Source organism: Mercurialis annua, linkage group LG1-X, assembly GCF_937616625.2.
Source record: "Mercurialis annua linkage group LG1-X, ddMerAnnu1.2, whole genome shotgun sequence".
In the NCBI taxonomy this organism is placed as follows: Eukaryota; Viridiplantae; Streptophyta; class Magnoliopsida; order Malpighiales; family Euphorbiaceae; genus Mercurialis; species Mercurialis annua.
Window position 1 is genome coordinate 5,236,447 of NC_065570.1, and position 65,651 is coordinate 5,302,097.

The 65,651-nt window shown below is 33.1% G+C and overlaps 5 protein-coding genes and 1 pseudogene across 8 annotated transcripts; 2 read left to right on the plus strand and 4 right to left on the minus strand.

Annotated features, from left to right (window-relative positions):
* Window positions 1–795: 795 nt before the first annotated feature.
* Window positions 796–5,395, minus strand: LOC126664969 (GATA transcription factor 5-like). 3 transcript variants are annotated; one of them, XM_056105618.1, is made up of 3 exons: window positions 5,308–5,395; window positions 1,906–2,008; window positions 796–1,662 (listed from the first exon to the last, which is right to left on the minus strand). In XM_056105618.1, the coding sequence occupies exons 2-3, from the start codon at window positions 1,990–1,992 to the stop codon at window positions 976–978; spliced, it is 774 nt and encodes a 257-aa protein (XP_055961593.1). In that variant the 5' UTR covers window positions 1,993–2,008; window positions 5,308–5,395; the 3' UTR covers window positions 796–975. The 3 variants fall into 3 exon arrangements, with proteins under 3 accessions (XP_055961593.1, XP_055961592.1, XP_050213565.1); XM_056105617.1 differs by lacking the exon at window positions 5,308–5,395 and adding an exon at window positions 2,088–2,188; XM_050357608.2 differs by lacking the exon at window positions 5,308–5,395 and having other exon boundaries at window positions 1,906–2,081.
* On the minus strand, window positions 5,315–17,488 carry LOC126664968 (uncharacterized). 2 transcript variants are annotated; one of them, XM_050357604.2, is made up of 9 exons: window positions 14,465–17,486; window positions 11,365–11,823; window positions 10,544–11,278; window positions 9,249–10,076; window positions 8,528–9,151; window positions 7,748–8,416; window positions 6,939–7,019; window positions 5,723–6,544; window positions 5,315–5,446 (listed from the first exon to the last, which is right to left on the minus strand). In XM_050357604.2, the coding sequence occupies exons 1-9, from the start codon at window positions 17,228–17,230 to the stop codon at window positions 5,426–5,428; spliced, it is 7,005 nt and encodes a 2,334-aa protein (XP_050213561.2). In that variant the 5' UTR covers window positions 17,231–17,486; the 3' UTR covers window positions 5,315–5,425. The 2 variants fall into 2 exon arrangements, with proteins under 2 accessions (XP_050213561.2, XP_050213564.1); XM_050357607.2 differs by lacking the exons at window positions 5,315–5,446; window positions 5,723–6,544; window positions 6,939–7,019 and adding an exon at window positions 7,291–7,659 and having other exon boundaries at window positions 14,465–17,488.
* Window positions 17,489–18,790: 1,302 nt separating this feature from the next.
* LOC130015058 (cytochrome P450 89A2-like) lies at window positions 18,791–19,832 on the plus strand (annotated as a pseudogene).
* A 258-nt stretch (window positions 19,833–20,090) lies between these two features.
* Window positions 20,091–29,640, minus strand: LOC130014652 (uncharacterized). Its single transcript, XM_050357606.2, has 9 exons — window positions 29,611–29,640; window positions 29,004–29,126; window positions 26,059–28,749; window positions 25,433–25,897; window positions 24,593–25,336; window positions 23,597–24,424; window positions 22,900–23,490; window positions 20,875–21,696; window positions 20,091–20,399 (listed from the first exon to the last, which is right to left on the minus strand). The coding sequence occupies exons 1-9, from the start codon at window positions 29,638–29,640 to the stop codon at window positions 20,379–20,381; spliced, it is 6,315 nt and encodes a 2,104-aa protein (XP_050213563.2). The 3' UTR covers window positions 20,091–20,378.
* Window positions 29,641–30,848: 1,208 nt separating this feature from the next.
* LOC126665363 (uncharacterized) lies at window positions 30,849–34,471 on the minus strand. The gene is made up of 7 exons (XM_050358141.2): window positions 34,240–34,471; window positions 33,949–34,053; window positions 33,780–33,828; window positions 33,518–33,614; window positions 32,757–32,809; window positions 31,831–31,893; window positions 30,849–31,270 (listed from the first exon to the last, which is right to left on the minus strand). The coding sequence occupies exons 1-7, from the start codon at window positions 34,341–34,343 to the stop codon at window positions 30,998–31,000; spliced, it is 744 nt and encodes a 247-aa protein (XP_050214098.1). The 5' UTR covers window positions 34,344–34,471; the 3' UTR covers window positions 30,849–30,997.
* A 1,722-nt stretch (window positions 34,472–36,193) lies between these two features.
* On the plus strand, window positions 36,194–47,437 carry LOC126664408 (serine/threonine-protein kinase TIO). The gene is made up of 23 exons (XM_050356781.2): window positions 36,194–36,385; window positions 36,674–36,771; window positions 36,866–36,940; window positions 37,026–37,118; window positions 37,202–37,276; window positions 37,357–37,449; window positions 37,789–37,852; window positions 37,961–38,045; window positions 38,351–38,423; window positions 38,512–38,580; window positions 38,659–38,739; window positions 38,882–38,987; window positions 39,065–39,217; window positions 39,875–40,013; window positions 40,907–41,078; window positions 41,690–41,785; window positions 41,863–42,387; window positions 42,575–43,735; window positions 44,055–44,288; window positions 45,859–46,002; window positions 46,118–46,198; window positions 46,292–46,480; window positions 46,947–47,437. The coding sequence occupies exons 2-23, from the start codon at window positions 36,682–36,684 to the stop codon at window positions 47,190–47,192; spliced, it is 4,044 nt and encodes a 1,347-aa protein (XP_050212738.1). The 5' UTR covers window positions 36,194–36,385; window positions 36,674–36,681; the 3' UTR covers window positions 47,193–47,437.
* Window positions 47,438–65,651: the final 18,214 nt, after the last annotated feature.

The window sequence follows — 65,651 nt, forward strand, 5'->3', positions numbered from 1 at the left end:
TGACATAAGGAATCACAAGCTCATCTTTGTCAAAATTTTAGATGAAAGGCCTTTTAACATAGTTCTCCACAATGATAGATTCCACCAATCCAAAATATGACACATGGCATGGTTATCAAAAACTATTAGTAGTAATGTATTTGATTTAAAAAATGATGTAAATTCAATTAATTGATAATATCAAATAATCACAACATGTCATATTTTAAAGGATTAATGTAAAAAAAAATCACAAACTTTACACGTTTTTTCATTTTAATCATACAGTTTAAATTTTCTCATTTTCATGCACGAACTACTACTTTTTCCCAAATTCATACATGGTGCTGAGGTGACACTCATTCATTGGTGTAAAATGACTTCCACCTCAGCGAATTACACCAATGGAGTCGTGACACCTCAGCACCGTGCATGAATTTGAAAAAAAGGGGTAGTTCGTGCATGAAAATAAGAAAATTTAAATTACGTAATTAAAATGAAAAAAATGTATAAAGTTGGTGAATTTTTATAACATTAGTTTTATTTTAAATAAATAGCTAATAACACAATAGACTTGATTCCCATAAAAATTTATTAAAAATAAAACAAACCAACAAGTTATATTTCAAGTTATTCAAAAAAAAAACAATAATTAAAATGATACAATTACTAGCCTATTTTATTAAGATCGAAAATTCAATTTTTTCCGCAAGCGCTAAAAATTTCCCTCCGCCAGTGATTAGAAAGTAGCACACAAGACAAGAAAATAGAATTACATATAGCATCATACCATATTACCATATCATAAGCTACCAATAATCAGGAAATTTAATCCATTATAATAACATTATATAAAAAAAAAGCTAACTAATTAACTAAGCCTCAACAAGTAGCAAGGATGATGAGTAATTTTTATGGAATGTGATTTCTATTACACTAAGACTAAACTAAACTACCTAATTTGCAAGAACAAGTCTATATCAAATTCTTAAGAATTCAAGGAGAAGCCATTCTCATTTCCATAACTTTCTTGTGAGAATTAGAGTGCAGATAGGTGACAAAAGTAGGACTTTTAGCTGGTCTATACTCTGGCAACAATCTGCCTGACTTGTACCTCACTCCACATGCATTACACAGTGTCTTTGGTCCCATTGGCCCTGCTCTCCACTGTGGTGTCCTCTGTGACAAACAATGGCTACACCTTCTGCTATTATTATTCCCCACTATTGAAACCTCCCCATCATTACATTCACTACTAATTTCTTCATCTTTGCTGGTGATGCTGGAACTTGAGCTGTTCATCTTGCCTTTTTCTTCTTCTTTTTTGGGCATAATCAGTTCACTGTCTGCTAACCAATATGCTTGATGAAGCATTGGAGGGTCTGAACTTGGAAAATAAAAGGTTTGGTTATGGCTATTTGACCAACTTGATAAACGGCTTTTTTTAGTGGTGTTGAGTGTGTTTTTGAATACTCTTCTTCTTTTGCTTCTCCTTGCTTTGCCTGGGATTGCAAATAATTTGTCCATGGAAGAAGATGGGGTTTGATTTTCTTTGGGTTTGATATGTTCTTGAATGGTTTTTTGTGTTGTATTTGTAATTGGTGGTGGAAGAAGACAGTTTCCTGAGCTTGATAAACAGTCTTCGACAAATACTGATAGCCATTCCAAACTTACATCAACTTCCTGCAAATTTAACCCACCAAACATCAAATTTAGCAACAGCCATCAAGAAAATTTGGCATTTTCCCAGTGGCTTTTCAAGATTATAACGTAAAAATCAGTAAAGATTACTTCTTTTTAATTTTTTTGACTGAAAAAGTAAGTGAAAACAAGATAGGACCAAAACCAAGAAATAAAGACTCAAACTTTAAAGTAAAATACTAATTGTTTGAACAAGAAACTGAATTGAACCAAAAATATACAAACCGTATTCTGGGAAGAGAAAAGGTCATCGAGAGGACTAATAGCATGAACTTGGTCACCGGAAACTGACACATTCCGGCAAAAATCCATAGCCAAATTGGAAAACCTGAAGAAATTAACCCCAAGAAGACCGGGTAAATTGAAAGAAAAGGAAAAGAAAAAGAAATAAGTGGAGCTGCAAATACTGTCGGCAGAAAGAAAGGATGTAAGTTTGAATTGAAGAGACTGTAAATGTAGCTTTTTTGCTTTCCTAGATTTTTCTTCCCTTTCTATCACTTTTGCTGCTCACTTTATCAAATGTAGTTTTACTATTATATACTCCCTCCGTTCCGTTCCAATAGAGTTGTCCACTTTGCCTTTATCACTCAATTTAAGAAAAGCAATTATTGTTTATAGATTTTGTAAACTTTTTCTTACTTTTCTTGTCATACCCCTATTAAATATAGGGTCCACTTATTATTTACTTTTAATTTATTTATTAGTGAATCTTTTATAGGGGCAATATAGAAAAATTAGGTATAAAAGTTAATTATTTTTTAAAAGTGGACTAGAGTTTTGGGACAAATTTTTTTCTCAAAGTGGACAACTCTATTGGGACGGAGGGAGTATTTTTTTCTATTTTTTTTAGTTTAAAATACTATTTCAAAAAAGAGAATAAAATATATTATATCCACCTAGGAAAAATGTACAAAAATGATCTTAATGTTGTCACATAGGCTCCAAAATGGCGCTTATGATTTTTGAGACATAAATAAACGATTATAATGCTGTCACCGAAAACTTGAGATTTGGACCCCTTTATTAGACGGAGTTATCTTACACTATTAAATTGGAGGCATTTTCACTCCTCAAAAATTACTAGGAACATTTTTGGCCTCAGTGGAAACATTAGGGTCATTTTTGACTCCTCATTGTATATCAATTTTTTTTAACCTTTGATGTAAAGTTATCATGTAAATTATTCCTTTAATCAAATAACTTCCTTCAAATTATTCATCTATGTTGTTTTTACTCTAGTTAGTATTTATCTGTAATATCATGTACTTTCGATGACGACAGTTATTGACGTGTGATGAGTGAATCGTCGGAAATTTGACATGACACGTGTTAAAAGAGAGTGGTTAATAAAATTTAATGTGTTAATAAGAATACGACATGCCCGTCTATTCCATTGTACCATATTCCAAGAAGTTAATAAAAAGCAATAAAATTACTTCCCTGTATGAAAAAAATCGTAAAACCATTCAGTAAAACCACAGAATGGACGTGCATCCTCAATGATCCAAAAATCAAAGTTTAGAGATTAGATAAGTCCAAATATCAAAGTTCATGGACTAGATCAGAATAAATAGAAATTCAAAAATCAAATAAATAAAAAATATAAAGTTAAAGGATCTTAAAATGAGTTAATCCAATCATGAATATATCATTTAAATGATGAAAAAAAAAAAATTAATTCCACATATTATTTAGATATCTCCCAAAAATAACAATCTAAAAGAAATGATCATTTCAGTTCTTAAAGTGTCATACTAAAAAAAAAAGTGATGCGTGTGAAATTATGAGAAAGAGATAGGAAGGGATTCATAGAGAAAGAAGCAGAAATTCAAAGAGAGAAATCAACATTCATATTCATATTCAGCATACTTAATATCAATACTAATAGCTAGTCTTTATAACAATCTAACAATATGGATTTCCTATAGTCTAATAACATCTAAATCATTCATCTAATATTAATCCGCGTCAATGTATATCGATAGTTGAGATAGTTCCATGTCACCAATCCATATATCAAGATTTAAGGGTGAGCAACGGTCGGTTCGGTCATCGAACCGTCCAAAAATTCAAAACCGTTCGGTTTTTTAAAAATTTCGGTCACCGAACCGTATTAACAAAATTATATCAAAACCGTATTAACCAAACCGAATAAATAAAAAAAAATGGAGAAATTTAACCTAGAGAGTACATGTGCTTTAAATTAAATCTATATTTATCGTTTTTTATTCTAAAACTATAAAATTAAACAAGTTTAATATATAAATGTGTATATGAAAGTTTAAAACAACGTAGTTTTTAAATAAAGATCGGTTCGGTTATTACGGTTATTTTTTTGTAAAAACCATAAACCAAACCGAATAGTCAAAATTTTAAAAATTTGGACCGTAACCGAACCATATTTTCAAATTATATTTCGATTTGATTAATTCGATTTGATTCGGTTCGATTATTCGGTTTTAACCGTTTAATGCTCACCCCTATCAAGATTTACCACATAACAAAAAGCCTCTTTAGGCGCATTATTTTCTATATGTACGCATTTATTCTGCTATAACAGTCGTCTTTCATCATACGATAATATAGAATCACAAATTTATGTTGAACTTCATAAAACAGTACACCAATTGACGAAATTTTTAAATATAAAATCACAAATTAATATGATTATGTCCAGTGTTCATCACATATATGCTAAAAAGTCCACAAGCATGACAGCAGCAGCACCCACCTTCTCCATCTCTTACATGCAGTTTGTACTTATATGCAAAAACTAGATACTTCATATATTTTTATGCCAAAATTAAAAATTTGTGTTAAATACTAAAAAAACGCAAAAGTTGATAATTTTTGGTGCATTTAACCCTAAAGATATCGTCGGTTTTCTTGTACCCTGTACCAAAAATAAATATTTATATATAAAAGTACGGAACATCCCAAATATCAAGTAATACTTTTTAATTTAGAATTAATTAGTTCTTTAATTTTAAAATGTATTATTATTTATTAATTAATTATAAAATTAAATTATTAGTTTGATTATCAAAGATATTATACAGTTTGAATTTACTGTGGTAATGAAAATCCACTTAAAGTGGACATTTCTACCAGAATTAGCCTCTAAGATGTATTGGTTCATAATTTGTCACAAACTAAGATGAATGGCACAAATATGCAAATATAGCATTTCAACAACAGATTGCAAATTGAAGAAGTCATACACAATAAATAGTCCCTAAGGAGATATATTTCCTTTAATACATTTCTAAATCCATTGTTTGGAAATACTATAAATAAAGAGAAGGTTGGCTTAAATGATATTATTTGTCAAGCATAATGTTCTGTTGGGTTCAATTCCCCTGCCTATTAATCTTATATAAAATATAAAATCCAGATTTCAAGGACGATAATTTTATGCACGTTAATAGTTATGCGTAGGATGGTGATAAAAGAAATTCATGAACAATATTAACTCAACTATATGAGAGCTTAAACAACTGATTACGGAAATACAGGTGAAATAATTTTTTTCAAGAACAGAGTAGTTTAGGACACTGACAAATTCTCAAGCATAATTTAATCAAAAATCCACTTATAAGTGAACAAAAAGGGATGAAAAAGATAAACCTTTTTATATATAGTGAATACTTCAATTGGAGAAATATGATTTGCAGCCTGCCAATCTGGTGTCACAAATGTCATCTCACACCAGTCAAATTGGAGTCTTGCCTATGAAAGATGGCATCTAGCTAGTTGTCTCAGCAGCCTAAGAAACATATCAACATCAATGGATGTTAGGGAAACTTACCCAAAATCTGTACAAAAATGAAATATCTTAGATAATTAACAGTTAGCAAAGGTGGGATGTGATTCTCTTTTTGATAACATAATGTATATTATCATGTACATGAATCATTCTCTAATTATCAATGAAGGACAATATAGCAATAAGAACAATCTTTATAGCCAGACACGAATTAGAGCTCTAAATGTAATTCATTTATATGTTAATTATTTATGAAAAGGTGACAGTAGTACGTACCATTTCCATAGACAATGCTCGAATGGTGCCATTCAAACTGCCCTCCCATTCCCATTCATATTTGTGCTCTCCTGTTTGAACTCGCCATAACTTTGATGTACTTACGACTCCTTGAGCAAAGGTCTCCATCTTGGGACATTCTCTGATAATCACTTCTTCTAAAAATGGGAAATTGAAGGTGAATTTACCTGAGCAGAAGCTTGTGAGGCTTCGCAGACCATTAAGTTCAAGATATTCTAACCGGCTCAAATGGATCTCATCTTCAACTCCATCTGCTTTATTAGAAACTATTTCATGTATCATTTCACATTCTTTTATAACCATTCTTTTGAGTTGCACAAGACTTCTAGCAGTTGCCAGAGTCATCAGATTTATTAAACCATGACATTTTGATACTCCTAGAGCTGTTAGATATTTGAAAGATGTTGAGGGTGAAACTAAAACTTCCAATCTACCACATTCCTCAACTTCAAGTACTTCCAGATGTTCAATAACCAGGGCAAGTCGCGAATCTTGGTCTATCAGGTGCTTAAGATTTGGCAACTTCCACAATATTAGCACTCTCAACTGTGCAAGAATTTGGTGGCCAGCATCCACTTCATCGATGGTTATTTCTTCCAAAGAAGCATCCCTAAGAACAAGCTCCTCCAGAATTCGGAGATTTTGAAGGAAACTAGATAGCAAAACTGGCTGTTCACCAGGAAAACAAGTAAGCTCAATGACTTTTAGTCTGCCCAAAAATGGGATTCCATATCTTCCAGACCATACCTCCTTCACAGCGTTCCATTCTACTCCCAGTCCTTCTAAGTTTGGGAATGCAACCTAAAGAACAAAAAATAGAAAGATATAAATTGAATAAAGGAAATAGACTGATCATACCTTAGAGACTATTTTTCCCTCATTTTTCTTTAAATCCATTATTAAATGTAAATCATGATAAATGTGAACAAATGATAACTTATTCATCATAAATTTTTGTTTTTTCTTAGTAAAATAATTCACGTATAAAAAATAAAGAGTTTTTTCTTTCAATTTTGTAATTGTATTTATTTTAGTATTTCTTTTTCTATCTTGAAATACTTATGAGATTACAATATTTTACTAGAAAATATTAACCTACAAATATAAAATTAAGTTTAATTTAAAAACAATAGAGCAACTAATTAAAATTCTTACCATGTATAAAGAAATCCCAAGGACAAGTAAATAAACTTACCTTGCCACCAAAAATAGGTGGAACTTGAATATTCATGGCAAGTGTTTGATCGTCTGCTTCAATAGCTATGCTTGGATCTTGCTGAGTTGGAAATGTTGAAAAAAATAAATTCATATTTGGACAGTCAGTTACATCAATGTACGTCAAGGATGGGCATTTCAGAACCTGGTTTCCAGAGTAAAAACTTAACAAGCTTTGCAAACACTCGAGAGTTATGTCCTGTAATGAAGGGAATATAGTCCTATCTTCCAATATTATTTCCTGGTCTCCTATTGTTATGATATGTTTCACCAAACTACTTCTCTTTACTTCCAAATGCCAGAGGTTTTCAAGACAAAGAGCCATGGACACTGTAAATATATGGGTCAAGTTATTGCAGTTTTGGACTTTCAACACTCTTAGATTTTTAAAGCTCAAATTATCTTTGTTCCACACATGCCTCAACCTAGGCAGATCAATCAACTCCAGTTTTTCTAGCCAACTTATAGTAACACCATCAGAATCTGTCTCTTCAAACACTTGTTCTAATGAATCACATTTTTCTACAACCAGCTCTTTCAACCATGCGAAATGCCACAAATCATTTAGTGATAAAGCATGTGAGAAGGATGCACACTCATCCACCACCAACTTTTTTATAGAAAGCAAGTTGAAGTGCGGAAATTGACCATGCCAGTTTTCTTTTAAGATGGGAAATTTAGAGAGTTTCACCTCATCCAGTCTATAGAATCCATTTTAAAAAGATGAATATATTGTTTAAATAACATCAGACAAATAATAGTCAAAAAATAAGATAACAAGACCCATACCATTTTCAAGTGCAATTCTTGAATCGTGGCATTGAGATCGCCATATTCTTCCAATCTGAATTTAGAACGTGAGACTTTCACGGAATCCAGGTTTGGCGTACTTAAGACTCCTGGACAGAAAATCCTCATATTGGGACAACGAAATACAGTCACTTGTTCCAAAGATGGAAAGTTAAAGCTGTAATTGCCAGGACAGAAGCTACTCAGGCTATGTAAATCTTCAAGTTGTATATTTCTCAATTTACTGAAAACAATCTCATATGTTGTCCTGTCTTGTTCACTTGCTACTATTTCCAGCATCATATCACACGATTTTACTCTTAATGTCACAAGTTGCACCATACTTTTGGCCACCGACAGCGGTACCAAGCTCATCAATTTATCCCAGTTCCGTACTTCTAGAGTTGTTAGATTTTGAAAAGATGCAGAATTATAGGCACTTATTCCTTCCAAAAAGAATAATTCTTTGAGAGATGAGCTACAGACAACAAGCTTTTCCAGATTGGGTAATCTTAGAAGAAAATTAACGAGACAAAAACACGATTTCTTTGAAATGGAAATCAGTTCCACAAATTTTAGTTTGGAATAGAACTCCAGCAGGAATTCGCTGTCCAGTAAATTTCCAGTAGAGTTGCTGTCTAATGACAACTCTTCCAACTTGGGAAGTACCTAATACAGAACAACTAATCAGGAATTCATAAGTCAAACAGAGAGATATTAGTCAATCAATTAGCATTTAGCAATCATAATATTTGAGAAAGGAGTGAACAAAAAACTAACCTTGCCCAGCCTTATCCTCCTTCCAAACTCTATTTTTGGCCTATGTTCAGCGGTAAACAATGTTCTCAGATTTGGACAGTCATGTATGCTAATCTTCTTCAATGAAGGACAAATGATCTCAGACACTACTTCTTCCTCTGATTCCCCCTGTTCGATTATTCCTTCCATCATTGGGCATTTTTTCAGATGTATCTCCTGGAGTAGCACAAGGCACAAGGATACATTCTGGGTAAATGCATATTTCAATCTGTTACAGTTTTCCACTTTGAGCAATGTAAGGTTCCTCAAGTCCAAAATATTTGTAGGGTTCTTGTTCCATAAAGTTCTCAACATAGGTAGGTCAATTAAGCGCAATTCACATAATCGAGGCAGCAGCCCAACACGCCCTTTATCTGGAGACATTCCTTCCAAGTCGAATACTTGTTCCATTGATCCACACTTTCTTACTTCCAACTTCGTTAGCTTGTTCAATGAGTGCAGCAGATTGGCTGATAGAGCTTTTGTGAATGATGCACACCCATCCACTGTTAGAGATTCTACACTGAGGAAGCGCCGCCCCAGGTGCTGGTCATGCCAATGCTCTTTTAGACCCGGAAAGTCGGATAGACTGATAGCTTTTTCAACCTATTAAGACATTTGGATGTAAGAACATAGTTAGGGATGAAAAATTAAGACTAACACTAACACATTTAAAATAAAGAGATTAGAAACAAATACAAACCCCTTGTGGTAAGAGACTCTCCACAAACAAATATGCAATGGTAGCCTTAAGGTTTCCCTCCCAAAATGGATTATCCCGTGAATATTTGAACTTTTTGACTGATCGTAGCTTTGGTGTGCTCAAGACTCCGGCAGAGAAAATCATCATCTGAGGGCATAAATGAACGAAAACTTCTTCTAACAATGGGAAACTAAAGGCAGAATTCCCCGGGGCAAAGCTGGAGAGACTACATAAATTCAGAAGTTTCAAAGTTTGCAATTTGTTAAAAACCACCTCATCCTCATTGTGATCTCCATCGTTTTCCACCACTTCAGTCATCCCATCACAGCAAACTAGGCTCATTTTTGTGAGGTTTACCATAGTTTTCGCGGTCGAGACAGTTAACAAGCTTTTCAACTTCCCACAATATTTTAGTTTTAGAGTTGCTAAATTTCGGAAGGATGATGCTGATTGCACTATTTTGCATAAACTATCACAGCTCTCAATTGTCAGAGTTTGAAGATATTGAGTAACTGGTTTCAATCTGGCGTCTTGCTTCCATATATGCTTTAAATTAAAAGCATTGGATATGGTCATACGTTTCAGTGGGGCATATACTGTAACCTCATCATTTAAGAACAGCTCTTCTAAAGAACTATCAATAACAACAAGTTCCTCCAGAGTGTATTGTGTTTTGAGGAAACCAGAGAGAACGATGAATGATTCAGGCCTTAAGTCTTTCAATGTAAGTACTTTTAGTTTGGAAAAGCAATTGGCTAGAGATTTGCCAATCTGTATTCTCAGCAAATAACTGTGGTGTAACGACAATTGCTCCAAGTTGCGATTGAGCTGCATGTGGCAAGAGATCAAAATTTTAAAAGATATTCAAATTTACAAACATAATATTACAATAATAATTTCTGTTAAAATTAAATGAATTTGCTCATTTATTTATTTTTATTGAGAAACAATAACTGATATTAAAATTTAAAAAATTATAAAACTTAAAAGAATACTTAGATTACGACAAAAGTTATAAGGTTGTTTACAATTCTTAATTCTTCACTTTTTTTATGAATATTTCTTCACTTTTGCAACAAGGTGAAAAATAAAAATCATAAGAAAATGAAAGATGATTGAACAAATTAGCTTTAATGAATTAATTATTATATTAATACATCATCAATATATTCATTCTTTTAAAATATATATTAAAAGTTGAGAAACTGAAGTACTGTGAGATGAATAAACCTTTAATAGAGAAGAGAAATGATAATTTCATTTTATTTATCAAAAAAAAGAAGAGAAATGAATACCTTTTCAAATATAAAAAGAGGTTGAAATGAGATATTATCTTCGTTGTCTCTTTCTCCACGTGCTTCTTCTTCTGAACCAAATATCATTGTGCTGTCACATCCCATCAAATGCAAATAATTCAACTTTGGCCACTCGACCGCTCTATGCCTCCCCGGATACAAACACTTTAATTTCGGTAGACCATTAAGTGCAAGAGATGTGAGTTGAGGAAACTTAAAATAAGGCTCTGATTCTGTGCTTTCACTTTTCGCTACAATTCCCTCTATTCCACAAAACATGATCTCTAAACTTTGAAGCTGAGAAAGGTCTGTAGCTATAGAGGTTGGAAATATATTTTCCAGAGCTCCACAGCCATGAACTTCCACCGACTGTATTTCTCGAAAAGTAAAAACTGTTGGTGGATCCTTACTCCATATCATCTTCAGTTTGCCAAGGAAGTAGATTTTCAATTCTCTAAGCTTAAATTCTACCGCAGCATATGTGCCTTCTTCAGCCTTCGATTCTTGGAATTGAAATATTTCTTGCAGTGAATCACAATTCTCAATGGTCAACCTCTCCAGTGTATGGAATTGAGGCAAGTCGTGAGGTGGAAATATCCTTAATAGATTACGACATTTACTAATATCCAAGGCATTTAGTTTGGAGAAGGAATTAGGCATGAGTTCATTGTGCCATACGTTTGCTAAGTCATCCATTTCATAAAGCTTCAATATCTCTAACTTAGGAAACTCAACCTGAAACGCGAATTCCAGTTAGCACAAATAATAACTGTAAAGATGAAGACCAAAGACATGAATGAAAGACAAAAAGACATACTCACCATTCCATTAAAGAGAAATTGTGTTTCAGAGTAGTTGTTCACCTCTGAGTTAACTTGTTGGATATCGGCAACAACAAAGGTAGTCAAATTAAAGCAACTTCTAATATCCAATTTTTGAAGAGACAGAAATTCAATTGGATGCCCAGTGCAAAATCTACTTAACTTCGGAAGACCTTGAAGCGTCAAGCTTTCTAGTTTAGGGAAACATATCTTCTCTGTTTCATCTACAGCGTCTTCTGTGAGAATTATCTCTTTAATGAGATCACAATTTTCTATCTGAATTTGTTTGAGCTGTGAAAGACTTTTAGCCATTGAAGCTGTAAACAAATGTCGCAAATTATGGCACCTCTCAACAATCAAACTTGTTAAATTTGAAGATGTCATGGAGAGGCGGTCTTGCCATATCTTTTCACAACAAACTGATGTTATTGTAAGATTCTCCAAGTTAGGAAGAGAAACCTGCAAATAGGAATTACAATAGAAAAAAAAATATAATTGCAAAATAGAAATTAAACACTTTGTGCTTGATTCCATACAATTTCTTTTTTCTTTTCTTTTTTTGGTTCCATTCTTATCCAAAACCTTTCAAAATTGATTTAATCGTGCCTACAAGACAATTGAATGTGTATTTTAAAAAAATGGGAAAAAAGTTGTCAATTGGGTTGTATTCTAATTTGGTTAAATTATATTATAATTATATATTTATGCCATCTTGGTATTGCCACGTAAACACAATTGAACCGAGCAATGCACACCATTAATCGAATACGACTCTCACAAAGTAAATACTTAAACGTATATAATTGATCCATGATTATTATAATTAATCTTTGATCGAAACCTAATTAAAGTAATTCTCCTAAATAACTAGAATCAGCCAGTCTTCTTGATTTCAACCACCATTCTAGAACAATCCCTAAGCTATTAGGTTCAGTTATATCCATTTAATTATTAAGTTCTTTGAATCTTTGGTGTTTGAGAATGTTGAAAAAGAGCTTTGATGCTAGTTTATACTTTAAGGCTTAGTGGGATGGCGCTGCCAAGAGAGTTTATCTCACACAAATATTGCGCCATGTCATATTTATAATAAGCTAATAAGCATTTGCAATAGGAAATCTTTTAATTTTTTTTAACTAACGTATTATTGGTTTGTTGCACGAATGACATGGCGCAAAGGTTATGTTGTATAATTTTCCCGCTGCCGAAGACTATGAATTTGAAGGTCTGACATGGACTGATAGTTCTGACTATATCAGGACTCCAAATTTAATTTCTAAGATTAAATTTGGAATACTTTATTTGATAGGCCCATACATGCCATATCATTATTTTTAAAGATGTGACAAAAATACTTGTATGTATTATTTTAGCAGGTTTACACACCAACATGATATAAATTTTCGTTCAAATATGAAATTGTCATTTCGACAAGTTCAGGCATTTTATTTATAATTATCCCTTTTTTTAAATGAGTTTTTTGAAATACATTATTTGGTTCCATTCTAATTTAAAGTTTTCCTATTTATAAATGAATTTGATAGTTTTACTAAAAATAATTAAATGTTTGATATGATAAATAGAATTTATATTCATTTAGAGTGAAATATATTTTGAGTGCCGTAAGTGTGAAATCTCAAATATTCTTTTGGTTTTAAAACAACTATCCTTTCATACATTATTTTTCTAAAAGGGTAAAGTATTGAAACCCTTTTGAGATAGGTCACGACAATTAGTTCTCCCAACATTATAAATGTAAATTGTTTACCCATAAATTTATAACATTTAATCACTCAAAAACCCCTCACCTTTAAACTTTTTTTCAATTCCACCCCGACGTTGAAAATTTGTCAATTTTACCCACTTTTGAATTTTCCGTTTTCAATTGTACCCCAATATTTTAATTTTTGTTAATTTTTTTACTTAAATGATGAAATCATTCAATTAATTAAGTCTAAACATGAAATTAAATTCTTTTTTATTCAAAAAAATTCAAATAAGTCCTTTATTTTTAAAAACTAACTAAAAACCATAATCAAATTAACACTAATTTAAATTCTTAATTAATTTAACTAAATTTAAATAAATTTTAAAAATATACAATTAATATATGCGAGACATGGAGAATGTTTTAAACAAATTTCCAAACGCAAAAGACGTTAATTTAATTTTTCAGGGTACAATTGAAACACAAAAATGCAAAATAGGGTAAAATTGACAATTTTTCAACGTCAGGGTATGATTGAAAAGGGGCTAAAAGGTCGGGGGGTTTTAAGACATTAGGCCTTCTTTTAATTAGTTTTGTTCACTGATTTGCTCAAAAAGTGTGATTGTTAGAAAACAATTAAATTTGACCCCTAAAATAGTAATTTAAATTATCTATTTTTTTCTTTTAAGTAAGTTTTAAGATTAGAATTTTTCAAATTTTTTAGATTAAATTTTTCAAATTTTTTAATTCAATTTAGTTCAGTTTGGAATCGGGCATATTTAATATTTAAAAATCAAATCAAACTATACTACTTTTTTAAATTTATAAAGCATATTGAATTATAATATAATAAGTTTAAGAAATTTATTAAAGTTGTATTAACTTTTACTTTAGATAATTCTTTTGAGCATATTTAAAATTAAATGAAATAAATTGAATATTGTATTTCAAGTGTAAATGCAAATTTAAGTTGCGAAAATTCATTTGAACCAAACACATATCTTGTAGAAATTCAATTGAATTCCATAAAAATTATGAAATTCATTTGAACCAAACAGACCTAAGAATTAATGTAATATTCAGGATTTCATAAAGTATCTTTCGATGTAGATGATAATGATGAGACAAAAAGCAATTCAAAATACTTTTATGGTACATTAAAATGTGAACAAAGTTGCTGATGGAGCCTATGATACATTTTGTTGTTGTGAGACCGGCTTAATCTATGTTGATTATGTGCTAGTATTTTGTTATTATAGCATAAAGAAAACTCTAGAATGTATAATGTATGGCTTAAAATAGGTTGTTGGTTAGTTAGTAGTTGTGTGTTTATAGCATAAAAATATAAGGAATTTTATCAATTAAAATTGCCAAGATCTCAGTGCATAAACATACCAGTCTGTTGAAAAGTGATAGTGGCTCACAGTCTGATGACACGCCTTCCTGAAATGTTGGATTATCAACTATCAACGGTTTGTGTCTCGCATGAGATTCTAGTGGCACCTTACTTTTATTGCATACGCTTCTAAGCAGTGGTAGACTGTCCAATGTCAAAGAGCATAAGTGGGTCAACTCAACATTAATAATTTCTTCTTGATCATTGCCAGACAACAAAAACAGAGTTGTTAATCTCACACAATTTTTTATTTTCAAATCTTTCAGTATGCTGAAAGACCCTACTGCCGGTCGGCCATTAGAAAGACTCTCTAAGCTCAATAGATTATCCAGAAACACCGACTGTAGAATGGGAAATGCTGGACATGAAGACGAATTTGTTGAATTGACAATATGTTGAATCGTAGGATCATTCTGGACACGAAGATGTTTCAATCGCCGAAAGCCGTCCCCATCAAGATCATACAGCACACTCTCAATTCCCCACACTTCATCTAAGTACAGATTATCACAATCCTTCAATAACTTCAGTACCCCTTGCTTTGAATAAATGCTTGTCTTAAACTTGAGCTTGAATATTCTTGAGCACTCATCATTCACTTCCGAGTCCCAAACATCTCCTATTACTATTCTGAAATTTTGCAACGCTTTGAAATTGAAGAAGAAAGAATTTGGTATCATCTCGAGATCTAAAACTTGCATTTCCAGAGTTGTTAGGTGAGATAAATGCTCCAACTCTTCAACGCTTGCATTACCATCAACCTCCCAGAGTATAAAGTTGCACATATACAACTCTTCTAACATAGTCAACTTTGAAAAGACATTAGCAGGAATAACTTTCAATTTAGAGCAATTGCTCAAATCTAGAATCTTGAGCCGAGTCAACTGCTCTAATTCTTTAGGAAGTTCAACCATATAGGCATCAACAAAACTCAGGACCTTCAATTGCTTAAGCTCTCCAATGATAGATAACCCATCCAAATGACAACTATCTAAACTCAATGTTTGCAGGTTTGTTAGGAGTTTGATGGATGAAGGAAGGCGCCCCAGCCCCATTACTGTAAAATCCAACACTTTGAGCTTCTTAACTCCTTCAAAAAATGAATCAGAAACTTTTAAAGAAATATCTTCAGTAAGGAGCAGCAACATCTCTGCATTTTGACATTCAAATTTGAAAGTTGCTGAATGAGATCCGGTAAAATTCTGAAAATCACAGAATGGCAAGGAAATTTTAGTGCAATCCTTTTTTGGCAATTCCGTCAATATAGCACTACTTCGACATATAAATGCATGTTTCTCTGTGCATGCGATAGACAAAGCAGCATCTAGAACGATGTCGTGCATTTTGACATACCCTTCCATGTCACCTTTTAATAACAAGCAGCAATCTTGAAGTTCATTAATCAAATAATATACTCTTTTTCTTGCATCATCGACAGTAGGCCTCTCATCAAACAAATCCAGACCAATACAATACCTCAATAAGTATTTGATTTCAATGTTAGATTGTCCACCCAGAGCACAAAGCAAGAAAAATGATTTGATTTCATCGCCAATCAGTTTGTCGTAGCTTGACTTTAAAGACCGGTGCACTTTCGAGACTATTTCTTCATCCTTGAAGTTGGACAGTTGCTTCAGTTTCTCTTCCCAAATTCCTAACTCCTTACAATTCTGCAAGTACCCTGCAACAAGTTCAATTAGCAGTGGCACTCCTGCACATTTTTTGACGACTTCAATGGCAATGGCATTAAACTCTGGATCTTTAGCATGAGGGACAGTCCTCGCAAACATACTGCAAGCCTCTTCATAAGTTAGAACTTGAAGCATGAATTCTTTCTGTGCATCCATCTCATTTAGTAATACACGTTTCTCCCTTGAAGTCAGCAGTATTTTGCAATCTTTGCCATCAGCTCCAGCCGGTATTCCAATGTGATGCAAATCAATTTTCTTCCATATATCATCAAGAATTATAAGAATTTTCTTCCCTTTGATCCTCTCAAAGACATGACTTGCTCGGAGAAGCCTATCCTCCACGTCGAAATTCACACCCAGGACACCAGCAATTATTTTTTGAATTTCCCCGAGATCAGGCTTTTCAGATACGGCAACAAAAACCACATCGTCGAACAGCTTCTCTTTTAAAGCGAGGCTATGGACCTCCTTTGCTAGTGTGGATTTTCCCACACCGCCCATTCCCCACACTCCGACCCTGTTGAGATTAGGATCCTTAAGAGCCTCCATAACTTGCTTCAGAATGCACAACCTCGATTCAAGTTCTTCGAGAGCAAAAACAGATGGATCAACATGCTGCTGACGATGGGGACGGTGGGAAATTGGATGGAGACCCGCTTCCTGCTGATCCAGCTTATCAATTGCGGAAGCTTTCTCCTCAGCTTTCTTGCTAAACTGGTGGCGGGTCTTCAAACTGGGACACAATCCCACAAAACACCTCTTCTTGGCTGTTTCGTCTTGGGCATTGACAAGCACCTCTGCCTCTTGAATGGCTGTTTCTGAATGAGACAGCCAGTTTCGAACATTCTCATAGACAACTTCCCCATTTCTTTCAGCATCACCAACGGAGTCCTGCAACCTGTCTCTTTTGTCCTTCAACTTGCCGGTCAAATCTTGGAGTCTCTGAACCTTGATCTTGTAGGTGAAGGAATAACTGATACACCGTTTGATGGGGAGAACAATGTACTCTACAAATGGGTCCTTGCAGATTTCAACGAACGGTGAAATAAGAGACATGACTATAGCAGCAGCCATGATTCTTTCGTTTTTAATTAAGTGAAGACAATAAGACGGAAGTTAATGCAATGGGGAAGTGCAAAATGAAGAAATGATAGAAAAAGAAGAAAACCAGTTAAATGATAAACTTAAGTTTCCATTTTATCAAACGAACAAAGGCTTAATGAGGTAACTACATCATAAATTAAATTCATAGAAACTAACAAAATTAAAGATTTAGATCGAATGCCCTAGACATTTCACTCTCAAACTTTGAATGAGCATTTGCTTTTAAAAATTAAAATACAAATCATATATTCTTTACCTTTTATTTTTGGTCCATGCTCCGTGAGGTTTCCTGAACGGGTCTCAACTATGAGACGGCACCATTATACCTGCGCCCTGGGGTTCTATATTCTTTACCTTTAGCTGAAGTGAATGATAGTGTTAGCTGCAGCATCAGTACCTTCCTTAACACCAATTTCATTTCTCTCCTCCAATGGCCGCTGAATCCAAACTCCCAAGTGAATACAAATTATTCCTGTCAAAATGACGCCGTTTTTCTCATTAGATTGTAAATTTCTACGAAATGTTTATGTATAACTTCAATTCAAAGAAAAGAATGGAATTTCACAAAGTGTAAAGAAAGAAAGAAACAGGAATAAGAAAAATGAAAAAGCAGATTGATAATTGCATTAAAGTTAAAGAACAAAATACAAACCTCTCTTTAATTTGTGCTCTACCGAGAGAGCTGATAGCGAAATTGGAAAGGATTGGATTAGAGTAGACATTGCCATTTCTTTACAAAGGATGTTGAGTTAGGGATTGGATTTGTGGCTGATTCAAAAGGGGTTTGGTTGTAATGTTTTTTAATTTTCCGCGCCATTCCATTAAATATACAGGTGATTTTAGGGTAAAGGTCCCTGAACTTTTTTTTTTCACTTTGGTTTTTCCGGTTAGATGACTTGACGGCCAGAATTTGACATCTAACGGCTGTATTCCGAACCTGGCACGCCCGCAAATTCACACACTTCTTGTTACGGTTATTTTTACAAATCGCAGAACGCCAGCTAACACACTTATATTCTGAACTTGTCAAAACCGTTTATAAAATTTAATTATTAATTAAAAACTATTAAGATAATTATTATAGTTAGAGTACTAACTAAAATAGACTATTATGTTAAGATAACTTAGAGTTCTAACTAAAAAAAACTATTATATTAAGATAATTATCTAGAAAAACTAATTAAAATATACTATTTTTACTATCTAATAATTACTATTCTAATGATTTTTTAATCATATAGAATTCAAAATGAAAACTATCCCGATAAATTACTATTTTAATTATTATTTTATATTTTCTATTAAAATATAATATAATTATAAAATTTGGGTATTAATTCAACATAATGAGATAAACTATTACAAATTAACTACTATTTTAAATTATATTTGATAATTTGATGAATCACACTAGGAGTCACGTGTGAAACACGTAAAGCAAAACTAGTGATATGAATAGTAACTAAAAAAATTCCGGTTCCCAGGCGAGCAGCAGCTCTTCGTTTTTACGAGGAGCAGATTTGCTCCTTCCTCGCCTGAGAAGAGGAGCACCAGCTCCTCATCTTCCCAATCTCAGGCAAGTCCTCGCCTGAGAACCGGAAAAAAAAAATATTTTATAAAAATCATACAACATCCACTTCATCGATCAATGATTATTTTATAAGACATGCTTGAAAAAGAGAAAGAAGTACAAAAAGTTCAACATAGGATGCTTTTGAGTTTTGGTTGTTTCAATATATTGAATTTCATGCCAACAAGGATTTTATTCCGGAGAAGATGGATGAATTCTGCAAGCTTCAGCAGGACAAAGAAAACGCATTGATTCCTATGATAAGAGCAGGACAGAATGCAAAACATGACAACTTTGAACAAAGATAAAGAGGATAATGTAGAAAAACTAGAGTTTACTTGCCAGATGAGAAGAGAAAGCTTGAAGAAAAGGAAATAGTTAGTCCATGTTGTGAAATTCTTACTGCTAGTACAGGTACTACATCCACAGCCCTGCAATGGATCATGCCAAATTTCATATAGTACCCAAATATTCAAGAAAACATATTCATTAGTGCTGAAGTGGAAGAGATCAAAGATGAATATTTTGCAGAAAATGCTGTATTTGAAAGCATTGGTTTTTGAAGGATTTTTTTTTTTTTGAGAAGAATTTCTCTGGGACATTTTGTGTTGCCGCACGCAGTGACACGAGACAGTTCTTGATGGTTTTTACGGTTACAAAGGATGGTACCGTAAATTTCATGCCCGCGGAGATGGGGTTGGATCCAAAAATGTGGAAGGATCCCATGGAGTTTAATCCTGAGAGGTTTCTGAATGATAATGGACCAAAGGCATTCGATATAACAGGCAGTAGGGGGATAAAAATGACGTTTGGTGTAGGAAGAAGGATTTGTCCTGAATATGATTCGGTAATGCTTATTTTGGAGTATTTTGTGGCTAATTTTGTTTGGAATTTTAAGTGGATGGCTGTTGATAGAGATGACATAGGTTTGTCCAAGACACGAGAGTTTACTGTGCAATGAAAAATGCACTTAAAGCACACATTTCTCCCAGAAAAAATTAGCCTCTAAGGAGATCTATTGGTTCATAATTTACACATACGAAGATGACTAATATGAATATGCATATTGCATTTCTGTATCCAATATTTATAAATAATACTATAAACAAAGAGAAGCTTTAGCTTTAATGAAATTTCATGTCATGCATACTGTTCTGTTGGGTTCAAATACCCTGCCTGTTAATCTTGTGAACAGTATTTAATATTCAATACTTGGGATGATAATTTTATGTACCTTAATAGTAATGCATCAGATGGTGATAATAGAAATTCATGAATAAATTTAAAAACCACTACATCAGAACTTAAACACTGATTATGGGAAAACACAGGTGAAATAATTTTTTTCAACAACATAGTAGTCAGGTCGCTTGCCAAAACTCAAGCATATTTGAATCATAGCTTATCTTACAATTGAATAAGAAGAGATGGGAAAAAAAAAAAAAAAAACTTTCACTATATAGTAAATACTTTGCAGCCTGCAAATCTTGTGTCACAAATTTCATCTTACACCAGCCAGATTGGAGTCTTGCATATGAAACATGGCATCTAGCTAGTTGTCCCAGCACTCTGAGAAACATATCAACATCAAATGGATGTTAGGGAAACTTGGCCAAAATTATATACAAAATGAAATAGCTTGATAATTGATAGTCATAGCATATGTGAAATGTGAAATCCCAATTTCGATAACATACTCTTATGAAATCTCATTCTTTCTATCTTATACTCAAGAAAACGTCTTGACCTGATTCCTCAATTTATAGACATACTAAAACTGTTGAGTGTGTGTTGAAAGATTCAGAAGTTTGACATCAGTATTCTTAGTTCCTCACCTTCTGAAAGTGAATTTCTTTTAGCTAATTAAATACATGATACAAAAAAGGTCACACGGTCACAATAATTGTACAGTGTCTGCTTCTTTATAGCACGAAAATCTAGTAAGAAGAACATTTTTTTTTTGCCAAGCAATAATTCTTTGATACTAGGTATAAATAACATAATGTACGAGTTATCCATTAAAAAAGTTGACAGTAGTACGTACCATTTGCATAGACATTGTTTCAATGGTGTCATTCAAATTGCTCTCCCATTCCCATTCATATTTGTGCTTTCCTGTTTGAACCCTCCATAATTTTGATGTAGTTACGTCTCCTTGAGCAAAAGTCTCCATTTTGGGACATTCTCTGATGATTACTTCTACTAAAGATGGGAAATTGAAGGTAAATCTACCTGAGCAGAAGCTTGTGAGCCGTGGCAAACCACTAAGTTCAAAATATTCTAACCGACTCAAATGGATCTCATCTTCAACTTCATCCGCTTCACTGGAAATTATTTCTTTTATCATTTCACATTTATTTATAACCATTCTTTCGAGTTGCACAAGACTTCTTGCAGTTGCCGGAGTCATCAGATTTATTAGACCGTGACATTTTGATACTTGTAGAACTGTTAGATATTGGAAAGATACTAAGGGTGAAACTAAAACTTTCAATCTGCCACATTCCACGACTTTAAGTATTTCCAATTGTTCAATAACCAGGGCTATTCGCGAGTTTTGCTTTATTAGGTGCTTAAGATTTGGCAGCTTACACAGTTTTACCGCTCTTAAATGTGCAAGAAATTGGTCGCCAACATCCACTTCATCAATGGTTATTTCTTCAAAAGAAGCATCACTAAGAACAAGCTGCTCCAGAACTCGGAGAGTTTGAAGGAAATTTGATGGCAAAACTGCTTGTTCACCAGGAAAATTGGTAAGCCCAATGCCTTTTAGTCTGCCCAAAAATGGGATTCCAGATCTTCCGGACCATATCTCTTTCACTATGTTCCATTCTACTCCCAGTGCAACTAAGTTTGGGAATGCAACCTAAAGAAGAAAAACGGTGTATTTAATAAAAGAAATAAGCTGATTAAATAGCGATATTTCATACTTCGGGAATAACATATAGTTAGTCCATTACTTGTATTAAATATAAAAATATTTTTACTTGAATTTATATATTAACTCTGTAATTAGCAAAACCGATTTTTCAGAATTTCAAAATTTAACTTCTAATATTAAAAAAATTAAAAATAACGTTAAAATTTAATTATAAATTCTCTAACTTTTTCAATAATTGAAGTAAAAAAAACAAGTTTGAAGCTAAAAATGACAAGAAAAGCCTAAGGAAGCTAATAAGTATTGTATTGAGGTGAAAAATTAAAAAAAATTGGCTAAAATTGCAACGAAATGTTGCAATTAGACTATTATTACAAAAATTAAAAAGTTGGATAAATTTACAGCAATCTGCAAAGGTTTGGATTTAATCTATCATTAGGCCTTCATTAATTATAGGTAATTTAATAAAATATTCCTACTATTCCTTTTTAATTTTTTTTACAGAAAATTACTATAGAGTTGCTATATTTAATGCTACTATGAGGGTATTTTGATAATTTTATTTTAAATTAAATGACAACTTTTTCTATTGTTACACAATAAAACAGTCTCTATTTTTCTATCTTTGAGGGAGTATGTTATAAATTATAAATACAAGAATGCTATGAATTGAAGAGGGAAATTAATGCTAAAATAAAAAATGGTCAAATGGAAAGGAGTGTTTATCTCATGCAACTGATATATCATGTTATATTTATAACAAGTCGGTGAGAATTTGCAATAAGAATCTTTAATTATTACTTATTCTTATTTATCATTAAATACTTCAACATGGTTAACTCCCCATTGGCTTGTTACACAAATAATATGACACAACTATGTGGACTGCTAAAAGTTAAGGATTTAGGTGAATAATCTTGTTTCATTCTTGTCATTTAATTTGTACTTTTGCATCTGATCCCGTATATAGATTATTATCGTATAACATTTTCTTGTTTTCACCATAACTTATGGTAGAAACCATCTTTTAATAATTGGTTTTATAATTTTATATGGGTATTATTTTATTAATTAATTTTACTCGTTCAATGCACGAGTATCGACCTAGTAGTTTATAAAAAAAGAGTGTTAGAATTTTAAACACGTTTTTAAAATGAAAAGGAAATGCAAGATGCAGAACAAAAACCTAACCTTAAGGCAGTCAACATGGGCGTTATTGTCGATATCAAGCTGTTCATTTTCCAGCCTTATCTTCAGATTTGGACAGTCATGTACGCTGATCTTCTTCAATGAAGGACATATGATCTCAGACAATACTCCTTCTATCATGTGACAATTTTTCAAATGTACCGCTTGAAGTTGCACTAGAAACAAGGACTCACTCTGAGTAAATGCATACTTCAAGCTGTTACAGTTTTCCACTTTGAGCACTGTAAGGTTTCTCAAGTCCAAAAAATTTGTAGGATTTTTGTTCCATAAACTTCTCAACATAGGTAGGTCAATTAAGTGAATCTCATATAATCGAGGCAGCAACCCAACACGACCTTCATCTGCAGACATTCCTTCCAAGTCGAATACTTCTTCCATTGATCCACAGTCTCTTACTTCCAAGCTTGTTAGCTTGTTCAATGAGTGCAATAGATTGGCTGATAGAGCTTTTGGGAATGATGCGCACCTGTCCACTATCAGAGTTTCCACACTAAGGAAGCGCCGCCCCAGGTTCCGGTCATGCCAGTGCTCTTTTAGAGCAGGAAACTTGGACACCTTGACACGACTTTCATCCTATTAATACCAGACATTTGAAGTTTTGCACGTAGGTACATAGTTAGATATGAAAAAGTAACACTAACACATTTAAATTAAAGAAATTCGAAACAAATACACACACCCCTAGTGGTAGGAGACGCTCCACAAACAGATATGAGATGGTGGCGTTAAGGGTTCCCTCCCAAAATTGATCATCTGGTGAATCTTTAAACTTTCCGACCACCGACTGTAGCTTTGGTGTGCTCAAGACTCCGGTAGAAAAAATCTCCATCTGAGGGCATTCAACAACTAATACTTCTTCTAATAATGGGAAACTAAAGGCATGATTCCCCCGGGTAAAGCTGGTGAGACACTGTAATATCTGAAGTTGCAATGTTTGCAATTTGTTAAAAACCACCTCATCCTCTGTCTCATCTCCATCGTTTTCCACCACTTCAGTCATCATACTGCACTCCCATAAGCTCATTTGGGTGAGGTTTACCATAGTTTTTGCAGTCGAAACTGTAAACAAACTTTTCAAGTTATTACAGTGATTCACTTCTAGAGCCCCTAAATTTCGGAAGGATGATGTTGATTGCACTATTTTGCTTAAACTATAACAGCTATCGATTGTCAGACTCTCAAGATATTGAGTAACTGGTTTCAATACGGCGTCTTGCTTCCATATTTGCTTTAAATCAGAAGCATCAGATATTGTCATACGTTTCAGCGGCACATAAACTGCATCCTCATCTGAGAATAGCTCTTCTAAAGAACTATGGTCAACAACAAGTTCCTCCAGATTGTATAGTGTTTTGAGGAAACCAAACAGAACAGTGACCGATTCAGGCATTAAGTCTTTCAATGTAAGTACTTTTAGTTTTGAGAAGCAATTGGCAAGAGATTGACCAATCTGTATTCTAAGCAAATCACTGTGGTGCAGTGTCAATTGCTCCAAGTTGCGATTAAGCTGCATGTGGCAAGATATCAAAATTTTAAAAATAACATGTCCATTAATGTGAAAGATATTTTAAAAATAATATCTCTAAACAGTCATATAAAAGTTAAAACTCAATAATAAAATGACCTAATAAATTTATTACCCGAATAGATCAATTAATAGAAAAGAAATGGTTACCTTTTCAAACATAAAAAAGGGTTGGAATGAGACATATTCTTTGTTGTCACCTCCTCCATCACCATATGCTTCTTCTTCTGAACCAAACATCATTGCACTATTACATTGAATCAACTTCAAACATTTCAACTTTGGCCACTCCACCGCTCTATGCCTCTCCGGATAGAAACCCTTTAAATTCAATAGCCGGTCAAGTACAAGAGAAGTGAGTTGAGGAAACTTAAAATTAGGGTCTGATCCTGCGCTTTCACTTTTCGCTACAATTCCCTCTACTTTACCACACCTTTCTATTGTTAAATTTTGAAGCTGAGAAAGGCCTGTAGCTATGGACGTTGGAAATATACTTTTCATATCCCAACAAGATTCAACTTCCACCGACTGTAGTTCTTGGAAAGTAAAACTTGTTGGTGGATTATTACTCCATATCGTCTTTAATTTTTTAAGGAAGGAGATTTGCAATTCCCTAAGCTTAAATTCTACAACAACATCCGTGTCTTCTTCAGCGTTTGATTCTATGAATTGAAATATTTCTTGCAATGAATCACAATAATGAATTCTCAACCTCTCTAGTGTATGGAATCTAGACAAGTCATGAGGTGGAAAAACCGTTAATAGCTTATGACAATCATGAATAACCAAGACTTTTAGTTTGGAGAAAGAATTAGGCATGAGCTCAGTATGCCATATGTTTTCCAAGTTCTTTATGTCGACAAGCCCCAATGTCTCTAACTTAGGAAATCCAACCTGAAATACTATTTCCAGTTATTACAAACAATAACAATAAAAACGAAAAAACGAAAAACAAAGACATGAATGAAATAAAAGAAAAAAGAAAGTCACCATTCCATTAAAGAGAAATTGCGTTTCAGAGTTGTTGTTCGCCTTTAAGTTAACTTGTTGGGTACCGGCAACAAAGGTATTCAAACCAGAGCATTTATTAATAACCAATTCCTCAAGAGACTGAAATTCAATTGGATGCCCAGTGCAGAATCTACTTAACTTTGGAAGACGTGCAAGCGTCAACCTTTCCAGTTTAGGGAAACATATTCTTGCCGTCTTCTCTGTTTCATCTACAGAGTCCCCTGTGACAACTATCTCTTCAATGAAATCACAATCTCGTATCTGAATATGTTTGAGCTGTGAAAGACTTTTAACCATTGAGGATGTAAATAAATTTCGCAAATTATGGCAGCTCTCAACAGCCAAGCTTGTTAAATTTAAAGATGTTATGGAGAGGTGGTCTTGCCATATCTTTTTACAACAAACTGATTTTATTGTAAGATTCTCCAAGTTAGGAAGAGAAACCTGCAAACAGGAATTACAATAAACTAGGTCGATGCCCGCATACAATGAACATGAGTTAAAATAGGTTATTAAGTTAGTTAGTTAGTAGTTGTGTGTTTACAGTATTAAAATATAAGGAATTTATAAATTGAAATTGCCAAGAGATCAGTGCATAGACATACCAGTCCGCTGAAAAGTGATAGTGGCTCACCCTCTGATGACACACCTTCCTGAAGTGCTGGATCATCAACTGTCAAAGATTCTAGTGGCACCTTCGTTTTGTTGCATAAGCTTCTGAGCATGGGTAGATTGTTCAGTTTCAAAGAGTATAACTGAGTCAACTCAACATTAACACTTTCTTCTTCATTATTGCAGCACAACAAAAACAGAGTCGTTAATCTCTCACAATTTTTGATTTTCAAATCTTTCAGTTTGCTGAAAGACATTGCTGTTAGCCGGCCATTACAAAGGGTCTCCAAGCTCGATAGGTTTTTCAGAAACAACGACTGTAGAATGGGAAATGCCGGACATGAAGACGACTTTGTTGAATTGACAATATGCTGAATCGTAGGATCATTCTGGACATGAAGATGTTTCAATTGACAAAAGCCATCCCCATCAAGATCATACAGCACACTCTCAATTCCCCAGACTTCATCTAAGTATAGATCATCACTTTCCTTCAATAACTTTAGTACCCCTTGCTTTGAATAAATGCTTGTCCTAAACTTGAGCTTGAATATTCTTGAGCAATCACTATTCACTCCCGAGCCCCAGACATCTCCTATAACTATTCTGTAATTCTGCAATCCTTTGAAATTGAAGAAGAAATACTTTGGTATCATCTCGAGATCTAAAACTTGCATTTCCAGAGTTGTTAAGTGAGATAAATGCTCCAACTCTTCAAGGCTTGCATTACCGTCAGCCTCCCAGTGTATAAAGTTTCTCATATACAACTCTTCTAACATAGTCAACTTTGAGAAGACATTAGCAGGAATAACTTTCAATTTGGAGCAATTGCTCAAATCTAGAATCTTGAGCCGAGTCAATTGCTCTATTTCTTTAGGAAGCTCAACCATATAGGCATCAACAAAACTCAGGACCTTCAATTGCTTAAGCTCTCCGATGACAGATAACTCATCCAAATGACAACTATCTAAACACAAGGTTTGCAGGTCTGCTAGGGACTTGATGGATGAAGGAAGGCACCCCATCCTCATTCCTGTAAAATCCAAAACTTTAAGCTTCTTCACTCCCTCAAAAAATGAATCAGAGACTTCTAAAGAAATATCTTCAGTAAGGAGCAGCAACAGCTCTGCATTTTGACATTCAAATTTGAAAGTTTCTGAATGAGATCCGGTAAAATTCTGAAAATCACAAAACGGCAAAGAAATTTTAGTGCAATCCTTGTTTGGCAATTCCGTCAAATTGCTTCGACATATATATGCATGTTTCTCTGTGCATGCGATAGACAAAGCAGCATCTAGAATGATGTCGTGCATTTTGACATATCCTTCCATGTCACCTTCTAATAACAAGCAGCGATCTTGAAGTTTATTGATCAAATCATTTGCTCTGTTTCTTGCATCAACGACAGTAGGCCTCCCATTAAACAAATCCAGACCAATACAATACCTCAATAAGAACTCAATATGAATGTTAGATTGTCCACCCAGAGCACAAAGCAAGAAAAAAGATTTGATTTCATCACCAATCAGTTTGTTGTAGCTTGACTTTAAAGATTCGTGCACTTTGGAGTCTATTTCTTCATCCTTAAAGTTGGACAGTTGCTTCAATTTCTCCTTCCACATACCCAACTTCTTACAATCCCGCAAGTCCCCCGCAACAAGTTTAATGAGCAGTGGCAGTCCTGCACATTTTTGGACGACTTCAATGGCAATGGCATCAAAGTCTGGATCTTTCGCATGAGGGACAGTCCTTGCAAACATACTGCAAGCCTCTTCCTGAGTTAGAACTTGAAGCATGAATTCTTTCTGCGCATCCATATCGCGTAATACACGTTTATCCCTTGAAGTCAGCAGTATTTTGCAATCTTTGCCATCAGCTCCAGTCGGTATTCCAATCTCAAGCAAATCAATTTCCTTCCAGATATCATCAAGAATTATAAGAATTTTCTTCCCTTTAATCCTCTTAAAGAGTTGTCTTGCTTGGACAAGACTATCCTCAACATCGAATTTCACATCCAGGACACTAGCAATTTTCTTTTGAATTTCTCCGAGCTCGGGTTTTTCCGATACAGCAACAAAAACGACATCGTCGAACAGCTTCTCTTCTAAAGCGAGGCCATGGAGCTGCTTTGCTAGTGTGGATTTTCCCACACCGCCCATACCCCATACTCCGACCCTGTTGAGATTAGGATCCTTAAGAGCCTCCATAACTTGCTTCCGAACGGACAACCTCGATTCAAGTTGTTCGGAATGGACAACAGACGGATCAACATGCTGCTGAGGACGGGGACGGCAGGAAATTGGACGGAGACGGAGATCCGCTTCCTGCTGTTCCAGCTGCTCAACTGCAGAAGCTTTCTCCTCTGCTTTCTTGCTGAGCTTGTAGCGGGCGTTCAAATCGGGACAGAGTCCCACAAAACACCTCTTCTTGGCTGCTTCGTCTTGGGCATTGACAAGCACCTCAGCCTCTTGAATGGCTGTTTCTGAATGAGACAGCCAGTTTCGAACATCCTCATAGACATCTTCCCCATTTCTTTCAACATCACTAACGGAGTCCTCTAGCCTGCGTCTTTTGTCCCTCAACTTAGCGGCCAAATCTTGGAGTCTGTGAACCTTGGCCCTGTAGGTGAAGGGATAGCTGACCCTCCGCTTGATGGGGAGAACAACGTAATTTACAAATGGGTCCTTGCAGATTTCAAGGAAGGGTGAAAGAAGAGCTTCAGCCATAATTCTTTTGATAGAAAAGGAATAATACTAAGCTATAATACATTATTAATTACATCCATTATTGACATTAATAAATAGAGTACGGGGTTTCCACTGCCGGTGATCATTTTTACTCTCATTGTATTACAGTCTTTTCTAATTGTATGTAAATTACACCGTCAACGACGCGGTTAAAAGAAGAAAAGAGAGTGAAAGAAAGCAAACAAACAAACCTCTTTTAAATTCGAGCTTGGGCCCGGCTGATCGGCCGTAAAGACTTGACTGCCAGGTTGAATCGAAAATGATTGAGCTTCAGTTGAGAAAGTTTCATGGTGGAAAAGTAAGAGAAAAGGGAACTATTCAGAAGTTACAGTGAAACATAGAGAACGAAAAATATACACTTCATTTGTTGTGTTTTATCAAAAACTTACTTTTGTAAACAAATTAAAGTCTGGTTACTGGTACAAATATAATTGTAAAATTCAATTTTGGTAATAAATTAAACATACACGCAAAACATGAGATTTCCAAACAAAATTAATATTTTAAGAATTTATTTTATTTTATAATAGAATTTATATTTAGGTAAAAAAGTACAAAAAAATCTTCATAATTTTTGCAAAAATATATAATAAAACACCACAAAACCCAAAAGTCTCACATTGCTAAAGAGAAAAAAAATCACAAGCAGAATTTTATAAAAAGGATAATAGTCTTATTCCTTGATTTTTTTTATGCATATTTATTACACTGGAAACATTTAACTAACTTAAGCATCGGAGTGAACTCGGACTCAAAATCCAAACTTTCCCACTTCCTTTTTTTCTGAGTCTATCTCACGTAGCCCACTTGTTCAAATGACACGGCCATATCCGCATCTATCCAAAACGATCATAAACCGTCTCTTTGGATCCATCAATACACATAAACTCCTAAACTTTTTTGGGTACAAAAAACCCTCATTGTTGTAAAATTAAACAATTAAACTCTTTTTGAAATAAATCATTTTGTTAATTATGGCAGTTGATGGAGTTAAATTTATTAGAAAAAAGTCTAAAAATAACCTTAATAATTTTAATAATTTTCAAATTAAACCTTTTAAAATTTTAAATTAGAAACTCAAATACACATTTATCTTTTTAATAATTGTATTTTGTCCCTTCGGGGACATCCGATAATTTTATTTTGAAAAACAAATTAAAAAAAAACGTCTCCAGAGGGACGAAGTCCTCTTCGTCTAAGACAAACCAGAAAAGAGCTTATGTCTGGTTCGTCTCATTTGTTTTCAGAGAACATACACGGTGGTTTTCGGGATGGCGGCAGTTTTCAAAAAAGGTCGTCAATTTTCAGAATAGGTTTTAATTAGATTATATTAAGTTTAATTATTTTTACTTGATTTAATTGGGTTTTTATTGATTTAGTTAACGCTTAATTAGGTTTTATTAATTGGATTTTGATTAATATAATTAGATTTAATTAATTGAGTTTGATTGGTTTAATTGTGTTTTATTGATTGAATTTTCTTTGATTTAATTGAGTTTTAATTGATTTAATTAGATTTTGTTTGGTTGGGTTTAGATTGATTTAATTAGGTTTGATTAGGTTGTAGTTGATTTAATAAGAATTTTAATTAATTGAAGCTAATTAGGAAGAACGGGGTGAAAGAGTGTTAAAAATCATAAATTTTAAATTAGTAAATATTTTAAATATTAAAAAAATTTTGAATTTTTTTCTAAAATCACATCATTAAAAACAATTTATAACATTATGGACGAAAGAGTTTAAATTTCAATTTTGAAACAACGAGGGTCTTTTAGTACCCAAACAAATCTAAAGGCTTATGTATAATTTTAAAAAACTATAAGGGTTTTTTTATAGCTTTTGCCTTATATTTATATAATAAGATATTTATACACAATAAAATTATGAATTACTTTTTTTGGTTTGTGAGCAATGCCAAGCAATGGACGAAAATCAGGAATTGTGGTACCATGGACTGACTCTACAAGCGGAGGCTTCAGGACAAAGTACAGTTTTGGGGTGGGGTTCAATTTAATTTTATAATTTTGCTCAATCCATACTCTTAAAACTTATCCTATTACCAAAACTCATCCAAATAAGTATCCAAATTACCTCAGGCAAGGTAGAGATTACACTAACAATTGTATAAATACACAAGTCTAATTTTATATTCAAATTGCACAACCAATGAACTTAGAGACTAACTTTATGAACTTGGAGCAGGTGTAGAATTTTGCTCCGAAGAACCAACTATTCCTTGGAAGGCTTCGATGTCCATGGTCATATCATCGTCGACAACAGCCTCTTGTACCTCCGTCATAATTTCATCCACATCCCCTGCCATAGGTTCAATCCCATTTTCAACTAAAATAGCTTGCAGTTGTGGTCCTTCATGTTGTTTATTTGGTTCATCTTGCTTTTGCATTGCTTGTGGATACGGATCCAAACAAACAGTTAATATAGATGTGACCAACAGATTCTGGAACAATATCAAATATGTTAGTAAAGCTAGGCATCACAAATATAGCCCAAATCGTGCAACAAACAGGAAATGATGTGGATGTAGATGCAACAGAAGACTGCCTAAATTAGGCACCATAAACATAACCAGATCAGCAACCAGGCAGCAGATTAAAAAAATACAGAAGATACAGGGAAAGAATTGAAGAAAAGCAAGAAAAGGAAAAGATATCAACGGAAGAGAGAAGAGGGGGTTTGTCGGGAACTCCAAAAACACAATTCTAATAGTATGTTTCAGTTCTTAGATAAGAATCACCTAGACCAATTACGGGATTTAGTAACCAACTCTTAACACCTATTAAACAAGCTAAATGAAATGAAACCCATACAATTTTACTTCATGGTTGACTCCGGTTTATCTGTAAAATTTCAAGCTTAATTTCAAACAATTCACTTCAAAACAATTGAATAGAGGTACTGCTGATTGCATATATCTTAAGGAGTACCAACTCTTAAATTAACTGAGTTTGTATCATGCTGATTAATTCACCAAATGGTGTCAAAGTTTTAGCAACACACCTTTTCTAAAGCTAGGGCAAGCTTTGAGAGAATTGGATAGATACTTCTAGCAGACAATAGGATCTGTCAACCAGAAAACTGCACACAATTAACATAATATTTAAATTTATTTTTAAATTAAAAGGACAGACAAATAGAAATCAGCAGAGTGGCAGTATTGTTAGATAATGATAATTACCCATTCACACGTCTTCTGTATTACACATTATCACTCTCTTGCTAATAAAATAATCCCTAATTTATAAGGAAGACACATAACAAAAATTTAATAAATACATGGAGTCTATAACTTAGCTATGTAACCACTAAAACAGTTTTAGAATTTAGATGAAGAGATAATTGCCATAAACAATTTCCACATCTAGAGCAATAACTCTCAAAAAGTAGCAGTCAGTGTACTTCGCTGCTTCATGGAAACCAAAATGCAAAGCAGATAAAAATTATCAGCATCCATGCTCAACCATATCTCTTATAGATTGCAAAAGACTAAAAAAAAATCGCAAGAAAGTCCACAGCATTCAGAATAAAGAGATTCTAAAAAAATGTTTTTGTTAGAATCCATGCATTTTTCAAACTTCATATGAACGGAAGGGACTTTCTTCGATAAACAAATTTGTCAAATAACCTAAATACACAGATCAAAGTCTAATGTATAGCATCGTCAGCGCTCATTGTTTAAAAAAAAATCACACTCTACATTATGCAATTTTGACAAATGCTGCACATCTTCCCTGATTTACATGATATTCAAAAGTAATAGGTTGCAAGTGAATCACAATATTGTATTTGTATGATTTACAGAGACTAAGGGGTCATGTGGCAGTTGAGAAACCCAACCAATATATATGTTTACTGTTTAGTCATATAGTAAACAAAGAAAGGAATGAACTAGAGAGAGAGAAAGAAGTACTATTTAAATTAATTACCTCACAAAGCCTCTGCAGGGTAAATGGAGGACCTTCATAAAAACTATGAAGAGCTGCAAATAGAAAATCTTATAAAACAGTTTCACCCAAGAAGAAAGGAAGAAATATGTAAGAATACGCACCAAGCCTATCAAACAGTGTAAAAGGAGTTGTTAAATATACTTATGGGCACAACATAAACCCAAACAACGATCCTAGTTACTCCGGACTTTGCAAGTAAAGATAAATCATATATGGCATTACATGTTCCCTTTTCAGCATCATTGCTCGCTCCAATAATATTACAGGACCTCCTTATTGAAAAAGCATAAATAACATTTTGCCAATGGCAGCATCGGAAAATTGTGAGCTTGAAACAGACGGCATAATGTTTGACAAGATCATGTATCGACAACCTAAACCAGAAAACATTACTAACCACAAATATAGAACAAAGCTTATGATTTTCAAATCACTTAGCATCAGCTCCCCGTGACAAGATCCCTACAATTCAACTAAAGCCATAGGCCTAACATTTCCGTGTTGTTATTGAATGAGCTGTTGTTTCAGGTTCCTAAATACAAAGAACTTGCTAAGCAATGAAAAAAAATAAAGCATTAACACCATTGCTTCTGAAGTGTACAATCCAAAGCATTTTGCATGGTCATGTGCAAGCGTCAATTCACTCATGTCAAATTCAGTATTCTAGCATGAGACAGGGCATCATTACCCATCTTATAATTCACAATTTCAATTGCATTTGTTAGCTAGAAAGGACCGACCTTCATCCAATCTTTTCACCAGGTATGGATAAGTTTCTCCTAATTTAGCATTCTGCTCCTCGATAGTCATTTTTGCTTCAGGATACTCTGATAGAACCTTTTATGAATTAAAAAAAGAAAAGGTAAGTGTGGATATCATCATTACGGAGCAAATTATGCAGATAATTACATGCATATTTATCCTAATAATGTGATACATGTAAAAGTGAGGGATAAAATTAAATGAAATACGAAACATACAAGCTAGCATACCTCCCCATACCTGCTTCAGATGGAAGGATATCATGTTCTTCAATTTTTCCCAATCATGCCTACAAGAAAATGAACGGAAAAGCATACGCATAAGCACAAAATCTATGTAATAATATGCATTTTTCCGATTTTCACAATGAACTCTTCCAGTTGTGTTAGGGTATTTACGGAAACTATACCAAAATTTTCCCGTGGAGGCAATAATTTCAAGAATGCCTCTAACTTCGTCGTCAGAAAACCCTTTAACTTCTTCGTCGGCAACCACAACTTTGAGTTCTGCACCTCTAAACACAAAAATGCAATTTCAATGTCTGCTGCGTCAATTCAACTTAAGCAGCTAACTGAAGACCAATTCTTATTCTATTTTTCAAAACTAACTGTTTTTTGCTATCTATCTAACACGAACGTCAAAATTAGAGGCAGTTAAATTTTCAAAAAAAAATTAGGGTACTATCGATGCGCTTGCTTACTCGTGATTTAAGGAATTAGGAAGCGGAGTATCTTCTTCGCAATGATCGGCCTCCGTGGATAAAGCGGTTGGTTGATCGGAATTTTCAATTGACGGCGTGGCCATTTCGGAGATTTTCTTTTTCGCCAGCTAGCTACTATCTGTATTATGGATATTTTTTACAAATACCCTAGTTGCCGTTCAATTTGGATCTGCTTTTTTGCAGAAGCAAAGCCATATCAGGGTGTTTGTGAAAATATGTTAGTTAGACCGGGTTATAAGTGTAGTTTTAAATTGTTGAGGGATTAGATTGTAATTGAGCAAAGGACCGTCTCGTTTCCTGAATTTGTATGTTATAATGAAGGGTTAATTACTATCTCCATGAGTTTGTATGAAATACTACTACTTCTTCCATGAGTTTTAAAAACGACTATTTCAGCAAACTAAATTTTTTTCATAGAGGGAGGTTTTAGTTAAAAAAAAAATATAAAATGTTAGGGAGAAAATGGTCGTTTTTCAAAATCCATGAAAAAATAGTATTTCGGAACAAAGTTCATGGAGTAATAGTAATTAACTTTATAATTAATGCATAATGTCTTAAAAACTTGTGACCTTTTAACCTCTTTCAATTCTACCATTATGATGATGTTATAAATTCGTCAATTTTATCATATTTCGTATATTTCGATTTTAATTGTACCCTAAAAAATCAAATTAACTTCTTTTCACTTAAATAACATTCAAAAAAAATTCATACTTTTTAAATAGACATTAATATTATAGCTAGTACAAAAAATACGTTTTTCCTCACAAAATTTACTATATATTATAGATTAATTTAAATAAATTTAATATATAAATAATTAATTTTTTTGTATAAAAAAATGTTAATCAAAAATTGTTGATTCGACCGGTTCATCTTTCCTATAGGGAAGACAAGCTTATTCGTCCAGATCTGGACAAACCAAATTTGGCTCATCTTCTACCATGGAGGCGAGCAAGGTTTGCTCGTCTTCCTCGTGAAAGGCGAACAAATCTACTAGTCTTCTTGCCTGTCTTTCATGAGAAAGACGAGGAATAGCGAGTAAAGAAGATTTGCTTACCGTTTTCCATGAGGAAGACGAGCTGAGTTGTTCATCTTCTATGGAAGACGAGTGACGGCAGGTTTAAAGACGGGTTTGAGGGCGGTCTGTGGCGGGTTCGAGAAAAATGGTGACAGATTCGGCAATCGGAAGTTGACCAATGTCGATTTTTAGTTTATTTACAAAATTAATTTTAATTTGATTATGGTTTTTTGTTAGTTTTTAGAGATGACAGATTTATCTATACTTTTTCGAATGGAAAAGAATGTAATATTATCATTAAACTTAGTTAGTTGAATGATTTTATCATTGAAATAAAAGAATTGTCAAAATTGAGAAAATGGGATACAATCGAAATCGAAATATGCGAAATAGCGTAAAATTGACGAATTTTCAATGTGAGGATAAAATTGAAAATGAGCTAAAAGATCATGGTTTTTAAGGCATTAGCCTATAATTAAATCCTAACTCATGAAAAATATTACAGTCACGTTGTTTTTAACTTATTTATAACTTTAGAAAGACCCCTAACTCACACTTAGTTGTTTTAATCAATTGAAGATGATGTTCTTTTTATTTTTAGGTCAATTAATATTTAAATTATGTAAAATGAATTAAAATATGTGATGAAGAGTTAAATAACCTAAAAATATAGAATATTAAATTTAATTAAACTAAAATAAAAAAATAAAAAATAATTGTATTTGAGTTAATCGAATTTTTTTTAATTATATGTGAATTAAATTAAATTTTAATTTATTTAATTAATTTTTTTGCCTTAACTGTCCAACATCAAAATTGTACAAAATGACTAAAATATTAATAAAAATAAAAATAGAGTACCTTATTGTTTGATTTTTAAATAAAAAAAAAACTTAAATATAAGTCATCACCTTCAACAATTTTTGAATAAACAGAAGCGGGAAAAATAATATTCATCCATTTCACTTTCTCGCACATCAATTTTCAAAAATATCTTTCTCTCTCTAAAAATTTCCGCGTAAGAGATTCAGTTCTACATTCGTACATATTCTAATTTTTTTCCTTCTTCATCAATTTTTTTCTGGCTTCTGCTACTCCATTCAGGTCTTGTATATTTACATTATTAAGCTTTAGTTTTGCACATTTCTTTATTTAATTTATATAATTATGCATTCATTTTCATGGAAATTCACAATGCTGCTAAAGAAATTAATGACATTACTCGAATAATTGGATTAGCTACAGTTAGGGTTTTACTGCAGACACTGTTGCTTATTAGAAGTAAAATTGATTGCGAGTATACAGTTTAGTAAACAGCTGAGCTTTAATTTTTTTGGTTTAAATGCCAGATTTGAATGCAAAATTTGATGCTGTTAATTCTTTGATTTTTAGATTAAAAAATGGGAGTGGAAAACTATCATGTCATAGAGTTAGTAGGTGAAGGCTCCTTTGGCAAAGTGTATAAAGGAAGGCGCAAATTCACTGGCCAGGTTAATTTTATTACTGTTTTATGTTTGATGTGTTTTTTTATTTGAAGTTTAATGGATCAGTTTGTTAAATGCTGTTTGATGTGTTTATTGGCAGACCGTTGCGATGAAATTTATCATGAAGCATGGCAAAAGTGAGAAGGATATACAGAATTTGCGACAAGAAATTGATGTAATCGTTTTTTAATTTGTTTTCTTATATAAGTTCTTGTGATTGATACCTTTTGATGTTTAACATTCTCAACTATATGTGGCAGATTTTAAGAAAGTTGAAGCACGAAAACATTATTCAAATGCTTGATTCGTTTGAAAGTCCTCAAGAATTCTGTGTTGTCACGGAGTTTGCTCAGGTAACTGTCTCTGAGTAACTTATGGATGCTAAAGAATTGTTTACTCTAATGCGTAAATTTTTATCAAATTTGATGAAATGTAGGGTGAATTATTTGAGATACTTGAGGATGATAAGAGTCTTCCCGAAGAACAGGTTCAAGCAATTGCAAAGCAGCTGGTACTACCCTCTACTATGAGTAAATATGAGTTTTTAACTTATTTCATTTCCCAAATGTGTCAGTCTGTTTCATCTTGCAGGTAACAGCTCTACATTATTTGCATTCTAACCGTATAATACATCGAGACATGAAACCACAGAACATTCTTATTGGTGCCGGTTCTATTGTTAAGGTTAGACATGATCATGTAACTATATTATTTCACGGTACGAGTTACAAAATATAAAAGAGCTAGTTTATTTGCTAAAATACTATCGTAAGTGTGCAACTCTTGTAGTTCATGAAATGCATCTCTTGATGGCACAACTTACAGAATCATTCATTGTAGCTATTAAGATAATTTCATATGGTTTGGCCGACACATGTTTCATAAGTTAATATTATTTCATCCCACACAGAGTCCTGTATTTTGATTGTTGTAACTTATCTTAGATGCTAGTTTTCCCACATCTCTTCACAGAACAGTGTAGGTGGTTGAAATCTTGTGAATTCTTCTTCTTATCTGTCACAGCTATGCGATTTTGGATTCGCACGTGCCATGTCTGCAAATACTGTGGTTTTAAGATCTATTAAAGGTTTGGCTGAAATCCTTATGACTAGCTTTCAATTTGTAGATTTTCCCGCTATTGCTGAGTTTTGCTTCTATCCATGATTCTTCAATTTGTATTTATTTCTTATGCCAGGGACTCCTTTGTACATGGCACCGGAATTGGTACGGGAGCAACCGTACAACCACACTGCTGATTTATGGTCCCTAGGAGTCATATTGTATGTACACTGACCCTTTTAGAAAAAATGGCCTCTGGTGATGCCATACAATTATGTAACACTATTTCAGTGTGATTTACATTCTATTGCCAAAGGATCCAACTTTGAAATATAATTGATATTGAAAATAAAACACATACGTTTCAGAAGCCCTTAAAACTATCCTCTTTCAATAATTATACGACCATTCATTCAATATTTAGTTTAATTATTGTTCTCTCTTCTTTTTGCTCTTTATATTTCCTTATTCTTGGTCTATCTTTGCTTTTCATATCTAAGCAGCTTAACTGTCATGCCTCCCATAGGTACGAATTGTTTGTTGGCCAGCCTCCTTTCTATACAAATTCAGTTTATGCTCTCATCCGACACATTGTTAAGGTGCATTTTTGCTCAAATATATCTAATTCTGTTCTAGTTTAAGATATTGTCTGTGAAAGAAGGAGCTAATCAGATATGTGATACCCAGGATCCTGTAAAATACCCTGATGACATGAGTCCAAACTTCAAAAGCTTTCTGAAGGGCTTGCTCAACAAGGTAATTCTACGCCTGCCCTAGACGACTGATTTCAGTTATTATTTCAATTTCAGTTTACCTAGTTTACCTGCAAAACAGGTACCACAAAATCGATTGACTTGGCCTGCACTCCTTGAACACCCATTTATTAAAGAAACTTTTGAGGAAATGGAAGCGAGGGTAATGTTATTCTATACATACTCCTACTCTTGTCTAACTTCTCTTATTCAGCATCTATAAAATACATGCGCTTACTTCAGAATATTTTTCCAAAATCTCTTGTCATATGTCAAGTTCTATAACATCTGAAAAATATATGCAGGAAATGCGTGCTGCGACTATTGCAGCCAGGGGATGTGATGCAGCATGGAGGGGTGAAGCAAATAACATACAGGCACCGAGTGGTTTGGTTGATTCCAGCCCTGAGGGTATGCCTTCACAAGACATTTGATAGTCCTACATTTTAATTTTTACTGTTAAAATACTAAAGGCTACACTACTGTAGGTAAAAGCAATCCTGTTTCTGCTCCTGACAACTGTAATACTCCAAAGCTTCATAGTGATTCTAAACTATACAGTCCTAATGCAGCTACAGGAAATCCTTCACCATGTGAGGATTTTCCTGGATTTACAAGTCCTAGTGATGTTAAGCAGTCAGGTAAGTAATTATTGCCATGAAGTGCAAAATGTAGATGCATTTTTTCTTCTGATTTTCTGTTATAGGCATTTTGTGTTTCTTCAATTCATAAAGAAGTAAAGATAAATACATGTATTTTAGAAATTCAGACAAACTGAAATGTTGTGTTTGGCTTCATTGTTTCTTTCTTATCACAAATATAATGCCTTGGCCTTTTTCTTTATTAAACAATAACTAATGAAATTTGTATTGCTTAAAAAACAGATCTGGCCTAGATTTGACTTGGATTTAATGCACATTTCTCTTTCCTGATATTTTACGCACAGTGAATTTACACTGTCTGTTTGTTTTAGTTATATCCAGTAAACTCTTCTAATAGAGGGACAAGGATGGTTGTGGGTTGGGCCTGAATTTTCTTATGGCAATTCTCTGGTTTCTCTCGTGCTTAATGACTGTATGTTCATTGAGGCATAAATAGAAGTAACATTGTAGTCATATAAGTTTTTAGTATTTGTGTTGTCATGGCTGTGTTTTTTTTGTTCTGCCTGTGTTTTGTGTACACTACTCGGTCAATTATATTTATATTCATTATCATTAGAAAGTATTTAACTTGTTATTTCCAAAATTGTATCTTTGCATTTGTATGAGACAACTGATACTACGTTTGTGTCTCTTCAGGTTGCCAGGCATTAGACAGATTTGAAAACAACTCTCGCACAGTTAAAGGTGCACAAATAATTGGTCAAGATAATGAAGCATTAACTCTTATTTTACTACCGTTGAAAAGATTGTCAAAAGAATCCCAGCATTCTTGCAGGTGAAATTTGGTAACATTTCTGTTGATAAGATGGCTAATCTTGTTCTTTTCTTTTTTGCAGCTTAGGCAAAGAAAACTCTAGTTTGTAGTATGATTAAGCTAAATTGCTTTATATATGGCATACAAACAAGTCTTTTAAACTAAAGAAAAGACTGCAAGAGGATATGATTAAATTTGAATATTACTTGCTTGCTGAAACTTGCAATTGGGCATAATAGCACTGAAACTTTCTGTTATGTACTTATACTAAATTTAAAGCCATATTTACCTATGACTCTCTTCGTTTTTCTCCCAAAAGAAATATCATAGATTGCATAGTTTCGATCATTTATTTTCACATTTGGGGTTGACTTAAGCGTTTTAATGAAGTTATGAGATGATGGTTTTTGTTTATTATTAAACAAAATATAAGGCGGAGAAGGGAAAAATGCTACTATGGAGAGATTACATATCTTTCAGCCCCCATTTTTAATGCAGTTAATAATACAGCTTATGCACTAATGTTGTTAGTTTCGCAGTATCACTCTACATCCAAGATCATTTCCACTAGTAGGACTTGACACAATAGTCTTTGATCATACGAACAACAAAAGTACAATGAATTCTCATGTTCCTTAAGTTCAGATATTTTTTGGCATTCTCAAGGCCTGGAAAAGGCAGATTTGGTTGCAAATTAGCATTTAGGATGGTTATGACACATTAAGCTTGTGTTCTAACTTTGTTGCTGTGTCGAAGGATAAGTCATTAGATTTTCACACATGAAATGCTTTTATACATATTACATAAGTTTTGCTACAATTTAGTGATCTATTTGGTTCAGTGCTTTGTAAATTTAGTGGAATTTGAGATTAGCCTATGAATGTTTTATTTGATAGATTAACCTGATATTTCAGGGATCAAGACGTTTCCACTTTAAATCAGGCTCTGAGAATTCTTTCAAACTTAGCTGCAGCTAGTGCCATTCAGTCTAGCGGGTTACTTGATGACATTTTAAGTGAACTTCTGGACTTTGCTGCTTTAATAATCAGCTTGAAAGCCTTGGAACTTAATGATTTGACTGCAAAGGTATCACATCTAGGATTCAATGGGAATGTCTTCAGTTTTTCAGTGTCCAATATATTTCACGCCTCTATTTTAGTAATATTTTAAATTATTTGTGACGGGATTTTGGGTTGATAACATTATCATGATTGTGACTAGGTCTAATTATGAGTTTTATTCAGTAAGATATTTGTTGGAGTTCTTCTTTCTTCTATGCTGTATGCCTTTTAGAAAGCCTACAAGAGGGACTGCAACATTGTTGAACATACTCATTTTGAAGTTCATGACAAGGAAACCTCATTCAATTTTTCAGAAATATTTTAAAATTTCCGAGTATTTGAAGCTAAACTTGTTTTAGAGCATGGAAACTCTTGCAAATACTGTTTTTCCAAACCTGTTTCCACAATTTGATGTTTCTGTTTAGTGCAACCTTTCTTTTCTTTTCCTCAGAATTATCCTCTCTTCTCCCTTTTGGAATTTTTGATTTTCATCCACTTCTTTTCTTAATTCTGCTGCATAAAAGAAATTATTTCAAATTGGAAAAGGCTAGTTGTCATTAACATAACTATGTAGCCTTTGCTGTCTGATTGACATTTGGTAGTGATTGATATGAGTTTTAATTATTTACAATGTAGAGTTTTGCCATTATGAAGCTATTATTAGATAAGAAAGGTGGCATTGGAGCTGCATATTTCACACACTGGGTTGCCTTACTTGAAATCTTTGTACAGGTATGTGTTATTATTATTTGCAAAAATTGTCATTCTCAAATTTCAATTTTTATGATGATATGGTCATATTCATATAGGTTATTAATTCCAACGAGGACAATTCTGGAAGAATTTTGTATGAGGCCACTGGATGCGTCGTAGTTGTGTTATCGACAGTTGCTCAGAACCTGAAAGCAAATTCAGGCTCTGAAGCAGTTTCAAATGAAACTATGAAGAAAATTTTGGATCATGCTAAGACATGTGGATTAGTTGAACATTTGTGCTTTTGCTTAGCAACATGTGGATCAAGTCTAATTTCAGGCTCTTCAAATATTTTGCGTGCTGCTTGCGAAGCATGTAGAGCTATTTGGTCACTGATAGATGCAGCAGAAACTCTTTTCAATAAAGGAACTGTATCTTTATTTCCATTAAATTCACTTCGGAATCTCTCTTTAATGAGACTTGACATCCGCAACCAGGAACAAGGTTCTCTGATCGGGCCAGATTCAACAAGACTCGTTGATGCTGTGACAAGGGCATTCCTTAAATCAAAAGCTGTGCAAGTGGCTGTTTATTATTGCCTTCGTCAACATCTAGAGGCTGTTCTTGCTGCTAGTATTCAGGTGCTATTCTCATGTTATTAGCTTTTGATATTGTTTTGTTTCTATCTTGATTGAAGCTTTAATGGTTTTTTATATTGTTTTGTTGCTATTGTTATTGAACCTAAATTATTTGAAAACTATGCTATCTATTAATTTCTGTTCCTAATAATTATTGAATATTTGTTTTACTTTCTTTATACTGTTTCAGATTCTGTCAAGGTGCTGTCTGCATAATGCAATTGTTCCCGTTATTCTGTGTGGTTTGCCTAGCTCTCTTCCTGTTACGACTGTTGTTAGTGGTGGAGGCGATGGAACAATTGTTTCCGAGATCTTTTCCGTTTTATCCTTATGTGCTTCATCTCCTAACAAAGATCATCAAATGGGTGACGCAACTAATTTCAAGAGTAAACTAGTGAATCCTTCTGCTCTGATCTTGCACGCATGCCTAATCCTTGCTACAGTTGCTCAATGTTTAAAGTCAACTGGAAGAAGATCTGCGCTATTTATGCTCACTACCTCTCCGAAGAAGCAACTATCCCGGCTTTCTATTCTTGCCCATCAGTTTTCTCAAGATGACAGAACAAAAAGTTCGTTGCAGCCCCATTGTGCATCTGCCATGCTGGCTCTTGCTTCCATTTTATCCCTTGAATGTGGAGCTTCTGTCGAGTCGTCTATCTCTGAAATAGCACTACCTTTGATTCCTCGTACTGGTACAATATGTGAACACCTCAAGATTTCAATCGGAAATGAAATTGAAACAGGCCCTAGTAATGCAGATGGTATTATATCATGCTGGCATGGCCTTAGGGACGGATGTGTTGGCTTGCTAGAATCAAGATTGAAATGGGGTGGGCCATTAGCTGTGCAACAGTTATGTGCAAGCGGCATCCCTCTGCTTCTTATTGAGTTGCTAACCAACAGCCATCTGACAACTTCTCCTCAAGGAATGGACAACACAATGGATCGCATGGGATTATCGCCTCTTGGGGTTATTTGGACAATATCCTCAATATGCTACTGCGTTCCAGGTGGAACCTCAATATTTCGCCAAATTTTAGTCAGGATTGAACACATTAAGCTCATTTCCGAATTGATATCTGATGTTCACCTCAAGCTTGTCAAGCACTGGGGTGGGCCAGGTGGAGGAAAGGATGGCGTCAGAGATTTAATAAATTCAGTAATTGATCTTTTGGCGTTTCCTTTTGTTGCTGTACAGAGTGCTCCTGGTTTGCCATCTGCTTCTGCATCTGTTAACAGTGGGTTCCTTCTGAACGTGGCTTCACCTGGTGGGAGAATAGCCATGGAAGACAAGGATATGGTTAAAGCAATCGAGGAAGATATGGGAAAGTATCTTAAAATCCTTTTGGAGGTTAGATGAACTTTATTGCATTCTTTCTTTCTTTTTTATTCCTGGAGAAAATACCATTTTAGAAATGACCTGTGGATTTAGGATTATCTTGTCATGCAGCCATATTGAACCAGCTACTTCAAAAGAAGTTTCCTGGTGTTAGCATATCACTGTCAATTTGTTTATTGCTGACCATTTTCATCTGAAGCATATCCAAATAATCTCTAGCTTTGCCTTTCGTTTTAAAATGATAACAATAAAGTATTTATTCAGACCAAAAATAGTATAACTCCTAAATGTTTTTTCTTATATTTATTTTATGGCTACCAAACTGTTCTAGGTGGGAGTGCCTGGCATCATTCTTCGATGCTTGGAATACTTGGAGTTAAGAGATCTGGGAAGGCCTGTTGCATTTCTGGCTAAAATGGTAGGACACCGACCTCTTGCTGTTCACCTTGTGGGCAAAGGGTTGTTGGAACGAAACCGAGTAAGAAGATTGCTCGATACCTCTAGTCCTAGAGAGGTCATGCTAGATGTTCTGATGATCGTATCTGACCTAGCTCGCATGGACAAGGTCAGATTTCTTGGTCTTCTACAGTTCTTTCTTTATAATGATTCATTGAAATAATAACATGCATGTGCTTAATAATCAAAAAAGAAACATGCATGTGCTGGCCACTGTAAGCTCGGATATTAGACTCTCTGGGTCACTAAACTTACCTATTATTACAAAAAGGATACTAGATTTTATTTTGTTACAAAAAGGTCACTGAGTTATACCTTTTGTTACAAAGGGGTTCACCCATGTAAAACGACGTCGTTTTTGCTGACAAGGCAAGCCAAAATTACAAAAAGGTACATAATTCAGTGACCTTTTTGTAATATTAAGTATAATTCGGTGACCTTTTTGTAATTTATGCGAAGTTCATTATCCTTTTTGTAACAACATAAACCTTTTTGTAATAGAAGGTATAATTTGGTGTCCTTTTTGTAACAAAATAAAATTTAGTACCTTTTTTGTAATAATAGATAAGTTCGGTGATCCAGGGAGTTTAATATACCTGTAAGCTCAGATGAGTGGCCATGACTTTTGGCTTTAACTACATTTTTAATATCCTATCTCTATTCTCAAATTGCTTGAAAAATAATGTGCGCGAACAAGTTACAGGTTGCTATCAATCTTATTCTTAAATAAATTCAAACATTCTAAATCTATGTTTTTATTTCCTTTTTTACCTTTGATAAAAAATTTTATGTTCTGTTGTCCCTACAGCTTCTTTTTCTTCATATATTTTTTTGCTTTCTAAATATTATCTGTTAAACTAGTTAGTCTCTTCTGGATTGAACGTTTAGATTATAGCTTGTATTAGAATCAATCTATTTTGTGTTTATCTTATGTCTCCATGGCTTCATTAAAAATGTTAACAATTTTGCAAGATTTTTTTTTTTTTTACCAAAGTTAGAATTCATTGAAGAGTCGTATAACAAAATTTAAATATATTCCTATTCTAACAAATAATTATGAAATGGCAAAATATACCAGAAAAAAATTAATCGAAATGAGAAGAATCAAACTGAGAATTCCGCTAATGGACTCATAAGAATCAAAACTAAACATTAAAACAAGCACCAAAATGAATTTTTTAAGAAAATCTTCAACTTTCCTTAAGTTAAAGGATCTCAATCAAATCAATCTTTTTTTACATGCAAGCCAAAAAATCTCTCAAAAATCTTGATCGGACAAGGATCATTCACATGCAAATCAAAAGACCCAAAATTGAACCAAATATAGAAGAACCTCCATCTTTGTAGTTCTTATTGAAGAAAAACTAACTAAAACTATTTAAATATATATGTAAAAGGTGGAGGAGGTGATTTTCCGGCCAAAAAGGCTAAAAACCACCTCCTCTAAACTATGCATTTTGAGTTTTTTTGAGAGAGATGGGAAAGGTTTTGTTTGTAGAAAGAGAGGAGAAAGAAGAATTATTGCAAGAAATAGTTTGTTACACTTTTGGCTTTGATGCCCATCAAATTAATGCACTACTTTCATCACTAGAAAACTTATAATATGTTGGCAAGTTTAGGTGATCCTGTCTTAGAAATGTGATTGACAACAGAAAATGATAACAATTTTTGGTGTTCAGGGTTTCTATGACAACATTAATGGGACTCCTATACTGGAATTCTTGAAGGAGTTTCTTGTACATGATGATCCTAATATACGTGCGAAGGCTTGCAGTGCTCTAGGCAACATGTGTCGCCACAGCTCTTACTTTTATAGCTCACTTGTAAGTACAGGGGATGAATTATACAGTATAAAATAATTTTCTTTAAGATTTACGCTTAGACAATGTGCTGCCATGAATAGTGCTGCTCGTTCTGACATTTTATTTATGTTTCTAGGCAAGACATCAGATAATAGGTCTTCTCATTGATCGATGTGCTGATCCAGATAAACGCACCCGCAAATTTGCATGTTTCGCTGTAAGATTTAAATCCTTTTATCTAAGGCGTTTTATTCGTAGTTTTAGCTACAATTGTGAGATAAAACAAGTAATCTTTCTCTTTTATGTCTAGATTGGAAACGCTGCCTACCATAATGATATGTTGTATGAAGAGCTGAGACGATCCATACCTCAACTAGCAAAATTGTTACTCTCAACTGAAGAAGATAAGACGAAAGCAAATGCTGCTGGTGCATTAAGCAATCTTGTACGAAATTCCAACAGACTTTGTGAAGACATTGTCTCTAAAGGAGCCTTGCAGGTTTGTCGAAAAAAGCCACAGGATACCGTTTTATTTACTGTGGCTAAAATGTAAGGGTGTGAAAAAATCAAACTGGTAAATCAGGTTACGTTCAGTTTGATATTATGAAAAAAGTTAGTTTTTCAGTTCGGTTCGATTTTCAAAAGAAGAAAAAAAGGTTAAGTTTTGATGTAAAATCAAACCGAATAATTCGAACTGAGAAAAGATCAAACCAACCAATTCGGTTTAAAAATACCATTTCTTTAAAAAAGTTAATTCAGTTCTATTTAAATCGAATGCACACCCCTAGCTTACCATCAGACTATGTCCTTTTATATTGTGGAAAACGCCATGCTGTGTGATGCCGTTCTATAATGTAGTGAAATGCCATAGGATGCCGTTTTATAATCCGACAAAAGGCCATATGATGCCGTTTATAACATGGCAATCTTCTGAAATTCAATGTGATTTGATCTTCATGTTTCAGGCTTTACTAAAGCTGGTTGCCGATTGTTCAGCAATAGCTCTGAATCCTAGCAGGAGAGATGGCGTAAATGAATCGCCCTTAAAGATAGCCCTTTTCTCACTGGCAAAGTTATGTGCACATGCACCCTGCAGACAATTTGTCCGTTCATCAGAGTTGTTTCCGGTCATTGGACGACTCCGGCAGTCTCCAGAGTCGACAATTGCCAATTATGCATCGGTTATAATCAGTAAAGTTGCTGACGCTTGAAGCAGCAGAAAGGGATTAGCAGAGATATATTATGTGAATCATTTTAGCTTAGTTTCCACTGAGCAGGTGATGGAGATTATTACTTGTAATCGTTCAGTGATTTGGCATAAATAGCTGAGATCAGTCGGAAATCAAAGGTAAAGCTTACAAATGAAAAAATTGCAATCCAGTGAACGTTGTAAGCCATGTTCGGTAATATTCTGTAAATGCATTCAAATCTCTTGTTAATAAATGTTATTTATTTATGGCTAAATTGTCTTAAAAATAGATAACCTTTACATTTGTTTTTTACTATATGCTAATGATTTTATTCAAATTATCATCTTTAACTTTCAACTGCATCACAAGATATTAAATTGACTATATTTTCACTCAGGATAAATTCAAAAATGTTCTTCAGATTTGACATATATTTTATTTACTCTTAATGTTATAAATGGTGCTAAATAGATCTCTTTCCCACAAATTTATAATAATGATTCTTTTTGCACTATTGATAAATTGAGGGTCTATGTAGAGTACATACCAAATATTAAGGACATATTTACATTTAACTTGAATGAAAAAAAAAATTAATTTAATATTTTAGAATGTAATTAAAAATTAAAAGTGTTAATTTGGATAAAATTGACAATTTTAAAAATCATTATACATTTGAAAATAAATATAAACATGTTACATTTGACAATTCTACTTATTTTCTTTTCATGTTCAATTTTTCACTGTTAATCAGAAATCTATCAAATCTTTCACCATTTCGTAGCCAATTAGAACACGGAATGATGGGTCCTGATAGGTCATAATTTGTGCAGCCTATCTAGTGATCCATCTAGACCTCAAAGCCAATGTGGGCCTAGCCTAAATGGTTAAGGCGTCTCTAAGTGCATGGAGAGGTTGTGGGTTTGAACCACGCCTCGGTAACTAACAACTAACACGAGACTCTAAAAAGTCGATTTACACCTTTGATAAAAAAAAAAAAATCTAGACCTCAACACGTGTCATCTGGTGATGTAAGGTCCTCAAAATTGTTGATTGTTTCATATTTGAACTTTTGAAAGTAAATGTCGTACTACAACTTTTAATGTGAAAACTGAAAAGAATTATAAAAATAATATACTTTTAATATGAAATTATTTTTAGTTTAAAACAAATATGGTTAGATAGCAGATATTTATATATTATACTTTTACCGTGAAAAATATAAATTTTAATATTAAAAAATTGAAAATAATACTATGATATAAACAAATACTAGGAGAAAAGAAAAGGAAAAAGACACGTGTGTTAAAAAAGAATACCCGAAATAAAAAAAGAAAATTGAAATGTCAGAAAAGTGGAAACACTATGATAAGTAGACGTACTTATCAGGCAGAGCCTAGACAGCTACGACGCACTGAACAAATAATAGACAAAGACAGGCCTCATTTTGTATTGGGAAGCACATGCAAACGTGGTAGGGTTACGTGGCTAAACGTAAATCACCATTTTAATGCGCTTTCTATTTCTTTCAGTATTCCAACCATATTTTATTCCTTTCCTTTTACTGTACTAAAAGTGAAATTAAAAATCAAATTGCGACAAATAGATTTTTAATATCTAAACTTTTTAAAAAATAACAATATGATACTATTTCAACATAATTTAATCAACCAATAAATAAACTTGTAAAATAATTACAACTTATTTGTGAAAGCCGGCTTATGTCATAATAAAATAACATGTCGTATAACGTGGCTGAAATACAGCAGGCATGAAAAAAACATAATATAACTACTAATTTATAATTATTTAATAAGTTTACTTATCGATTTGATGTAAATTATTAAAAAAATATTTTTATTTGGTCTGTTTTTCAATCTTTTAAAAAATTACTTTTTATATTATACATTGGATAGTGTTCGTGTGGAAAATTTTCATACTCGAATCTTTGAATTTGTAGATGGGTACTTAATGGATCGATGCTTTAACCGGTTCGGTCCGAAAAGCTAAACATGGTTTGATTAAACTAAATTTTTTTTTTTTGAATTCATCGGATCTCATTAAATTGAATATGAAACAGTTACATTTGTAAGAAACTCAAGATAATTTGAAAACTAAACCCGATGACCTGACATGGAACAAACAACATGATACCTGATTCGCAGACCTTACTTACGAAAATAAAAATAAATTAATAATTGTTTCGCAAATTAAGTGCAGTCTTCAATCACTCTTCGTTCAAACTTCTCCAAACACCCGCAAACTCACAGCATCTGATTCAATCAACACTTGATATAACTCCTTCTAAAAAAGAGACAACAACTCCTTTTAAAAAGGAGACAACAAACCTTTCACAGAAAAATGACAACAAATATTTCATAAAAAAAGGATAAAATAAAACATTCATAAAAAAGACAAACAATAAAAAATAAATAAAACTAGTATAGCTCATAGACGACTCCATTTTGTTACTGAAAGATCTTCAATCTATCGTCGCTTCTTGATAATTGAATTGCGCTTCGTGATAAATTTTAATCGGTCAGAAAAATGAAAAAGAATTGGCTATTTATTATATCCCATGAAATTAAAATAACATAAACAAAATGGGTGGCTACCATCAATAGAAAAATTAAGCCATTGACGGCTGCTGAAGAAAAAATAAGAAAAAAGCTATAGGTGGCTAGGGTTTGTTAGAGAGAAAAGAGAAGAGAAGTTGTCATTTCAAATTTCAAAATTATAGTTATCAGTTCGTAAATTTTGTTTGATTAAACTAAATTAAAACATCAATTTGGAGGTTAAAAAACACATACGAGATTAATATTAAAATACTCATACTCCAAAGTTAACCGACCGTGGAGGTTGAGGATAGAAAAGTGCAGGGTTTTGAAGTTATATTTTTGTTGATTAATTTAAATTGTAGAAAATACAAACCTAAAACTAACTATTTATAAGGGACAAATCATAAAATAGAAAACTTAGTCTAATGAGATACAATCTCTTATTTAGATTAACACTAAGTTAAATTACTAAGACAATGACTAAAATTAAGATAATAACTAAATAAGATAAATACTACGCTAAAATAAGAATAAAATAATAATTGATGGTTCAAAAATCCGAATTAGTTCGTATGAGCTCTTTTTGGGCCAGTATAAACAAAGAGTAAACGTAATAAATAATATAAATAATTAATTTTAAAGACATTTTGCTCCATCATTTTGATTGAAGTTTAAAAGTTTATTTATAAAATAATACAATTAATAAATACTCCATTATGTTCCGTAAGATAGAAAAAATAACCACTTTTGTTTGTCCCACAAAAATAGAAGAAATAGTCATAGGAAAATTATGGTAAATTAACTATAATTAATAAATTTTTTAATTCTTATGAAAGCACTGTTTTTTCTATTTTTATGGGATGAAGGAAGTATATAAAATGCTAACTCTCTCAATCATTAATGATTTTAGAGTGCGAATTCAAATTTCAAGTTCATGTTACTGTTGTCACGATCCAATTTTACAGTATCGTTGACTGACGTTGGAAAACGGAAGTGATTGCTCCGAAATCCGTAACAAGTCAAAAAACAACATGCAATAAACAATATAACCATTCAGTTAATGTTTGGGAAAAAACCGATACTCCAACCTTTAATTAACACTTATAACACACCCATAATGCCAAAATAAATTTTAAAGCCATAAACATGTTAAAAACAAGGTTAATTGCAAATTAAATCACGAACTTTTATCCTAATTTGTGATTACAACACGAATTTTAAAACTTGACAATGTCAGTAATCAACTTTCTTATTTTGGCAAATTGGTACACCGGGATAAAAAAAACACTAGTAATATGCAGTCACGTGCTGTTGTATGATCGGTCGGTATAGCAATTTGCCAAAAATGAAAATTGGTTACTGATATTGCCAAGTTTTAAAGTTCGTGTTGTAATTGCAAATTTCACTAAAGTTCGTGAGTTAATTTGTAATTACCCCAAAAAAACAACATTGCACAATATTATTGTAACCTAATATTAGAGCACCACATAATTAACGATAAAATAAATAAAGACGCATATCGACTATTGCGATTTAGAAGGAAAACGTTTACAAAATCTTCATTGAAAATTTGGAACTCCTGAAATGAAATTAGAAGTCCACCTCTCACTTGCTCATTAAAATTTGAAAGGGGAAAACATCAATGGGGTCAGTCAAAACTGAGTGAGTTCATGATTCCAATTAATTATAACGCCAAAAAATAATTTTTTTTTACCAAAGATAGAATTCATTGATGAAGAGTAAATTACATTGGAAAGTCATATAACAAAACTAATATATGATCTTTCAATTTTGATCTAAAATACTAACAAACAACCCAAGATACAAGCAAAAAATAAATCGAAATTATGCAAATCTAGACGTCGATTCCGTATAAAAAGACCGAACGAGAACTTAAGAGCGAAGTTTCGTTGGAGCGGGTCTTCGATTTGTCCTTTCGATTTGACCGACAAACCGCTTGATCCGTTGAAACTAAGTATTTCCGATCCTCATCTTCAATGAAGTTCTAAAAAGTTAGAACAATATCCATCCAAAAATCTTAGATCTACAAAAAATTGACTATGAAGCTTGAACAATCACTTGAGATTCTTGATAGATCTAAGAAAACACACCATAAAAACATAAACTTTCAAGCAAAAAAATACTAAAATCCATACCGAAAAAGCTATTAAACAGATAAATTTATTGAAATAAAGTTTAAGTTTATAAAATATTTAACTTTTATGGGCGGAGAGGAGGCGATTTCCGATTGAGATCGGAAAATCACCTCCTCCCACACTTTAAGAGACGAAGTAGAGAGAAAGTTGTTTAGAGAGAAGGGAGAGGATTTTTTTTTTTTTTGTACTTACAAGTGGTTATTAATACCTGGTAAAAAATATTTAAAACATTGAAACCTTATTTATATCGCGTAGGACATTGACGGAACCCTAACCAACAATATATGGGGGTTTGGAGGGGTGGATCCAGCCCTTTGGACTGATGGGCAACTGCCCTCAAATTATATTTTTTCTTTGTTTTTTTGATTTAATAATATAATTATTTAAATTTCATTTTTTTATAATTAGTCCCCACAATTTTTTATACTATTAGGTCCTTTTATATACAAAATAATTTCTTTCTTGGACATATAGCTAAGCAAAATTTTACTAAAGTTAGTATAATATTTTTTACTAACGGCATAAATCTTTCCTCGTCAAGACAATAAGGAAATTATTAATATCCGATTCTACACTTTATAGTATAGCTAGCGATGATTATCAAATTTTACCTATAGAAAATGGATTTTTTGCAATCAGAATATAAAAAATGAGATAACGAATGGTAGTGAAAGGCTCATATTCTTTTTTTTTTTTTTTTTGAGAAGGGCTCATATTCTTTTTCACTGTATAAAGAAAGTTACTAGTTGAATCATAAATGTTGTATGCAATGTGACAAATTTCGAGAATTTTAATAAATTTGGATAGGACAATATAAAAAACACTACATAATAGTAGTAAATATGAACATGTGATGAGAGTGATTGTGGTTTTTTCGTGCAAGTTAGCTTTGTTATTTATCACCATGAAATTCAATGCTATGCCACTAGACTCTTCAAATTTCAAAGACAATAAATCTATACACTTCTTCTCATTTTATTCAATTTTTTTTTATATAGCTAACGAATCATTGGATAGTTGCACGAATGACCTGACATAACGGTTGCATGCAATAATTTTATTTTAAAACCAAACTATGAATGAGGAAATAAGTTAATGGAAATAGCTCTCCTCAAATCTATATTTTCTCTATTTTTTTCAAGTTCACCAAATGAATGACACCTAAACACTTTTTTTAATAATTTGTTAGCTTAAATATTATTTTATTTAAGTGCCATTCATTTAAATGGACTTTCTCGGTTCATAATTATCACGTTTGAGAAAGTTTTTGATCCATGATATACACTTTTAACTGTAAAAAGAACATTCATTACTATTTTTTTAGGTTTATCTTCTTAATAAATAAATTAGTTAGATTAGGGTTAGTCATATTCAAAAATAATACTCTTCTCGTTCTAATAAAGTTATCTATTTTGTTGTTATCACACAGTTTGAAAAAATATAATTAATATTATAATTTTTTATAATTTTCTCTACTTTTCTTACTATATTCCTATTTAATATATACACTAACTCTTATTTACTTAAATTTTCCAATAAATAACAACAAAATATAGCTCTTATGTGGTTTAAATAAGGGTGATATATAGAAAAAATCATTTTAAGTTTTTTATTTATTAAAAATAGGCAAGAATTTTAGGACAAAATATATAGAGAAAGTGGATAACTCTTTTAAAATTGAGGGAATATAATTAATATGGACAATTTAATATATATATATATATATATATATATATATATATATATATATATGTAATACCCCAAATATTTTAGAATAATTAAGTTGTGCCACGTGTCGTGAATTCCGATAAATTAAATTAAGAAGGATTTAATTTAATGATATCGGGAATTTAAAGTAATTTTTATTGAACGGATTATTGGGATTAAAGGAAAAGGGTTAGAAAATTAATATAAAATAAATTATAAATCCCGAGATAAGAATTAGTTTGCCAAGGTCCGCGAAATATTTTATAGTATTTGTGATAAAAGTTTCGGGTCAATTGGAGACCTTTTAAAATTTGGACGCGGATGCGTTTAGGACTAAATTGTAAATTTTGATAAGTTTAAGGGCTAAAGTGTAAATTAGCCAATTGAGCCTCGAGAATAGAAATTAAAATATTATTGACGGAAAATAATAATTTTAGAATCGTATTATTTATTTGGATATAAATAATACGTACGCAATTGAGTTAAAAAGAAATAATTAATCGTTAAGTTTAATAGAGAATTGGTTTAAGTTAAAGAGTTCAAGGACTAAAAGTGACAATTGGCCAAATATATATACAAAACCTTCAAGATGAAGGATTGTCCAGAACCTTCAAATCCTTTATCAGACATATTTCATTTCTCTCGCCATTTCCTACGGTTCTGTCGCACGATCTCCGTTTCTCGTCCGTTTCTGACGTTTTATAGCTCGAATTGATCGTATTTCGAAGGCGAATCACGGTAAGCTTGACGTTTTATCGTTTAAATGGATATATTTTGAGTTATATCGATTCAAAGTTTTAGGCCACAAAACGATTTTATCGTTTTATCGAGTATAGGATTGATATATAACATTTTGAGCTTAGAATATGCGTTTTGGTTGAGTTTGGAGCGTTTTTACGTATATAGCAGGTCGGAAACCCCGGAAATCGATTCCGGGGGATCGTGCACGACAGTACACGATCGTGTACTTGTGGTACACGAACGTGTACTTGTGGTACACGAACGTGTACCATCAATGGTACACGAACGTGTACCATCAATGGTACACGAACGTGTACTAAGGTACACGAACGTGTACCATCATATGGTACACGAACGTGTACCAAGGTACACGAACGTGTACCATCATATGGTACACGAACGTGTACCAAGGTACACGAACGTGTACCTCCCTGCACGAACGTGCACCCTCCGATTCTCGCACCCCGATTCTTCGTACCTCGATTGAATTAATTGAATACGCGTATTGAATCAGAAATCGAATAGTAGCTAATCGATTAATGTGAATAGTTAACCTAACGAGGTTAAAAAGGGAATTGATTTAGAAATGATGTTCGATCTATAAACGAGTTAAAAACCGTTTATCGGGATATACGTGGAAAGCACGACGGTTAATGAATTTAGCGTGTAATATCTCGAGTCTAGAGTCAATCTTAGAATAGGATTCTGACGTGAGTCAATTATTTTTTTAAAATAGTTTTAGATCCGGCGAGGCAAGGAGCCGCTGGACCAGGAGCTCGGGAAGCTAGGCGTTTTTGAGTACCAGAGTATTTTTGGATAAGCGGTCACTGTGAGTTTATACGATTTGCTTTTAAAGTATTTATTTAAACAATTATTTTATATTGCTTTATATTTGAATTGCATGTTTTTATATGCGAATTCTTTTTATGGATTACATATGGTTGATTTGAAACCAGTATTGATCCGATGGAACGTGCTACCTATTGGGCGACAATAGGACTGTGTGATCACCAGTTTTGATATGACTCAGCTGGGAGCTGATGACGAGTATGAAATTTATGATTGGGTTATGAGTTAGATACGCAGAGTGAACTCGGCTACGGTGTAGCCTGGAAGTCCCCGTATCTAGTGGCTGGGCCACCGGCGAGTTGGACTCGCAATTGATATTTATGATTGGGTTGATCGATTGACTATTAGTATGTTTGAGGATTAAGGTTTCATTCGGATCCTATACTTGGCCACATGAGGTTTGAACGTCATTGCATTGTTTTATGATTTATATGAGTACTTATTAGTAAATGTATGAACTCACTCAGTATATCCCCATATACTGACCCCTCACAGTCTTTCTTTCAGGTCAAAGCGATTTAAAGGACGGACTTCCTTTCCTTCTTCCGGAAGTCTATGATAGTGAAAGAATATGTCAAAGGATGTTTTCCTCGTAGAGCTGCAGTAGTCGGTAGATGTCTGTATGTAATGTCAGGTTTAAATCCAAACGGTATATTTAATTGGGCAACTCTGATTTGAGATAAAAGTATATATATATATCATAATTGTTTATAAAGAACGTATTTTAACCGTTTGATTTCGGTAACCAATTTCTATGAGTGGAATTGGTCAAGATGTTGATTAGAGACAGGGCAGTGCTGGACATGAGACGTCGCTCAGTAAGACCCTAGTCTATAATAATGATTTGCGATGATTTTCAGAAAGTAGTAAAGATGTTTTGATATTTATATAATAAAGTTTAAAAAGGTTTTCTAAAAATGTTTTATATAATATGATATATTTAATTCGCGAAAAATTTATAGTGATTTTAGGCTTGCTACGGGTTCCGGAGCTACCACTCCCGTTCCCTAGCGCCGGTCTCGGCTCAATAAATTGGGTCGTGACAATTGTGGTATCAGAGCAGTTGGTCCGGATACCTCTGCTAATATGTGATTTCAAACAGTTGGTTCAGGATACCACTGTTTTGCGTATGTATCTACCTAGGAACTACTGCAGCACATAGGGATTCGAGTCATGTCTTGATTAGTTTTCGTTTGATCTTTAGATTTTAACTCTCCTCCCTACGATCTGAGTCTGTTAGTACGATCAATAGGATTGTTATACGATATACGTACGCGAAAGTATTCTGTTTACGTAAGAATGATCGATGTATTATAAGATCGTTGCATATAATCACGTATGAGGTGGACAGACGACATTATGCAACGCGATGACGAGGCTAGCGTGCTAAGTATCATATGGTATTGCGATACCATTAAAGTTATACGATATAAGCGCTAATAGATGATCGATGATGAAACGTAGATTCAGAGGAATGGAAGAATTTCCCAAGTTACAGAGTTTAAGGTTTAGAGAACTTACAAGATGAAAGATTTGTGATTTACAAAGATTAATTGTTTTAATGATTTTGAAAGTATAATTGTGCCTAGATTCGATATAGTAATATACTATTGCCATGACATGAATAGAATTGCATCATTACATACACATTAAATGAAAAGAATAGAACTGAATTCATACATTAGTAGGACATGCATCATATGCATTATGTTCAGATGAAAGGTAAGTTATGGCAACTCTTTGGGGATGAGAGACGTCATCGCCCTAGTGCACAATTATACTAAAGCATAAAGAATTTAAATATGAATTTTGCAAAAGAGTTAATTTCTTTGGATTTCAAAGATTTCGAAATGGTTGCAACCATGATTGTTTTAATGTGAGTAGACCTAGACTAGAACTCTGTAACGAAGGGGAAATGTTCGAGATCTACCTACAAGCAATTCTCGAAGGTACAAAGGACGTGTACGAGAACACGAACAAGAAGTTATACCTCGGGAAGAGACGAAGATAGTCATAAGTCTAAGATCTATTATAACATAGAAAGATAAGATACGTCTGAATGGTTAAGTATGATCCATTAACCAGTGAACTAAGATGTTATTATCTTTGAACTAAATGATTAGACTTTTATGTGATAAGATGATAGAAGTGTGGGAAGTGATTGTTGAACATAGAAAGTGATTATTAGTTTAAACCCTAAAGATGTAAAGGTAATATCTACGAATGGGAAATGTGAGTTTTACACTATATTGGAAGATTATCAAGTCTAGAAAAACTGAGATATCTTGTGACTGAACCGTTGGATCGGTTTAATATTGGAGTATAATATTCCTAAGAAGGATGACTAAGAATTGACCATTGTGATCGTCGAACGGAGGATTAAATAATAACTTTCATAAGAATGTTGATAAAGGATTAATACGACTAGAAAGGGTCAACCTAGCCAATACACTGTGAGAGTGTAATAAATAATGACGTAAGAGATGTATCATATATGAATGGGGTGATGCATAGGGTTAATAAAGCTAAAGAATGGATTGCATATTGCATGAACTATGTTAAGGAGTTGGGAATCCGTGTAATGAGTTGTGCAGTTGAGCATCCTGACCACAAATTAAAGAATAAGTACATGTATATATGAAGTATACGAGGTATAAGGTCACGAGATGAGGATAAGAAAGATGAAACACGAAGAGTATAGTACAATAGCTATACGATATTAATGATGACTTTTAAGGGAAAACGTGGGCAATACATGTGGAAGGACAACATGCGTTTCATGACGAAAGATTCTGAAATTTGATACGTGAAATAATTATAAATGAGAAAATAATATAATGAATTAAATATATGGGAATAGGAAAGCCGCTCATTAGATATGAGCGAGTAAGTGAATAGAAGGTCGTATAATGGATGAGTTAAAGAAGAACATGAATAGTTACGGATTGAATATCGAGAGGGAAATTGAAATTCAAGGACGATGATCAAAGTTTAAGTTAAACCATTTGAAAACGAAATGAAGACATCGTATCCAGACAAAATAATGAGTTCGGCATCATGTAGCTTTAAACTTGAAAGGTACATTAATTGTACCTAGTTTAGTGTGGCCAAAGGTTTGTTAACGGTTTATACGCGATTGAGGATAGCAAGAGGAGACATAAAGAGGATTAATGATGGATGTTTTAAATCTTGAGGGATTGACAGGACAAGATCACACTTTCAAGAGACATCTGGAACGAATCAAGACGATTAAATAGACAAGTAACTAGTATGAAGAAAAGATATAAAAAGTGTTATGAAAGTTAAGTATAAGAATTAACATAGATTTTTCACGAAGAATCAAGAAGTTTTAAAGAAATGCGATAATAGGAGATTGAAATTAGTCTCACTGACAAGACAAACGTCAGTGTTGAATGTATCCAATAAGTATGACTGAATATTGAAGCATTGGATCTTAAAGTAATCTAGAGGAAGTAACGTCTAAGGTTTTCATTGATGATTGGAAGGATACCAATAAAAAGTGGAGTGTGAAAACAACAACAAAGGAGTATGTGGAAAGAATTATGAAAGCTACAAGAAAGATAGTACTAATGAATGAAATTAAGGGATATGAAAAGATGTAATGAGTTGCAATAAGAATAAATCGTGAATAAAAGAATTCATATAGAGTGAAGCGAATGGTTTTAACAAAGGACGTGAATAGAAAAGAGGTAAATTACCTATCGAAAGTAATAGAGAGATGAATAGTCAGATTAACTAATTAAGCCTAATACCTTCTTGGAATCAAAGAACTAATGAAGGATCGAATCAGAATTATTCAAGAATCTATAAGAACAGTTTTAACACGAGAGTATAACAATGTGAAGATTAGGATCGGATTAACGTTAAGTGTCATTAGATAAGGAACGTCTAATGAAAACAAGAGATGATTAAGATAAGAAACTGTTGAAAGAATATGAAAGAATAACGATACCCCGAGAGGTAGGTCAAAGAAGCATGAAGAATGCTTGTAGCTATTGACAAGAATAGGCTACCAAACTAATATACAAAGTTGGAAATTTGAAATAGAATCTCAAATGAAGGCAAAAGCTAAACATATCAAGTAATGCCAAGGGTGCACTCAACTTCATGAGATTAGGAAATCATGAAGTGTGAAAAGGAAATAAGGATTTCGATGATACAAGTTTGAGAAAACGTATACGGACAGCACAATAAAGACGAACGTTCTGAAGAGGTTTTCCGCTAGCCTAAGTAAAATCACTTCCATAAGGATGTGGATAAGGATACAGGCATTTAAACGAGTTTTAATATACACACCATAAAGTAACTCGAGAGTAATTCGATGCGTGGTACAGGACCACGAAGATTAGCAAGTCAACAGAATAAAGAATTGATAGAAATAAGGACAAAGAATCTTTCACTCTACGATCAACTAGAGTGAAATCATACATCATAAGAAGATAAATAACCACAACATAATGAATACAAGAGTAAGGTTAGTAGAACTAAATATGAGGTAATTACTTGTATAAGTAATTCAAGTAATGCAAGCAAGGAACCTTGCTACATGCAAGTAAGTAGTAAGTCGTCAAGAAACAACAAAACACAGAAGTTCAAAGAACATGAGAGATTATGAGGACGATAATTTGTAGTATCCATAAGAGATTAAGTGCCGGAACCTGCAAGCAAAGTAATAAGAGAATTACTACAAGAAAGCTAGAAGGATAAGTGATAGTTGTATCCAAATGACGTCAAATATATAGAAAAGGAAGTAAGCGTGCAGTGCAGTGGTGGCAACAACAATTGGACACAACTCCGTTATCGAAAGATTCATTAAAATGGCCAGTTAAGGACAAGTTATTCGGAGAAAGGCGTATCTAATCCTTCTTGAGTGTTTCAACTGCAAACGTTGGAAGTGGCCGAAGAACTGTCATATGAAGAAAAACCAGTAAGGATCATCGATATGTAAGTGTGAAGGTTGCGGATAAAGAAGATATCTATGGAAAAATTCTTTAGAAAAGTACACGTAAGCAACAGAAGAAGATATAAGGTAGAAATATTCGTATTAGTTTACCTTAGATACGTGGCAAAAGTTTTAAATTCGAGGACGAATTTATTTTAAGGGGGGGTGAATGTAATACCCCAAATATTTTAGAATAATTAAGTTGTGCCACGTGTCGTGAATTCCGATAAATTAAATTAAGAAGGATTTAATTTAATGATATCGGGAATTTAAAGTAATTTTTATTGAACGGATTATTGGGATTAAAGGAAAAGGGTTAGAAAATTAATATAAAATAAATTATAAATCCCGAGATAAGAATTAGTTCGCCAAGGTCCGCGAAATATTTTATAGTATTTGTGATAAAAGTTTCGGGTCAATTGGAGACCTTTTAAAATTTGGACGCGGATGCGTTTAGGACTAAATTGTAAATTTTGATAAGTTTAAGGGCTAAAGTGTAAATTAGCCAATTGAGCCTCGAGAATAGAAATTAAAATATTATTGACGGAAAATAATAATTTTAGAATCGTATTATTTATTTGGATATAAATAATACGTACGCAATTGAGTTAAAAAGAAATAATTAATCGTTAAGTTTAATAGAGAATTGGTTTAAGTTAAAGAGTTCAAGGACTAAAAGTGACAATTGGCCAAATATATATACAAAACCTTCAAGATGAAGGATTGTCCAGAACCTTCAAATCCTTTATCAGACATATTTCATTTCTCTCGCCATTTCCTACGGTTCTGTCGCACGATCTCCGTTTCTCGTCCGTTTCTGACGTTTTATAGCTCGAATTGATCGTATTTCGAAGGCGAATCACGGTAAGCTTGACGTTTTATCGTTTAAATGGATATATTTTGAGTTATATCGATTCAAAGTTTTAGGCCACAAAACGATTTTATCGTTTTATCGAGTATAGGATTGATATATAACATTTTGAGCTTAGAATATGCGTTTTGGTTGAGTTTGGAGCGTTTTTACGTATATAGCAGGTCGGAAACCCCGGAAATCGATTCCGGGGGATCGTGCACGACAGTACACGATCGTGTACTTGTGGTACACGAACGTGTACTTGTGGTACACGAACGTGTACCATCAATGGTACACGAACGTGTACTAAGGTACACGAACGTGTACCATCATATGGTACACGAACGTGTACCAAGGTACACGAACGTGTACCTCCCTGCACGAACGTGCACCCTCCGATTCTCGCACCCCGATTCTTCGTACCTCGATTGAATTAATTGAATACGCGTATTGAATCAGAAATCGAATAGTAGCTAATCGATTAATGTGAATAGTTAACCTAACGAGGTTAAAAAGGGAATTGATTTAGAAATGATGTTCGATCTATAAACGAGTTAAAAACCGTTTATCGGGATATACGTGGAAAGCACGACGGTTAATGAATTTAGCGTGTAATATCTCGAGTCTAGAGTCAATCTTAGAATAGGATTCTGACGTGAGTCAATTATTTTTTTAAAATAGTTTTAGATCCGGCGAGGCAAGGAGCCGCTGGACCAGGAGCTCGGGAAGCTAGGCGTTTTTGAGTACCAGAGTATTTTTGGATAAGCGGTCACTGTGAGTTTATACGATTTGCTTTTAAAGTATTTATTTAAACAATTATTTTATATTGCTTTATATTTGAATTGCATGTTTTTATATGCGAATTCTTTTTATGGATTACATATGGTTGATTTGAAACCAGTATTGATCCGATGGAACGTGCTACCTATTGGGCGACAATAGGACTGTGTGATCACCAGTTTTGATATGACTCAGCTGGGAGCTGATGACGAGTATGAAATTTATGATTGGGTTATGAGTTAGATACGCAGAGTGAACTCGGCTACGGTGTAGCCTGGAAGTCCCCGTATCTAGTGGCTGGGCCACCGGCGAGTTGGACTCGCAATTGATATTTATGATTGGGTTGATCGATTGACTATTAGTATGTTTGAGGATTAAGGTTTCATTCGGATCCTATACTTGGCCACATGAGGTTTGAACGTCATTGCATTGTTTTATGATTTATATGAGTACTTATTAGTAAATGTATGAACTCACTCAGTATATCCCCATATACTGACCCCTCACAGTCTTTCTTTCAGGTCAAAGCGATTTAAAGGACGGACTTCCTTTCCTTCTTCCGGAAGTCTATGATAGTGAAAGAATATGTCAAAGGATGTTTTCCTCGTAGAGCTGCAGTAGTCGGTAGATGTCTGTATGTAATGTCAGGTTTAAATCCAAACGGTATATTTAATTGGGCAACTCTGATTTGAGATAAAAGTATATATATATATCATAATTGTTTATAAAGAACGTATTTTAACCGTTTGATTTCGGTAACCAATTTCTATGAGTGGAATTGGTCAAGATGTTGATTAGAGACAGGGCAGTGCTGGACATGAGACGTCGCTCAGTAAGACCCTAGTCTATAATAATGATTTGCGATGATTTTCAGAAAGTAGTAAAGATGTTTTGATATTTATATAATAAAGTTTAAAAAGGTTTTCTGAAAATGTTTTATATAATATGATATATTTAATTCGCGAAAAATTTATAGTGATTTTAGGCTTGCTACGGGTTCCGGAGCTACCACTCCCGTTCCCTAGCGCCGGTCTCGGCTCAATAAATTGGGTCGTGACAATATATATATATATATATATATATATATATATATATATATATATATATATATATATATATATATATATATATATATATATATATATATATAAACCAAAAGATATTTATTATTTTTGTAATCTGTATTAAATAAGTAAATACGGTAAATATTATGAAACAAAGAGAGTACTATACTTTATCTGTATTTTAAAAATTATGATTCGAACATCATCTCTGTAATTTTAGGTTGATATGTTAAGAAGACTTATATATTTCAAATAATACCTTTGAAAGAAAAAAAACTTATCGGATCAGTTTGTATAGTTGATTTGACTGCAAAAATCAGTCTGCTTTAATCCTATTAAAATTTGAAAATGTAGTTTAATCGCTTTGAGTTAAAAGAATAAAAAAAACAATCTCTATTAAATCAGTAGAATCATAAAAACCAACATATTTTCATAAATTTTATTAAGCTAAAAAAACTCAAAAATAAAGTATAGTCATATTTTTTATATAATTATATGATGTTATTTATTTATAGTTAAATTAACTACAAAATATACTTATTTATGCAAGTTGTTCCAACAATTACTTTTAAAGTGGCTGAATGGACCAATTTGATTATCAGAATAATTTTTAATACACCTATTTGACTATGGGGATAATTTTTAAAGAGATTTTTTATAAATACCAGGAAAAATGAAAATATTTACAAAAATATAATTTGCATTTTTTTAACAGAAATATAAAAAATAATTATAAAAGTACAAATTTTCAAAAATAAACTACAAAAATACAGTTTTTATATAAAAATTTGTATACAAAAATGCAGTTTTATATATAATCCGTATATAATATGAATTATATACGTTTTTTTTTTAAAAAATCAGATCTGAGAATGAGAATATCTCTGAAAAACGGAGTAGATGAAGCCAAATTTTATATATAATCCGTATATAATACATATTGTATACAATTAAAAAAAAACAAATTCAGATCTGAAAATTTCAGATCTGATATTTTCAGATCCGATTTCCTATTTAATCGACAAAGGAGGAGCAGAGAAGGATGGAGCGGCTGCGTGCGGAGCGGTTGCGGCGAGCCGAGCATAGCGGCGACGGCGAAGATTGCGTCAAATTCAATGGCGAAGGCGGTGAATATAGCGAGAACGGAGGCGGAGCGGAGCGGAAAGTCAGGCGGAGCGGAGCAACGGCGGCGTGGGAGGAGAGCGGCGGCGTGAGGGAGAGCGGCGGCGTGAGGTGAGAGCGGTGGTGGCGGTAAAATGATGGTGGATGTGTGTTAATTGAAGAAAATAAGAAAATAAATTAGGGGTTTGAGACATGTAGAAGATGGAGAAGATGAAGTGTAGATAAAGGAAATATTTTTTCTTAATAAAAAAAATAAGATGGTATATTTGGAAATATGAAAAACACTCTTGTAAAGAGAAAGTATAAGTTAGCATGTTTCTAAATATTTTACTTCCTTTGTTAAAAAAAAGTTATTATAGTATAGAGTGTAAATATTCTATTTTTAAAAGCTGATTTTAATATTGAAAAAAGGTGCAAAATTGACCCTAATATTATCTATTTTTGTGAAATAGAGGAAATATTTGAATACTAAAGCAACTCAAATATTAGAATTAAACTAATATTTTAGCCATTCCATTTTAAAAATCTCATTTATTTATTGAATTTACCATTTTAAAATTTCATTTTTATTTCAGGATAAAATTAAGTTGAATTATTTATTCACCTCTAAATTTAATCTTCAAATAAAGGGTCAATACTTCAAAGGAAAAGGGTCATTCATGCCTATAAGGTTCGAGGTCTGGATCAAGTAAGCACTCGACATCCGAAAAGATTCACCCATACTCCTAACGTTTGTAAAAATGGATAGTCAGACTCCCCAGTTTAACGCCATTTCATTGCTCCTGAGACTCCGTTAATGTGATCCTATGAGGCAAAGATAAAGAATCATTTATGCCCTTAAGGTTTCCGGGATCAAATGAGCCCTCAACGTTTGAAAAAGGTTCACTTATATCCTCAACGTTTGAAAAGATTCACTTTTACATCAACATTTAAAAAATGAGCAGTTAGGCCCCCAGTTTAACACCGTCTAATTGCTTCTCATACTCCGTTAGTGTGATCCTCATTAAAGGTTATGATTGAAATGAAACTTCGTATAAAAGTCGTGATTTTTATGGAATTAAACCTAAGTTTAGAGATTAGTTTTTTTAATTTTACTCCATTAGACTCTCTACTTTTAACTCTTTATTATACTGTTTTTTAATAAATATTAATTAAATAATTTTTTTAATTTTAATTTTTATATTAAATTAGTAAAAATTATGTACATTAAAAATTATGTATATTTATTTTGCTTTAAAAACTAAATATAATTGATGAGATATGAAATAAAGAGTGAGAATTGGCTCTCCCCATGTAGAAAGCCAAACTCAGGTGACGTTTGATAAAACTGAAAATTAAGTGCTGAAAATTAAGTGCTGAATTATAAGTGCTGAAAATAATAATTGCTGATTTGTTTAAGTGCTGAATTAAATAAGTCTGTTTGATAACTGCAAGTCTGCAATTACTGACTATTATTGAAATGATTATATTTACATATTAAATATTTAAATATTAACTATTTTAAAATAAATTATTAAATATAAATTATAAATTATTTAAATTTTTAAAATACAGATAAATAATATAAAAATATTATAAATAAAAATCATAAATTTTAATTGCATATGCTGATATTAGTCCTTAAAGATTATAATGATGCTCCCTTTTAACTTGAAAAATAGCCCTTAAAATAAAATATTAGTTTTTA

Coding starts and splice junctions, on each gene's coding strand:
- LOC126664969 (XM_056105618.1), bottom strand. CDS start 1,992: ATGGATTTTTGCCGGAATGTGTCAGTTTCCGGTGACCAAGTTCATGCT. Junction 1,663..1,905: donor TTTTCTCTTCCCAGAATACG/GTTTGTATATTT, acceptor TTAAATTTGCAG/GAAGTTGATGTAAGTTTGGA.
- LOC126665363 (XM_050358141.2), bottom strand. CDS start 34,343: ATGGCCACGCCGTCAATTGAAAATTCCGATCAACCAACCGCTTTATCC. Junction 32,810..33,517: donor GGTGAAAAGATTGGATGAAG/GTCGGTCCTTTC, acceptor TTCTATTTGCAG/CTCTTCATAGTTTTTATGAA. Junction 31,271..31,830: donor TTGCCCTAGCTTTAGAAAAG/GTGTGTTGCTAA, acceptor ATATTGTTCCAG/AATCTGTTGGTCACATCTAT.
- LOC126664408 (XM_050356781.2), top strand. CDS start 36,682: ATGGGAGTGGAAAACTATCATGTCATAGAGTTAGTAGGTGAAGGCTCC. Junction 37,450..37,788: donor GTGCCGGTTCTATTGTTAAG/GTTAGACATGAT, acceptor TATCTGTCACAG/CTATGCGATTTTGGATTCGC. Junction 42,388..42,574: donor TTCTTGCTGCTAGTATTCAG/GTGCTATTCTCA, acceptor ATACTGTTTCAG/ATTCTGTCAAGGTGCTGTCT.
- LOC126664968 (XM_050357604.2), bottom strand. CDS start 17,230: ATGGCTGCTGCTATAGTCATGTCTCTTATTTCACCGTTCGTTGAAATC. Junction 11,279..11,364: donor AATTTCTCTTTAATGGAATG/GTGAGTATGTCT, acceptor TTCGCGTTTCAG/GTTGAGTTTCCTAAGTTAGA. Junction 6,545..6,938: donor CACCTATTTTTGGTGGCAAG/GTAAGTTTATTT, acceptor TTTGTTCTTTAG/GTTGCATTCCCAAACTTAGA.
- LOC130014652 (XM_050357606.2), bottom strand. CDS start 29,640: ATGGCCGTGTCATTTGAACAAGTGGGCTAC. Junction 25,337..25,432: donor AATTTCTCTTTAATGGAATG/GTGACTTTCTTT, acceptor ATAGTATTTCAG/GTTGGATTTCCTAAGTTAGA. Junction 21,697..22,899: donor CCCATGTTGACTGCCTTAAG/GTTAGGTTTTTG, acceptor TTTCTTCTTTAG/GTTGCATTCCCAAACTTAGT.